Genomic DNA, 71566 nt, shown 5'->3' on the forward strand with positions numbered 1-71566 from the left:
ACATTTAAACTGGCCCTTGAGAACAGCAGAGCTGCAGACCTGCAGAGAAACACTAGGTAACCTAGGGATTTTTAGGCTTAGAGAAGACAACTCCAGCTAGGAATAATTAAGTTTCTATTGTTAGAGATGCTTTTAAGTGACACAGTCTTTCTCTGATTGAGTATATAATATTTTTGAGTCCAAGTTCCCAGTGGAGAAGATAATAAAAAGATGATAAAAAGGAACAGAAAATCAAGGATGCTACTCTCAAAGCCCTAATATTAATGTCTTGGAATTATAATCGAATCACTATGCCCTGAAATACCCAAGGAAGGGCCATGAGTCCACTTAATGTTTTGTGTTTGGTATCCTTTTAAGAAATGGAAGCAAAGAATCTGTAGCTATGAACTGTTGGTTAGTTTGTCTAGGAGCCTACCCAGGCAGGGCAAGTGGGACCAAGGACCTGCCCTGTGGTCACAGATGGGTTTCTCCCGCTATGCCAATTGCAAAGGGAGATGGGGTTCAGTTCCGGGCGGTCCTCAGGTTCCATTTGTCTCAGTCACTTTAGTCTTGAACTCACTCCAAAACTCTCATCTGTGTTTGCTAGATTTGAATTTTAAAAACTCTAAATTGCATAATCTCTTTCCAATGATCCAGTTCTGCCTCAAAGTTAACTTGGCATCAAGAGCAACACAAAAAGCCACAGTCCCTGGAGAAGGATCTATTCCTCCTTCCATTGGTACACACCCAGACAACAGGAAGGCAACAAAAGGCAAAGAAAGAAAGTTCTCAGAAGCCTGAGAACTTTTTTTTTCCTGGTACCTGACCCGAACAATGGAAATCTCAGATACTCAGGTGTGTCCCTGGAGTTCTCTGGACCCACAGGCAGAAGAGTATCAAAGCCTTCTGGTTGGGGATGGCTTGCTCAGGAATCTTTTCCCGTCCTTAGATGCAGTCTAATGGATGAAATAAAGAGCCGTGATCCTGGGGTCCCACCCCAGCTGCACAAACTGCCCCAAACGGAGGTGCTATGTTTCACTGCCTGCCTATAGAGGCTCCTCACCCATCTTCTTTGCACACTTGGCCTACTTCTTCTATTTATCCTCATTAAAAATCGATGTGTGCATTGTAGAAAATTACATTTTAAAAAACTAGACAACAAAAACTGGTAGAACACACCATATTTCTACCACCAGGATATTACCACTGTTAACACCTTAGTGTACATTCTTCCATGTTTATGTAAGTGCTTTGCCAAAATGTGACATATTATGCTGTTTTTGTTATCTGCTCATTTTACATAAGGTTCTCTAACTTTCATGTCAATATATTTTCATCTTATCTTGTACCTAGGCCATATTCAAATTTCCACAATGAGTTCTCAAAATGTCCTTTATGGTTCATTCGTTCAAACCACAACCTAGTTTCAGATCTTGCTTTGCCTCACAGACCATTTTTTTCTTTGTAATGACCTTAATTTGTTGAAAGGACCTGGCCAGCTCTCCCACTCTCTGAGTTTGTCCGTTTGGTACTTTACTATGCCATTCGATTTCCTCAACCCCTGGAATTTAAACCTGAAACTTAAGACTTCATTAATTTAAGCATTTTTTTAAATGACTAGAATGTATTATAGATGCATTTTGTATTGCATTTTTGTTATGTCAGAGAAGATTGCTAGGATTCTCACCTCAGCCAGGGTAATGAGCTCTTGGGCTTTTTTATTAAAAAATTAATTCTCCCTTTACCCCTTCACACAAGAAAGTGATCTCTGTGGTATTATTTTTGTGAATGCCTAGTTCCTATCAATCATACACCTATGTATTTTAAGAACAATTGGACATACTTGCTAAGTCAATAATTTTAATAGGGATTATAGAATACTGATTTTTCTAAATCCTGTCATGCTTTCTATATTCTTGGCTAACATTCTTCTATAAAGTAGAACTTTCCCTCATCAGTTGAGGCTATTTGGTTACTCTAAGATACAGTTCTTACAGGAAGTTTGAATAACGCTTAAATTCTTTCTCTTTAGCTACCAATTGTCAAAATAGGAAGTCAATATACAAGTCCTTTCAAATGACAACATTATTCTGTTTTGGGCTCTCTCCCTCTCTCTCTCTCTCTGTCTCTCTCTCACTTTATAGACACATGACTTTTAATCATTCAGTTCACTAAGTCATTATTCTTTTTGATATTCAGACTGTTGCCGATTTTGGCCACAGCTGGATTATTTTGACATATATTTTTAACTTAGATTTTATGGATAATATTACTTCCTCTGGGCACTATCCCTGTCCCCAATATATGCTTAGTATTTTTTGCTAGTGTTCTTCTCTGTCATTGATTTAGATAATACTCTCATACTATAAATCTCTGTACATTTTGCCTAATGTAAACAACTTTCTACTTATTAACTTTCAACTAAAGTTATGCTCATAAAAACTATCTCTGATCAGCCAAATCCATTCTGTGTAACCAATTTCCAATTTTCAAAAATGTGTTGTTGTTCTTTCTTCTCCTAAGGTCTCTGTATTCATGGGGAGGTAGGCAGGAGTCAGAGCATGAAGAGTCTTGCATGCCAAGTTGAAGAATTGAAACTTTCACTTGATGATAATCAGGAGACACAGACCAGTGAGTAGCAGGGGAGGACCATGATCAGATCTTTCCGGAAGGATTGCTTGAGCCATATGTAGAAAATTTTTCAGAAATGAGCAGGACTGAAGACTGAAAACCCATTAGCAACCTAACCTGCAGTAATTCAGGTCACCACATCTAAGAAAATGGTGGTGGGGATGAAAATAAGATATCTAAAAAGTGTTTAGAGTCATCAAGAGAATTTGGTGATTAATTGATGTGGAGGGCAAGGAGGGAAGCGTCGAAGATGAGTCCAGGTTTCAGTTCTGCGCAACTGCGTGGGCAATGATGCCACTCACTGAGGTGGAAAGCTATGGATGAGAAGTCAGCATGAGGGCAAAGTGGTATCCTGTCTTCATGAATGCCAACTTCCACCATGCCTTCTCCTAACAGTAAGATAACTGACACACTGCCCATGAATGCACTTTCTACTCTGGAAGGCAAGAACACACCTTTCTATTTAAAATCAATAACACTTCCCTTCTTTCTTCAACAACTTCCTTCTATTCTGCCAGCAGTTCTCTCACCTGCCTCCGTAACCCACGTGCACTGGTTTCCATCCAATTTCCAGGGAAGAAATGTACCTCCTCTTCATGGTATCTCTCTACTTGAGCCTTAAATTCTTCTCCTTGCAAATTCTCAGGGAGTTTGTACTGGTCATTACTGATTCTTTTTCTTTCTATATCATCTTCTTCTTTCTTTCTGTGGGCTACTTCCCTCCTATATGCTCTTACCCATCATTGGAAGCAAAATCCTCTTGACCCCATGGCCCTCCAGCAACCACTAAATTTCTCAGCACCTCTCAGCTCTTCAAAGTCATCAGTATTGTCTTTATTGGAGTCTTTACTTAGGCTACCTCCCTATTCTGTCCTCTAGCCCCTCTCTACTTGGGTTCTTGTCCTCACCACTCTACCACAAGAGCTCTTAGCAAGGTCACCAATGTAGGGACATCCTGTAAATGTAGGGACCATCTATCTACACCGTCTTAGCATATCCTCCAGCTGCAATTGTCCATAACTCCCTCCTCCCTTCAGATCACACTCCCTAGTGAGTGAGTGCTTTCCCTATGCCAGTCACAGTTTTAATCCTTGGAACACATCAAATGTATTAAAAAGACAAAGACTCCTGCCTTCTGGGAACCCAGAAGGGGATAGGGGTTAGGAGTTAACCTAGCAGGGGATGGGGGAGGGAGTTAACAAGCAAAAATCAATAAATAATTAAATTCTGTGTTAAGTTAGATGGCAGTAAGGACCATGGAGAAAAGAAAAGGTAAACTCAGTAATGGCCTTGGGGAATTCCCTTCTCAACACATAGTTATCACTATCACAAAACACCCTATCTGACAATATTGACCATAAAATCAAATTATAGAAGAGTCTATAGCTCCACATAATAAAAATCAATCATATTTTCATTTTCTGTCTTTCTTAAGTCAGTGATCTTCTTCCTCCTAAGTTTCCTGCATTTGATGTGAGCAGACTGGAGAAAATGGAAGAAAATATGAAAACTCAAGAGAAAGGATAGTGGAAATTCGATACTTCCTAGTTGTGATATTATTTGTTGGATTCTGGAAACAGGCAACAGAAAGAGGCATAACCTGACTCCTTTATCACCCCTTTGGCAACTGTGTCAAGTAATAGCTACTAAATAACTGTCAAGTGATTATTTAATAGTGAAGAGTAAGTCGGGAACTCAAAGTACAATAAATGATCCAGGAGTGGAATTTTCTATGGGTAATACTTTTTGTTTTAATCTTAAAATGAAACTATAGTGCAACTATAAGAAATATAATAAATATGGATTTATTAGTAGACAAAGAAGATCATTTGCATAAATGACTATAACAATTCCTCTGTCCCTGTGTGCACACTGCCTCCATCAAGAGCTTCAGTCTACTTCCTGGTTTCTTTTATCTGACTGGCTTTGGCACTTATTCTAATAAATAGAATGTGGTGGAAATGATGGTGTGAAACTTCCACATCTGGGCCTTACAGCTTCTAGTTTCACCCTTGGAACACCATGCCACCATAGGAGCCAACTTAGGCTAACCTGTGGGGCAATGAGACAAGCCCTGTGGGCAGGAGCCTCCTAGAAACACCGCTCCCTGTCAAGCCATCAGGTGACTACATCAGGTGACCACAGGAATGATCCCACATGGAACCAGCGCAAGGATCAGCCAAGTCTAGCCAATATTACTGACTCACTAATCATAAAAAAAGATGACTCTTTTAAACCATTATATTTCGGAGTGGTTAATTACTCAGAAATAAGCAACTGATTTAATAAATATTAACTATTCATTATAATAATTCATTGTTTTCAAATTGGCCCTTGATCCTTTAATAAGTCAGACTTTAATAAGTAAATTTAATATTTACAAAGAGAGGAAACAAGGGGAGTACATATTGGAAGCTATTTTTCAATGGAAAGTCCATTAACCATATATTGGGGTTTAAATGTTTACTTTTTCAAAAATTAAACTATATTATACATAGTGTTTCTTGACTTCCTTAATTCATTTAACATTGACATCTACCCATGTCAATAAAGACATGGAGAGCTGTATTTTTAAATAATTGCATAATATTCCATTGAACTGTTGCATGTAATAGATAACTCCCTTTTAACCAACATTTAGGCTACTTCTCAACACTAACATATTACAAACACTACTAAAGGGAACTTCTCTGTACTTACAACTTGTAGTACTTATCCTTTCAGCCTCAGTTTTCTTGTCTGTAAAATGAGAATATCTCTGACCTTCCCTATTCAATTGTCATGAAGATTATGTGTGCATGAAGCTTCTAATAGTTTCCAGGAGTAGTGACCAACTGATTATAAGCTTCCCTAGGAAAGGAATCATGTCTGCATCACTCAGAGCCTGGCATATAATACATACACAAAAACACTAACATTTGCTGAATGCTTCTTATGACCGAGGTCCCAAAGTCACCTGTAACCTGGGTAGGGACTGCTTTTATCCTACATGACAGATGAGGAAAACTGAGGCGCATGGAGGTGAGGTCACTTGCCTATGGACAGAACTAAAATTTGAATTCAAAGTGATCTGCCTGCAGGACCCATTCTCTTAAAACTATACCACACTGCCTCACTAAGTATCTGCCTTAATACACTGTTGAGTGAATAAATAAATGGAGAAGAGATTTATGGAAATGCAATTTCTGGGTCTCAGGACATGCATATGTTAGGTCTTTATTTCCTATATATAAACATAAACTATTACAATATTAAGTTTTTGAAAAAAAACTGTAAAATCTTTTATACAATGCTATCACAACCATGGAAAGAATAGCAAAACAAAGCATAGAAGAAAAAAATCAAAGGAAACACATCAAAATATTAGTGACCACTTATGAATGACATTAATGAGTGATTTCTTCCCTCCTATTTTTCTAAACACTCTATAATGAATTGTTACTTTACACAAAGAAGTGTAAAGTCTTGCTTTTGTGTTGTATTTGTTTTCCACCTGGCAGCTGTTTCTATCTTTGAAAGCAAACCTAGCCAAGAAAACAGAACATTCCTGATTACATTGTATTCTTTGTCCTCCACCCACCTTAAAAAGGAAATTAGAAGCACAGGTAGTTTGCCTTCCTACTTGAGCGGAATGATTTGTTTGATCTAACTCTTGCTGCTAATAAGCAGTGCTGTAGTTTTGCCTTGCCGATATTTCCTCTCTGAAGATGAGACTTGTCATCCATTTTAAGCACTTTTTATTGAATCAGGGTTTTGCAAAGACTTTATCAAATTGTTTCTCAAACAACCTGTGAGGTTATAAGTTCCACCAAGCCTTGAGCACACACACACACACACACACACCCCTAGATGAATACAAATGTAGCCAGATAATAATTTGACATATTAACCTATGTATTTTTTGCCCAGTACTTCCTGATATTCCAGACCTTTCCTCAGTTTTAGTAGCAGCTAGGCTGTTCTATGCTTCAGGTCTCAGAGAAAGGACAATATAACAGAACATAAAGAACACAGGCCTCAATTCTAGGTTTATGACTTTCCAGGCTTCGTAGACCCAGGTCAGAGAGGATGAGGAACAGGAGGGCATCACCATTTGTCCCCAACCACTTCCACAGGCTGTGGAGAAAGGAGGGTGGAGGTTAAGAGAACAAGAAGAGCTTAGTCTTTAACACAGGTCTTTCTTGGAAAATGTGGCTCCATAGCCCAGAATCTCAGAGAGGTTTGGGAGATCCAACATCATAGAAAACTCATGCCTTTCCTCCTGGGCAGAATCAAGTAAGTTGCAGGAAACAAGGGTTCTCCACATATTCCATGCTGTGGAAAGAGCAGCATATTTTCCAGGAGCACAGTAGTAATGAGGACATGGAAAGAAAGATGTCCAGAGGTGACTTCCTTCAAGTTTGCTCTTCTTCCAACTCCAATCTGCTGGAATTTCAATTCTAGAATTTACATTTGGTTCTTTTTTTACTGAGATTCCCCACCTGTTCACTCAAAATTTCCCCAATTCCTTTTCTTAATTTGTTCTTTTTAGATATACATGGCCATGGAGTGTATTTTGACATATTATACATGGAGTATATAACTTATTCTAATTAGGATCCCATTCTTGTAGTTGTACATGATGTGGAGTTTCGCTGGTCATAATTTCCCCAATTCTTTAAAAGTATTTATTAAATTCAAAATCAAAGCTCTATAAGTCAGTTTCTTTCTTTCCTTCCTTCCTTCCTTTCTTTCTTTCTTTCTTTCTTTCTTTCTTTCTTTCTTTCTTTCTTCCTCCCTCCTCTTGCCCCTCCCCTGCCCCTTCCTCCTCCTCCTCCTCCTCCTCTTCTTCTTCTTCTTCTGATACTTTGGCTAACTCTTTTCTTTAAACCACCTTTATGAGAAAGGGACTTCCTGACCCATGGTAGTGTTAAAATTAGGTTAAGCAGTAAACTAAGAGATGCCAAAAATCTAATGTCAAAGTAGTTGTTTGAAGAGGGCTTAACCCTTCTGAGCCTCAGTTTCATCACATGTAAATGAAGGACTTGGACTAGGTGTTCTTGAACTTTTTTCCAGCTATAAGGAGGGGACAGAGGGATGCACCATGCAGATCTGCAGTAGACACTCTTGGTTCACTAACTCACCAGTCATTCCCAGCCCCTTCTCCTTTGCCTTCCTTTACTCTAGGAGAGTCTGGAAAAGCTCAATGTCCCCTTTGCAGGCCTCCTTTGGAGGTAAGGGGTGGAAATATTACCAAATTAAGGCCATGAGACATAAGGAGAGTCTCTTGTGGTTCTTCTAGAAAACCTTTTACTTTCTTGATAAAAGAAACAGGCATAAAAGAGAGTAAGCTCACTGAAGCAGTCTCTTCTTTGCCCCTGTCCTCACTGTAGATTGATGCCTGGACCCAGGGTGTTGGGTGGTGGCTTTGTATGTGTCAACCAAGGCAAGAAGGAATTGTTGTCCAGATCCTTGCAAATTCCAGGTTAGCACTGATCACAAGGGACATGTTGCAGGAGATTGTAAAGACAGCAGGGACGTAGCATCCACGGTGGTTATGCTCTGAAGGAAAATGTAAGGCTCCAGCGACATTGGCCACTCTCACATGCTCATCTGCTGGCTCACCTTGCTGCTTGGGGCAGCACCAGGCTCACAGCTCCTTCAGCTCCCACCACATCTCCTCTTTTGGTTCCTTCAAGTCCTAAACCAAGTGTGTCTGCAGATCCATGAAGGGTGCCAGCTTCTTCTGCAGGACACTGACACTGGAGGGAATAAGACACATGCAGATCCAGTCTGTCCTCAAAGACTTCCATCGTTCATGAGTCTGGTTTATCCTTCCATTCTATTCTTGGATCTTGTCCACAACCAGTTCTATACCCTGACTGCCATTCTGGCAGGATCCACAAAAGAAACAAAGACAGCAACAGCCCCGCACAGACTCTTCCACCAGCTCCCTTATCGTGCAGGACCTAAGGCAGCATTGTCTAATGGAACTTATGTGATGAAGGGAGTGTTTTAATACAAGCCACCAAGTAGGATAGCCATATATGGCTACTGAGCACTTGAAACTTAAGTTTCTTAAACCAAGAAATTTAATTTTTCTCTAATTTAAATTTAAATAATTTAAATAGCCACATGCGGCAGGTGGCTAGCATATTGGGCAATGCTGGCTAGTGCCTAATAATAAATTCCACATTCCTTATCACTCATAGTGGACCTGTTTCTCTGATCAAATCCTGAAATGTACAGGATGCAGTTGGTAGCCTCACGGGGAAGAACACAGAGACACAAAGTCAGCACACAAGGAATGACAGGGTTGGAGGACAGAAAGAGCCTGTGTCCTGGTAGCTCCAGCAGCAAGCAATCTAGAAACTTCGTATGTGAGGGGGGAAAAAAAAGACCCACCTGTTAAGCAGTGGACATCTCTGTGTCCTTTCAACAAATCCTCTTTCTTAGGAGCTTCTGCTTGTTGCAATGAAGTGGTATAATTCTTGTCTGGGATATTACAGGACACAGATGGTGTTCTTAGAACTCAATTTAGGAAAAAAAAATGTATTTATACATGCATAAAAATCATAAGGATTTAAATTAGTCTTTTGAAACAGGCAAGTAACAGAACTACAAACAAGAATTAATATTGGTTTTTCTCTCCACTATAGTTCTCTTTTCCTTCAGGTTTATCCTTGTTTTTTTTTTTTTTTTTTTTTTAGGAATGACCTACAGTGACTTGCCTTCCAAAGTTCCAATTTGAGTTTATGAATTTCAGACTTTAAGTTGTGTGTGTTAGGGGTCTCTAGAAAAACCAAACCAACTGGATGTATGTGTGTGCATGTGTGTGTGCCACATAACAATGTTTAGGTAAACAAATGGACTCTATATGATGGTAGTCACATAATATCATATTGCCTAGTGATGTTGTGGCCATTTTCATTTGTGTAAGCACACTCTATGATGTTTGCACAACCACAAGACTGCTCAACGATGCATTTCTTAGAATGTATCCCTGTCACTGACATATGACTGTATATATATGTCCAGTGATCTAGTTGAAGGGGTCTCACAGTTGTAGTATCAACACAAAGATTTCAGTTTGGATCTGAAAATCTGAGAAGCAGGAATGCCAAGGGCAGAAGATGACCAATGTCTTAGCTCAAGCTTTTCAGATCTCTTTAGGCACCCAACAGATTGGATGAGGCACACCCACAACTGAGGAGGGCCATCTGCTTTACTCAGTCCACAGTTTGAGTTCTCACCTCTTCCAGTCATACCCTCAGACATTTCTAGACTGTTTAACCAGCTCTCTGTACATCCCATGGCCTAGTCTAGTAGACACATAAAATTAACCATCACATGGTATTCCTCTAACACAATAGCCTCAAAAATAGGAACTAAAACATTAGCAAAACTTTAAGACCCAATGCTAGAATTGAGAGCATTAATTTGTTTTCTCTCAAGAAATTTTAAGCTTTTTGTGAACCAAACATGTATTAAGATACTGACACTAAAATTAGAAACGGGAAGAAGCAGCTTTTAAACTACAAGTTAAGACAAGACTTGGACTTACAGGAACAAACCTTATGGTCCAGTTGAGGATCAAGGGATGGCAAACTAACCCTTCTAGTCAGACATCTGACTGAACACATGTGCTATGCATTCCACATTGTCAGATGTCTGACTACAAGAATAAATTTTAATGTCTGCCAGCAAGTAAAGGTGAGCAACACAGTAGTTGATAGGATACTAGCCCCCTAGATTCACAAGGCCCCACTATGGTCTTCCTCTTGTCACATATCTCTACACAAGTGAGGTACTACTCACCCAGACCCCATGCCACCTCCTCTGTAGACTACTTTCCATGTACTTAGGACCGTAGAATTCCCTACTTACTTGTTGGCCCAGAGCTAATTTCCAGGGCTTCATGTGACCACCCAAGAGTCAATGCATGCTTGGGGTACATATCCCCTGGCCTAGGATGTGGTTTTGGGGAATGAATGTGTACAAAGCTTGCTCAACAGGGACCAAATTATCCACATACCTGTGTGCAAGTCTTCTCATAATGCAGGACTAAATCAGGGGTACAGATTAAAAAAGAAGGGAGAAATAGTATAGAGTAAGGATTTCCAATTACATTCTTGTTCTCCTACCCATTACAGAATTATACCCTGCTTACCACCAGGTACCACCAGATGGAAAGTTAAAGATATATAAATAGGAAAGATTCAATAATAGGTCTTCATTATAAAGGGATTCATGAAAACAGAAAATGTCTAAAAATATTTGGAAAATAAGCACAGTGAAAATTTTGTGACTCAAAAATCTAACAGTAAACTGCAGTGAACTATGCTGTAAAACAGATTCACAGAGTTTTTTTTGTTAGGAATTAACTTTCATGCATATAAAATGTTTCCCCATGGCTTGCGGTAAGATAAGATAAGGTGATGTGCCAGAGTAGTCACCACTGGGTGGCAAAAGTTGGTAATAAGATTTTACTGAACTGCAGTCTACAGCTTCAAAGAAAATTGCAGAGGGTGAGATTCTCTCCCCAAATGAATTCATGCCCTGTAAAGTTTAGGGATTGAGGTTGTGGCGGCTGATAGGTGAAAAATGGGCCTAGAAGCTTTTCAAGGGATCCAGTAAATTATGCTTGCCTTAATTTACCTTGAAACCCTGCACTCCAGTCTCCAGGCCAGGTGAGCTAGGACATTCACGGAGAGGAAGCTCTGCAGCTGCCAGGCAATTCTTCCTACCCTGCAACACAACAACTTACAGTTTTGCTGGTTCCCGGTGAAAATCCTTCTAACTCTCAGGGCTCCTCCCTTCCCTAAGTGAATATAAACTTTCTGGTAAAATATAATTGCCCACATTGTCTACCAAACTGGATTTTATTTTAAGTAGCAGTCCATTTTCACAATTGTAATTATGACAACAGGTGTTAGGTAGTCAATTTTGTCCGCTCCATTCTGAGATGGGCCAATCACCAACACACTACCAGGAAAGCTCTTTCCAATGAACCCTGCATAGTTACTTGAATGTGAAAAGGTTAATGGCTAAACAACAATCAAGTTTCTTAAAAGACAGAGCTGGAGTAGAGAACAAAAAAGCACAGTTGTTTTCAAGCTGTGGCCACATACACAATTCTATACAAGAAACATTCTTTGTTTTTTGTTTTGTTTTTCCTTTTTCTTTTTTCTGAGGTTATTTAAACAAGGGGTTATTCCTTATGTTGTTGACATAGGAAAGGAGAAATTCTAGCAACCGAATCAAAGCGGCTGCTCAATAGGCCGCTCGGTGGTGCGCACGGTTTGGTTCCTTGGATGGACAGACTTGCTTTTCACTTCCTCCCAAATTTTGTCCCGCCCTTATGGTGTATCTTCCTGGAATGTTTAACACACACACACACACACACACACACACACACACACACACACGCAACAACAGCAACAACAAAAACAGCATACTGGTCTTACTTCAAGCTGTCTTTTGTGTCTCTCATTCCCCAGTTCACCTCACCGAACGGGGTCCTCCTAACTTCTTCATTGTTTGGTGAGTCGTTTGCTTTTCCTGTCGCCCCCGCCTTCTATGTATTTTGTTCAGACCCTGAAAGTACCCCCGCCCTCCTTCCCAGCTCTGTGCCGAGGCTAAACGCTTCCTAGCAGAGATCAGAAGGCTCAGTAGCTTTGAGTTCGGGATCCCGAGGGTGCAAGGAACGCCTCTCCAGCTGGCGGGCAGCTCCCAAACGCGGGCAGCCCGCGCGTCCCCAACCTGCGCTGTGCGGGGCTGGGGTTCTAAACCCGGTCCCTTTCCATCCGGGCGGGCGCGCCCCTGGGACCCGCAGAGTCCGAGCAAGTGTGATGCGTCTGGTCTAGCCGGCAGCCCACGGGCGCTGGCACTTGCACTGTGCAACGCCACTCCTGGATCCGCCCCGCGGACGGTATGGGGCGGAGGCGGTCGCTCCTCTTCACTTGGGCTCCCGGACCCGGTCAGAGCTGGTAAGGCGCTGGAACCTCGAGGGCGACCGGATGCAGCAGCTGAACTGCCACTGCGCGCGCGGCGAGAGCCCCGGGGCGAGACTGCCCTTGGCGCGTGCTGGGGGCCGGAAGGGGACTCTGGATTTCGGTCCCTCCCCTTTTCCCTCTGGGTCTTGCACTCGGGTTCTCGACCCTCCTCCCAGGTACAGGCCGGGAGAGGAGGGCGCATCTCTGCTTCACGCATCCCATCATGGGCAATGCCTCCAATAACTCGGGGTCCGAGGACTGCGAGACTCGACAGTGGCTCCCCGCAGGCGAAAGTCCAGCCATCAGCTCTGTGATGTTCTCCGCTGGGGTGCTGGGGAACCTCATCGCGTTGGCGCTGCTGGCGCGCCGCTGGCGAGGGGACGCGGGGCGCAGCGCCGGCGGCAGAAACTCCATCTCCTTGTTCCACGTGTTGGTGACAGAGCTGGTGTTCACTGACCTGCTCGGTACCTGCCTTATCAGCCCAGTAGTGCTGGCTTCATACGCACGGAACCAGACCCTGGTGGCCCTAGCGCCCGAAAGCCGTGCTTGCACCTACTTCGCCTTCTCTATGACCTTCTTCAGCCTGGCCACGATGCTCATGCTCTTTGCTATGGCCCTGGAGCGCTACCTATCCATCGGGCACCCCTACTTCTACCGGCGCCGCTTCTCGCGCCGCGGGGGCCTGGTGGTGCTGCCAGTCATCTACACTGTCTCCCTGCTCTTGTGCTCCCTGCCGCTGCTGGACTACGGGCAGTACGTCCAGTACTGCCCCGGGACATGGTGCTTCATCCGACACGGACGAACAGCTTACCTGCAGCTTTATGCCACCGTGCTGCTGCTGCTCATTGTGGCGGTGCTCGCCTGCAACTTCAGTGTCATCCTCAACCTGGTCCGAATGCACCGCCGAAGCAGGAGGAGCCGCTGCGGACCTTCCTCTTGCAGTGGCCGAGGTCCCGGGGCCCGCAAAAGAGGGGATAGGCTGTCCATGGCGGAGGAGGCGGACCACCTCATCCTCCTGGCTATTATGACCATCACCTTCGCCGTCTGCTCCTTACCTTTCACAGTAAGTCACTTGTTTCTACAGCCCAGCTCAGTGCCAACCTTCGCTCACTCTTCTCCTCTCACCCCAAGCTTTCCACCGCCCTACAAACATTTTGCAACTTGAAAAATTATGTCCTAATTTGAAAAGCTCTGTAGCCTTCCCCTCTCGTTTCTCACCTTTACCTCACTTCCTTCCTTCCTGTCTGGCTATGGACGTCCCTAACCTAGCGTTTCTTAAACGAGAATAACGGCACCCCGGAAAAGGAGGCTTGGTCCTCTACTAAGCCAGCCCAACCTCCACCCTAGAGATACTAGCCCCTGAACACGGTCCCTTTCCCTCTGTTGGCTAGCTTGGCTTGGTAACTGAGGTGTTACCCCTCCACGGTAGGATGGTTGTCGTTGATGTAATCTGCCTGGAGCTGCAGATCGCTGCCCTGTAACTCCCATCTGTGGGTCCTAGTTCTCCACGCTTTGTCTTTGGTTTCTCCCGGTCAAAAAGTAGTTCCCACCCCACAGTATTTCTGTTGCCACTGAAAATGAAACCAGGTCCGTGAAGTAAAAGTTCAGAGCAAGTTCATTTTTTTGTCCTTTTAAGTTCAACAAACATCTAGTTTACAGGTTTCCCAATTTATATAGTCAAGCGTAACTCTCTGTGGCCGTGAAAATTCATGACACCTTCATAATGAAGTGAGGAAAAGATAGTTGGCAGAGGAACTCCTTGCTAAACTTTTGGTTTCTACAGAGAAGGCATTTGTAAATTGTTGCAAAGTGTCGTCTTGATGCAACTCTCAGGAATATACACAGGTGCCCTTCATTTTATAGTCATGCACTTTATGAGCACAAAACTATTCACAGGGAATGACTGATCCATCACAAGGAAGGGAGAGTGGGGTTGCCTAGGGAACTGAAGGTCAAGAGCCCAGGTTCCTGCAAGAGTCCTGCGGGTTAGGTGCAATCTCAGCAGTTAACTCTAAAATGTTGTTTGAGTTGAAGCTACCCAAAGTGTAATGTGGTAAGAGAGTCTGGGATGTCAGAGCATGTTCTGACATCTGAGAGAGCTAGAAAATGGGAGTTTGGAAAAGAAAGACATGGACAGTGCCTGACTCTAACAGATCTGTCTTGTAGAAGCTGGAGAAGTTTACCCTACTTCCTGTCTCCATCATTGCTTCCAGTTATCTTCATTGGCTCATCCTCAGGAGTGGAAAAGGACACAGGGTCCTGAAAGCTCAGAAATGACCCCCATTCCCAGTGAACTCCTTTTCTCAGCTCAGTTCTCTTTGCCCTGGTCCCTGCTGTCCTCACGCTTGTACCCATCCATCCTGTGAGGGCAGAAGTTTGTCTGAATGGGTAAGTCACACTTAGGTGTGAATGAAGAGTTTACCACAGGTACCCTCTTAAATAATGTGGGGCGAGGTGACATCTCCCACCCTGAGCAGAGAGTGTGCTACAGAAGTGTTGTAATGTTGAAACCAACATGGCTTCTACACTCTCGTTCTGTTTTACTCGAAGGACTGTTCGATGATGTTAGGAGCTAATCTGCTTTTGGGGGTTAAATTCAGGATGCAGAACACTATCTATGAAAGAAAGCACTTTAAGTTCCACTAAACAACAGAATTCAATTTGGGGGACATAAACCATTCCTGAATGGGGGAGTGCCCTTCTGAAGCTGGTGGGAATTAGGATGTCAGTTCTTGGTGTTTTATTTATCATTTATGAGTGGACTTATAAAAATGTTTTCCACCTCTGGTTACTTCAGTAGCCCAGGAATGGGTTCAGGGGTGACCATGCACTTAAAAAAGGACTGTTAATTTTCCTGCCATTTAGAAGAGGCAAGCAGGAAGAAAAAGGTTTCCCTTTTACTATGACTGTCTCACTGCATAAACTGTATTTTGAAAAATAAAGAGTGATTTTCAACAGGTTCCCCTTTTTCATGTACATTTTGTCTTTCATCATGAGGACTCCAATCATTGCCATCTGTTATCGACAGATTTTATATATATATTCCACCTCCCTTATTTACTATGAGGCATGGAGCAGTTCCAGGGCTGCCAAAAGGGGCTTAAAGCTGCAAGTCTGATTAGAAAGGATAGAGAGTAGGAGGTTTGCCTGGAAGCTGTTGAGGGGTTGGGGGAGGCCAGATGAAGATTTTGAGGTGACTTTATCTCTACCAAGACACCCCTTAGAATTGATATGTATATCAATTCTATATTGTCTAAGTTTTCTTCTGCATATATTCATGGCAAAAGTTCTCAAAGAACAGAAAATCCTAGCATGAACATAATCAGAAAGCTGACCAAACTGACTTCTGGCCTTGGGACTACCACATCACAGCCAGATGAACTATAGGTAATCCAGGAGGCACAAAACAGAAAGTTGAAATCTCAAGTCATCTCTGAGTAAGGACATCTACATTGAACATTGAGCAATTTTATTTTGTCATAAAACTTTGGCCATAACTGTTAGTATCTTTGATTTACATAGCACTTCAAACTTTATGAAGTGCTGCACTGTTCTGATTTATTTCTTGAGGGTTAACCTAACAAATTAAGACTCATGACTACTATTTGGTTCATATATTTTGCCATTTTAGAATACTTGGCATGTATCCCAGAGAGTGCTTCCGGCACTCCAAGTCCTTTGGTTCTACTTGACCCACACTAAGATTTTGGTCAGAAATGGTCCATACCAATCTCCCACCCAAGGAATAAACCATTTGCACACATACTACCTGGTAGCTCTATAAAACAAGGCAAAGGGTCATGATTGCCTTCAGAAATTCTATTTCTCCAAGAGAGTGAACACGGTTCAATAGAAATACAACTTGCACCACATATGGAATTTTAGATTTTTTTTCTAGAAGCCACAGAACAAAAAGTAAAAAGAAACAGATGAAATTAATTATGATCATTTTGTTTAACCCATTATGTCAGAATATTACCACTTTAAAAAGTTATCAATGTAGAAACACTTATTGAGATATTTTAACTATTTTTCTTCCTTGTATCCCAGAAACAAAAACAACCCACTCTATCTCGTCCCATTCCTTCCCCAGGATAACAAGAACTGCTTTCTTTTTCCCTCAAAAGTGAATCAAACCACTGATCAGCAAGGGGACTTCATGATTGTGCTAGTAGGACACAAGTCCATCCCACAGCACATTAGTTGTGGAGGAAAACAGAGGAGTTGGGAAACCCGAACAACTAATATAACCATTGTCCCAGGGTATAAGAGAACTAGCTTCCTCCAAGGATGCCAATCTAGGGTCTCCAAATTTTAATAAGTAAAACTCTAAATGGAAAATAAAAATACCCAGCATCCTGAAATAACTTCAAGTTCAAACTTGTGTATTATTATTATCAACACCAAAGAGACAGGTTTTTGAGCACTGTATCAACCCATCATCTTTATAACAATCTATAAAAGAGATAGATAATATTATGATTTCTGTTGTTCAGATAAGGCCAATAGCTTCCCCTAGGTCCTACGACTAGTGCATGATTGAGGTGGGATTGAAAGCCAGGCAATTAAATCACCGAGACCATGCACTTAACTGTAATACTACCAAAGAGAAAATACTCATTCCAGGAGGAAATGAGAAGATTAATCCAAGGTTTCATAAGAGAATTGTGAAGACATTAAAGATATTTTGCCTCTTGATTCTAACTTGTTAGCTTTAAAAATAAAATGGCAAAGCTCTTTTTCTCTGTGTCAGTTCAAAGGCTAAGCTGGGTCCCAAGTATGTGGTTTCTTTTTTCTCCTCTGCAGTACTTACTAAATAAAAGGCTGAGACTGAGATTTTAGGAGATTGGCTAATGTAAATGATGGTCTAAATTAAGAAATAATCAGATTACCCCTCACATAAAATCTTCCACATAAAACATGTTTTTAGTGATTTAAAAGAAAACATGTAGTGTTTGGGAAATGACATTATTTTGGCTGTCCAATATAAAATCATGCATGAGACCAACAACATATCCCAAACTGTTTATCCACCAAAGAAGTACTGTATAAATTAATAAATTCCTCCTTATGTTAATCAGCTGTTGTCATCATTTCACAGTGATAAATAGAACTTTTTTTTCTTCCTGAAATGGAACAGAACACGGGAAACATGTGAGACCTCCATTTTTGTTTCAAATACTGTTTGTGTCTAAATTTCCTAACCATATCAAGCCACTTTCTCACCATGTTAGTGATCATGGATACCATCTGGTCATTTTAAACTGTTTTCCACATGCCATTGGGATAAAGTGCTTATATGTTTTATTCAGTTCTAAAATTTCAAGAGCAAACCATTGACTCATTCTAAAAATGTTTTTATCTTTACAAATTCTTTAGGATTATAATATCTAGGTAAATCTGATTAGTGGAAATTTGATCTTTGGAGTACAAAATTTCCAGTAAACAATACTGAAGTTTCCTGTTCATTCCTGGTATCTTTATATGCAATGTAACATGAATGGGGGTTAAAAGTTGATATAAAATTGGCAGATGACATATGTGCAAAGATAATTATTCATTTAGGGATGAAGAAGAAATCCAGAAATCTCCATACATAACCATAATGAACTTTGCCCCATGATATTTTAAGTGAACATCCATGAACAACTGGAAGACCCTTTACCATTCAGGCATCATTACAAGAAAGTACCTCTATATGAGTGCTTTCATTTGACATCTTTTCCTTTGCCATTTATGTTCTGCAATGATGATTATAAATGAAGACAGAATTATCTGGTTTTAAAAATTTAAACAGCAAGAACTGCAGTTCTTTTCCCAAAAGAGAATTTGTATCTTATGCCGACACCCTTGGTTAAGTGCATCCTCGTTGCTATTGCAGATGGTTTAGGACATGTTCTCTGCTTAAATAAAAACAACTTGTTGAGATGGTATATTTCTTGCTTGGCATGTTAAAAAATCCATCACAGTATTAAGTTTAAAGAGAAAAAAAGAGTAGAGATGGTGAGACACTCTGTTTCTTGAACACAATCAACAGATTTCCTTCCAGTTTAAGGAAATCCAGAGGCTTAAGATGCAAGTTAATCTACAACTTGAACTACTTGCTTGACTTCTCCTGTCCTGTTTTGAAGTTTCTGACCACCACTCCCCATTCTGGTCTTGAGCTCAGGTCTCAATTGTGCTTCAATTTACATCATTATGGTGTACCAAGCTACATTTTGCTGCCTAGAATTGTCCCTAATTGAAAATAAACTTAAGTACCCTGAAATTGGGACATATACTGTGATGGGAAGGACCAGGGAGGGAAAGTACATTTCAGGAAGGCTGAAACTTCCTCTACTCCAAGGTTCTTGACTTTCTGCTCCACAGATCTCTCCGAGATCTCCACATGGATCTCTCTGAGATCTTTTGCAAAATGTTGTGTTTATCCAATTCCTGGGTAGGTGGTTCCTAGTGACCATCATTTTCTCAAAGAGTTAAGAGTCACCATTCTGGAATTGTTAAGGCCAGAGCTCTAGACCTTAGCATCCACTCCCCTTCTCAGTTCTGAAAAGCACAAGACAAAGGTCTCGCTCATCCTGGAGCCAAATTCAGCCAGGTCCAACTGGGTGCAGTGGTGCACACCTGTAATCCCAGTGGCTCAGGAGGCTGAGGCAGGAGGATTGCAAGTTCAAAGCCAGCCTTAGCAACTTAGTGAGGCACTGAACAACTCAGCAAGACACTCTCTCTAGATAAAATATTAAAAAATGACTGAGGATGTGGGTCAGTGTTTAAGTGTGACAGGGTTCAATCCCCAGTACAAAAATATGTAGATTAATTAATTAATTAATTAATAATAAATCCATAGTCCAGTTTTTCTTTATGACAGGAAACAGGCTTCAGGTTTCCTCTACCACAGAGCACCTGTGATTTGATGGAAAGGGTTTCTTTAATGTATCATATACCTGAAAAATAATTCCCGCAGAAGTTTTTCAAATAATTAATTATGCAAAACCTATAGCCAGGACACCCTAATTTCTTTCAGAAGGCAGATAAACATAATAAGTGATGCCTGTAATTTAGTTGTAGATAAGTAAACCCCAGAGAAAACCAAGCAGCTACATAAAAAGAATCCGTTCTTCAGTCTACAAACAGGAGTAGTGCTATCCAGAGACTTTGCAACAGCTTTGAAGAGAGGTCTCCTACAAACCTATGATTCAGTCACTTGTGAATTTCATGTCAAAGTTTACATAAAAGTCTTTTTACATAGATGGCAGCACAGTGTGCACTGACTACAAGTGTCCCACTGCTTCTTGGAATGTGATTTTAGGCAAAGTAACTGATCTTCTAAGCCTTGATTTCCTCCTTTCTAAAATGGGAGTAAAAAAACTGGGCAAGGTGGTACACACCTATAATCTTAGTTATTCAGGAGACTAAGGCAGGAGGATCACAATTTCCAGGCCGGTCTCAGCAGCTTAGGGAGACCCTGTCTCAAAATAAGATTAAAAAGGGGGTTGAGAATGTAACTCTGTTGTAGAGTACTTGCCTAGCATGCACAAGGCCCTGGGTTCAATCCCCAGTACTTCTAAATAAATAAATAAGGAATAAAAATATTTTGTAGGTTTGTGTAAAGGTTATACAGAATAAGATTTACAAATTGCTTAGCCTTATGCCAAGCCCACAGTAGATATTTAATAAATGTTAACTCTTATCTCCAGAGAATTCAATATTCAAAGCAAAATCAGATTGTGTATTAGTGATCAGGAACTGAATTCTGGAACCTTTGTTCATTTGTTTGCTTGACCAGCCCTAAGAGAGTGTGTTGTTTTGGTTTTGGTTTTGGTTTGTTTGGTTGGTTTTGCAGTGCTGAACATTGAACCCAGAACCTTGCACAAGGTTTGTTTATAAGTGTGATCAATGAATAATTTGAAACCATTTCAAGTTTTAGGTAAGGTTCTAAATCTGTGGTTCTCAAACTTGTCTGCACATTAGAATCACCTAGTTGAGTGAGTGGGTGGGGAATGGGACTTTTAAAAACCCTTGACTGCTGTGAATGTGCCTGTAATCCCAGCAACTTGGGAGGCTGAGCCAGGAGGACTGTAAGTTCAAGACCAACCTCAGCAATTTAGTGACTCCTGTCTCTAAATAAAAAATAAAAAAGGCTGGGAGTGTAGCTCAGCGGTAAAGCACCCTGGGTTCAATCCCCAGTACCAAAAAAAACCCAAAAAAACAAAAAAACAAAAACCATGACCCATGTCTTAGTGCAGTAAAGCCAAGACTCTGAGGGAGGGAACAAGGTGTTGGAAAAGCTCCCCAGATGATTTCAGTGATAAACTAAATAAAGTCATCATTTGCTCTGAAATTCTGAAACCACTTTGTAGCTACATTAACAATAGGAAGATAATTTAAACAACCCCTGGTTAGTGCCAAGCTGAAGTTTTCCATGGGAAGCTGCTTCAAGACAACACTAAAATAGAACTAATTCTCATCTGTGCCACTTAATAAGTGTCACAAGCTCTATATTCTTTGCAAAGCCTGCCCCAAGGAATTAAAACTCATTTGACTCATTGAGATTAGCACATGGTTTTCGTTTTTGTTTATTTTCTCACTGCAAATATGTTGGCAATATATGCAAAAAAAAAAAAAAATTTCTCCCACCTCTGCATCTGAATTCCAGAATATCACTGACATATTATTAATTGCCTTATGTCTCGTGAGTCGGCCTTTTGTTGAAAACCCAGGGTCAGCTAGCAGGAGAAGGAGATGTGCAGCTATTATTTAATAGGCTCAGAGTTTCCGTTTGAGACAGATGGTGGCCATGGTTGCTGTTCAATGTTCTTTTAGGTTAGGGTCAGTCAAGTGTGTTTAATAGAGAGACACAGAGCTGGTTGTGGTAGCACATGCCTCTAATCCTAGCAACTCAGTAGGTGAGACAGAAGGATCACAAGTGAGGCCAGCTTCAGCAACTTATCAATACTCTCATTAACTTAGTGAGAACCTGTCTAGAAATAAAAAATAAAAAGGGCTAGGGATGTAACTCTGGTTAAGTGTCCCTGGGTTAGCTCCCCAATATGGAAGGAATGATGGAAGGAAGGAAGGAAGGAAGGGAGGAAGGAAGGGAGGGAGGGAGGGAGGGAGGAAGGAAGGAAGGGAAGGAAGGAAGGAAGGAAGGAAGGAAGGAAGGAAGGAAGGAAGGAAGGGAGGGAGGAAGGGAGGAAGGAAGGGAGGGAGGGAGGGAGGAAGGAAGGAAGGGAGGGAGGAAGGGAGGGAGGGAGGGAGGGAGGGAGGAAGGAAGGAAGGAAGGAAGGAAGGAAGGAGGGAGGGAGGGAGGGAGGGAGGGAGGGAGGGAGGAAGGAAGGAAGGAAGGAAGGAAGGGAAGGAAGGAAACATGAGAGACACAGGAGAGGCTCAGGAAATAAGCCATGGGACACCATGCAGGGCCACATAGAAAAGCACCAGCATCTGTCAAGAGGCAGAAGGCAGGAGGGAGGGGAGAGTCACAGCCTTTATTGGAGTTTCCACAGGAAGGGTGTGGTAAGGTGGACAGTTTAAGAACTGCTAGCTGAAATAATTTCAGCAGGCTGTAAGTTGTAGGGGAAGTCCCTGGCTGCAGGTCACCTGACCCTCAGATGATTAATGTGGAGGAATATTGCCTTTTGGGCTTAAGGGGCTGATGGAAGAGGTGTGTTTCTGGATTGGTTAGTACTGTCAGTACTAACTTTCAGCTGAGCCTTTTGCTGTCTCTAAGAAATAGCAAGCCCAAGGAGGGACAGCCTTTCCCCGCCAGAGAGACTTTTCAGGTATCAAAATACAACATACAGAAAATTAAAAATATAATTGATAACAGTTGCACAACAATATGAATGTAATGCCACTGAATTGTACACTTGAAAATAGTTAAAGTGGCACATTTTGTGTTGTGTATGTTTAACCCAAAATTTTACAAAAAAAGAAAAGACCCAAGATGCACAAGAGCAGTGTGGTCAACCCTAGGCAAAAGATAAGAACCAACATGGGGGAAGTGGGCAGGTTACATCAAGAACTTCAAGGATCCCTGAAGTGTGGTTTTTTTTCAAGTGTAAAAGAGGAATTATCTTCTACCAAATATCAGCCCCCTCCTGAAGTGCATATTTTAAGCAATTTTAAAAATTACCAGGCAGAGAGGATGAAAAGGAAACAGTTCAGAATTGCTTCATCCCCTAAAGCCCTTTTTCACTTCTCATTACTCTCTCATGCTGTAAAGGGATCAGGAACTATGGTGTAGGTTACTCTCCACTGAAAACCTGACTCATCTTCATGGGCAAAGCTGAGACACCAGAATGCTCAGCCTTGTCTACACTGCTTGTCGTGGTTAGCCAACCCAGTGTTATCATGTTCTTTAGATAAACTAGATCACAAACTCAGCTACAGATTTTTCCTATCATTATTCTGAATTCCTAACCTCCAAAATCACCTCTTTAATACACCATGCTGTTTATTTTGCATCCAAAGTAGTTTCACCGACAAGAAAACTTTTGCTCCATTGCATATTCCTACCTAACTTTCTTCTTTTTTCTCTGTAATCTGGGAAACCCACCATCAATTCTTCTTTTTCCTTACTCATCTGCCAACTCTTTTCTCCATTTCCCATGCCAAGATTCTCTGGCATAAACACCTCTGGCTGCCAAACCTTCCTGCTATTGTCCTTACGTAAGCAACCCGAAGATGACTACTCTTTCTGCCTGCAATTTGCTTTGTACATCCAGTTCCAGTTCCCAGAGTCCTGCAGAGTAAGTTCCAGGGAAAGGAAATTAACTATCCCTTCTTTTGGAGGAGTGTTGGGGGGAGAAGGGCATGTCTCCCTATGTCATGGATTAGCATTGGTCAGAATCCCTGATGCGTTATTAAGAACTGATGTGAAGTGACTAGGTACAAGTCACCTTTTTTCCTTCTTTCTGTCGGCTAGGTGGAGGTGCTTGGTCCGTACCAAGCACATACAGTTCTGTTCCTTTCAATCTGACCAAAAAATGGTGTTGCTCCCTAAGTATAGAAGAAATCAGATGACAGCAGGGGTACCGGTTTGAAAACACCGGTCTATGTGACGTCTCCCTCCCAGTGTTTGGAACATAGTTCTGAAGGCATTTGCTCTAATACAGACCTGGCTGTAGCACAGCAAGTACTGCACTAGCAGCAAGAGAGCTGGAATTGTGCCCAGATTAGGCCACTAAGCAACCTTGGGTACTTGGGCAAGTCACCCAACTTTTCTGACCTCAATGTCCTTGTTGGTAAAATGGACAGCGTAGATCATTACTATGTGGACACTGCCAAAGTAGCTAACACATACTGCAAACCCTGCAAATTCGGTATTATTAACATCATCGTGCATTTTAGAAATGTACAAACTGAGGTACAAAGGTGAGTTTTCCTGCCTGTGGTGCCAGAGCTATGTAGGAGCTGTGATACTAACAGCTCAGTGGCCAGAACCCAGACTCATGCTGATGGTGCTCTGCTGCTTGCTCTCCCCTGAACTGTGATCATTAAATCAGACCAAGTATTTGAAATTAAGTATAATGTGATACTATTAGCATTCCTGAAGTTCATTTCCTCGTCTGTTAAGAGGAGACAATATTTAAGCTTCAGAGTTTTTGTAAGAACAGGAATAAAGCAAGTTTAGTACTCAGTACAACTCATGATGCATATATTTAATTGGTAACTAATATTATCATTATTACTATTGATATTAAAAGATTCTGTTCTAAGTGCCCAGAAACGTTTATTCATTTCCCTCCATTTCCAGTAGCAAGAACAGAAGGTCATCCCTGATCTCAGTGTTAAGTATAATCTGCAGAAAATGTGCTTTCATTGAGTCCCAGAGGGGGAAAAATACATTCTCTATGTTACAATGTATATATGGAGGAAGGATGAGATTTTTGCCACCTGTGCCCTCCACCAATACTACCACACACAAGACACAGTTACATATTAAGGAATAGCAGACTCAGCCTTTCCCTGCTACAGTGTAAAACTAACATCACTTCCCTGCTTTGCTTCTTACAGATTTTTGCATATATGAATGAAAGTTCTTCCAGAAAGAAAAAGTGGGACCTGCAAGCTCTCAGATTTTTATCAATTAATTCAATAATTGACCCTTGGGTCTTCGCCATCCTTAGGCCTCCTGTTCTAAGACTAATGCGTTCAGTCCTCTGTTGTCGGATTTCATTAAGAACACAAGATGCAACACAAACTTCCTGTTCTACACAGTCAAATGCCAGTAAACAGGCTGAACTTTGTGGACAGTAGTGAAGATGTGCTTCATTATTTAGCATCTGGAAGATCCTTTGAAATGGTTCCTTGGGGAAATGTAAAAAGTCATTGTATAAACAAAATGAAACTACCCTAATAACAGAGTAAACAAACATTTAAGCAGCCGTTTGAGCTACAGAGTGCTGACAAGGCACTTCATGGAAGGTGTCAGAAGGTTCCATAAAACCTACCCTCCATGAGCATGTTGCATGGCCTTTGAAGGGACAACCAGCTGCACTTAAGATCCAGTTGACTTTTGATTTAAGCTTTCCTGTCGAATGACAAAGCATGTGGTTTTGTAATTTGTTTAAAACCCTACACAGTCACAGTCTATTTCAATCTCCTATGCGACGACTGTTATAAACACATAGCATACAGTCAGACCAAATGAAACTTCACATGTATTCTCCAGGAAGTCAATATGTGGAAGCAACCAAAACAGACAAGCTGCTGGCAGGTGATTGCTTAACAAACTTTGTATTTGAACAATGAAGTTGAAAGCCATTGGTACTTTTGCCATACTGTGCTTGTGGGTGAGGGAGTATTCTCTGGTCACTACAATATTACTCTTACAGGGGTGGACTTGGTTAATGTCTGTTTGATTCACCTGAGCTTTAGGAGCTATGTGTTCAATTGTCAGGGTATTTATTTCACAATATTGATTGTGCTAATGTTAATTAAAAATGACTTTTAAGAATTTTCTTCTCAACAAGAAAGAATAAAAACGTTAAGACAGTTAATTCTGATTAACGCTCTTCATTCTGTTTCCAGGGGAGAACGTGTGTGGCTATAGTTGAAGCCAAATGTTAGGATTAAAAATTGAAAAATCTAGTACGTTTTTCAGATATACTGGAATTCTTTTGATGTTGAGATTAAGGCCATGACTAACATACTTTATAATATGTCTGTTTTAGCAAAATTCATCTGTCTGCATTTTTATTTAGGGAACATAGTTTGACTCACACTACATAAGAAATCATGAAACAGTGAGTCACATCTTAATATATTTCTAAATGTTTGGCCTGGTGTAAACTCGACATCAAAATAGTTCAGTGAATTTACATGGTTTAATCATAGTTACTGTGTAAACTCATCTGAAATGTTACCAAAATAAACTATAAAACAAAAATTTGAAAATGAAATAGTATCTGATGAACTTCCCCAACTAACATTTTATAATTAATGTACATACAGTATCTTAAGTGAGATAAAAGTGGGGAAAAATTTAATTTAGCACATTTTGAAAGTGTGATTCATTGTAAATTGGAGTTCAAGATATGTGGTAGAATACTTGGTATTCAAAGATAGTTTCTCCTCTAGTTTTCAGTCTCCCAGCATGATCTTCAAAATAGCAGAAGCACCTTATTTTTTGCAGTATGTTATTATAGGATGACTATAATAATGAAAAAAAAATGGAGGATGTTAGTTTTTTCCAAAATCTCTTGAGTTGTTTACCCAAAACTATTTCCTGTAAGTAGGTAGCTATCAACCTAGACGATAACTTAGAGTAACTCCAAACCAACCTAAGCATCAGTGTATTTTGACACAATCTAGGTCCAATCAATTCTTATTTTTAAAAAACAAATAAATGATTTTCATAAATTAAGCAAACTAGGCAAAAATTAACTAAAATCTAGATAGGTAAATAAATCTCCTTGTCCACAGTACATTCTAACATTAAGAAATTGTTCTAAATGGGACAAATTAGGCCCATGGGTAATTTCTCAACATAAAATTCAGAAGTCACTTTGAATCTGGAGGATTAATTCCTTTTGTCAGATGACATTTTTAAATTTCAGAATGAAAATGTTAACTACATTCCTTCACCTCCCCTCAACGTCCCCCAATGTTCCAAAATAATGAATGAGAAATTTTCTTTTTTAATTATGCATACTATTACTGGTAGGAACAAAATGATTCACTCTGGGAGCCCAAAATATAAACATTTAAACCATTTATTTAAGAACTAGTAGATTTCTAGAACTTAGTTTCTTCATGTACTTTTTGCACTGCAATGAATCACTAGACTGTTATTTCATTTGCACATACATATACAAAGAAGAAACTGAAAGTAAAAATCCTATGTAATAATCAATTGCCTAGTATTAATGGCACTTTAAAGGTAACTTAGAAAAAAATTATGAGAAGTGTAAAATTTTCCTTTCTAGAAATTCTATCACATCAGACATACCTGTTGAAGTTATTGGTGCATTTCAAGTTAAATCAGAGAATATTTACCCTGATATATTAGAGAATTGAATTGTGATTTTAAAAAGGCCTATATTTTATTCTTTGCCTCCAATCGTCAATGGAATGAAAAAGGAAAGAAAAAACTGTAGTGAATATTTACCTGAGAATGAATGCCAGGTTTTAGAATGGGATGAACCCAAGTTCTCTCTTCTGAGCTGAGTTATTCCTAGTTGGTTCAGTATGACCCTGATAATCTTTTCCAGGAAAGAATTTGGAAATTCTGATGCTAAGTTGTGATCTTGTATCTCCAAAGATCTTAGAGGGAACCAAGTTTGCTCAGAAGTTGTAGAAAGCTTCCAGAATTGAATGTCACGGTGTTTTGGACCCATGACAAACTAGAGCCACAAGAAAGTTCCAGAAACAATGCTATCCCTAAACCATGATGCTGGCAGAGGCTACAAGCCCTGAGTAGGGAGGGCAAATCCCACCCACATCACTGCATTCTCGCATAACACATTTAAACTTTTGGCAATCCTATCTCCAGTGTCCTAATACTAATGTCAAGTTAGCTGTGATTTAAACTAAGAAAAACAACACATTCCAGCTTAGAATTTGATGGCTTTGAAAGGCAGAGGAAGACAATTAGGCAAAGATTTGTTTATTTCACTTAGCTTGAGCCCAATCTAATGGTTTTCTGAACTTGGGAAGGGCCCCACTTGAGCCATTCACAGAGAGAGAAGCATTCCTCTCTCAAATGAGCATTTCCAGTCTGTAAGTTTTCATTCAAGGCCTGTTCTCTCAGGCAGGGGTGCAATGAGGTATGTGATAACTACCTCTGCCTTCATCTCCCTCTGCTATTTCCTCTCTGAGTTCACTTGCAACATACCTCCAATCACCTCACATACTGGGCATTACTGTTTTCATAAAGTTGCTTTTTTTGGGGGGGTGTAGCTTTTGTGATTTCTAAATTGTAAATAAATTTTCTTGACTTATGTATTTTTATTTCCTATAAAACCTATGTACTAGTAAAGGTTAATTTTAGTGGTTTAATTCTGTAATTCATGCATTTCATTTTTAGAAATCTACAAAAGATCAGATATATCTGAGGATTCTATTAGAAAGGGATGACACACTCAAGGTAACTGAGAAATGTTCAATGAAAGAAATATTTACAAAGGTGGGCAGGGCTAAGGGAATCAACAAAGGATGGTGGAGGATCCTTTAGAAGCTGTTATCATTCTAAGACTTGGAGGGACAGGGAGGGACTGGCACTGGAAGCCAGTGAGGGCTTAAGGAAATGCCACCCAACAGGAGCTGGAAAGCACAGTCACTGCCAAACCACAGGAGGTAACTGGAATTCCTGGAGGTTCTCTCCTCATTCCAGACTCTCCTGCCCCTTTCTCCCTTTAGCCAAACCTAACTCTAATCCAGAGCCTAAGGGGGCCCCTGGTGATGTAATCCAGAAGCACAGGGTGCAGGTGGAGAGTAGATCTTACAAAGGAAACAAAGAACATCCAGCAGTGGATTAAAAATGCATGTTTTATTTCCTTTTTAATACAAAATATTTTGCCAATACAAAAAATTGAGACAGCAAATTAGGTAGCCTCTTGGTCATCTACTCCAAATAGATATCTCCTAGCAAGTATAGGAGATAGGAATCTGCCCCATATATATGGAAAGAGATTAAATACTGTAGATCCCTTTACCAAAATACTTGTCCTAGACCCTGCTCCCATGAGACTCAATGTTGACTCTGGAGACAGATTTAATGATAGGGAAATTTCTGTTTTTCCTGTCTACAGCAATACAGCATAATAGCCATTCTTAAAGCAGAAAAAGAGAGATGGCCAGGACTGGGGGCGTAGGTCAGTGGTACAGCACTTTCTTAGCATGCACAAGACCTCAGTTCAATCTGCAGCACCAGGAGGGAGAGTGGGGGCGGGGCGGGGGAGTCACTCCTGTGTGGGTTTAGAAATGAACTGAAGGCTTATTTTTAAGAAGGACCAATATGTAGAGAAAAACTTCACTGTGCTAGAAAGCAGGTCACATCCTCATACTTCTCATAAGTTGGGCTAGTTCTACATAGCTATCATAAAGAAAGAGAATGTGAAGTAATTCAGCACCTCTTCATAGTCTAACATGCCAATACATATATCAAGGAAAAGCTTGGAAATGGAAAAAGACTAGACAAAGTGCACTGCTTATGCGATGACCCTTTCTGCTACCAGAGGTTTCATCTTTACACCTTTACTCACCTCCCTTTATCCCCTTTTTGAGCTCACTTTTCCTAGCACGGACTGTTTCCACTCCACCCCCAACATGGCCTCCTGTCTCTGATGCACACACAAGCAAACTCTGGATTTATCCAGGGAATATTACAGATTTGTCAGACTGCTGAGGTTTTTTCAAACAAGTGATTTCACCTTCTGGAGTCTCAGTTTGCTTGCCTCTAAAATGAAGAGAATAACACTATCCACCTCCTCAATTATTTCAAGTATTCAGGACATTTAGTACAGTGCCTGGACATAGTAAGTGCTAACAGGGTCACCCCACTGACCTCTCCACCTGGTTCAGGTTTCTGATCCTCAGTGGTGGTGGTAGTAGTATTAAGGGCGATGCCATCTCTCTGTCAACTTGGTACTGTCAAGAATGATAATGATAATATGCCTAATGGGACAAGTTTGTTATTTCAGAAATGCAGTGTACATTGGGACACTGGTGGAATATACAGGACTGTGTAAGAATAAAAGAGAGAGGGCCAAGAGATACAGAAAGACAACAGGACACATGACTTCAGATCCTATCCAAATTATCAGTGCCCATCTGATATTGGGCCAGACCAAACACCAAGAATTCTGAAACCTTCTTACCCATACTGAGTTCTGATATGTCGGTTCCTGTCTTGATCTGGACATTTAATTTATTACTACAATCTAAGGTTACAAAGTTTTTTTAAGGAATGAGGTCATACTTTTATAACCTCAACAAATGAAGGAAGCAACAGCATTCCTCCTCATAGGGAGGAAAGCAGTGTGCAGGGGTGAAGTGAGTTGGTCACTAGGGACATCCTCAAAGACACCGTTTTGATTTTGATGCATATGCAAATACTTATGTATTTGGTTTCTCTCAGGCCTATGAGTTCTTGGATTGGTTCCGTACACTAGGAAAGGGGAATTTGGGGACCAGCTATATCTGGACTTTTGCATAAATATCTTGTTGGCTTTTAGGTGATGTGGAACTAAATGCCAGTGTCATAACCCAGTAAATGGGAGTTTCTGTGAAAATGGAAGTCACCTCTCTTAGTTATCAAAGAGCATTTTTACTGGAGTTAACTGGCCAATACTCATCTCAATCTAAGGGTGTGCTTGATAAATTAAACATTTACAGACTGCAACAGCTGCACAATGAAAGCTTCAAAGACATAGTTGAGACTATCTTTCAGCTCTTAAAGAGCTTCTCAGTATGTCCACATTATGAACAGTTCAGAGGAGCAAGCCAAACATCTCTAGACCTTTGAATCCCCAATGTTAACATTTTATGTTTTTAAAAATAAATGTCCTCCTGTTATTTGAGAATGAAAGACAAAATAACCAAAAGCCTGTGGGCTGCATACTGTGGCAAACTACTCTCTGACCTGTAAAAATAAATCTCCCTGTGTAAGCAGGCATTCCGATTAAAGAAGAGCAAGTCTAAGTATAAATTAGAGACCTTCTTTCTCTTTACTACCTATTATGGTGATGGAAGAGTCGGATGCCCACTGTGAGAGGAAATGCTGACGAGCTCCAATGTTCACATCTTTCCACGACATGCCAGTTTGGAAGGTGGAGTGGCAGATTCCTATCTTCCTGTTACAAATTTCTTCTACATTCTCCATGAAGTTGTAGTGAATCACAGTTGTTGCAAAGAAATACTAAGTGGGGAAACACAATTATCCTGCATTATCAGTATTAAAGACTTTTTCAAGTAATAAGGTCTTGCGTTTAGCTTATCTGTTTGAGCACATTAAAATACTACTCATTGTAATCATTTGTAAGAGAAATTTTGGATTAAGAGACAAATCATCTAAGGAAGGAAAGCCATTTTCAACTACGACACTGAAAGTTTAAGTTAGAAGGCCAAAGTGAGACTGGAATGCAAAAGTCCATTCCTGCCACCTTCCCTCCACCTGACCGCTCTCCCACACCTGGGCTTCTGATCTCACCGCACCACAGGCTCTATCTGGAGTGTGCCAGCAATAAATGTTCTGTCTCCAGAGGCCATGGCTCACTTCCTTATTTCCTCACCTGCCTCAGCAGTTTGCTCCAGTGAAGCCTCCTCAGTGAGGCCTTAGCTGACCACCCCTCCAAAACTGTACCCTCCACTTCCCACTCCTTTAATCCTACTCTGTCCATTTACCAATGTGGATCACTTCAAGCAGACCTCAGAAGTGACTTATCCATCATCTTTGTGGTCTGTCCTTCCCCTCAGAATGTGAGTTTAGGAAGTCAGAGGTTGTTGTCTGCTGGGTTTTGATATCTGTGATGGTATCCTTATACTAAGAATTATATCTTATACATTTCAGAGCCTTTTTTTGTTTTATTTACTCAATATATTCTTATAAGAATATTTTTTAAGTGATTCCATATCTTATCTTGAGTGTTGTATAAATTTCATTTAATCCTCAAACACCACCATAAGGTAATTATCGTCCCTGTTTTACAAATTAAAAAACAGATATTAAAAATTAAGAACTAGGGGACCAAGACGGCGGACTAGAGGGTGACTGCATCTCATGTCACTCCAGAACTCAGGATTCAAGAAGAGGAGATACTGAGAGACTCGGGGACCAACTCAGAGCTGCCGGGTGATTCTCTCACATGGGGCGAGGCTACCCCGGACCAGGTGGCAGGCCCAGACCACAGGCAGCTTCTCGGAGCAGGGCCACCCAGCAAGAGACTTCTGCGCAGAGTGAGGCCAAACCAGTCTAGTCCCCTTTGGCTGACCATTGGTCAACAAGTGGAGTCACCTTTGCCCACTGACAGGGAATATACCCCACCTGAAGGCCACCCCCTCTAGAGGGGCAGCTTACTTGTGGATCACTGCATTATCAAGTTCCTCCAAGACTTTAGGCTACTGAAGACTAGGCAGTGAATTACTGGAAATTTACAGGGACACTACAAGTCAATAGGGGAAATCTGCAATATCCCAGAGTTTCACTACTAGAGGGGTAGATACCTGAACAATATGAGAAAACAAGGGAAGAAAATGTGGCAAACAAACCTAGATGCTACATCAATAAAATCCAATGACAGCATGGCAGAAGAAAGGTCAGAAAGGGAGTTCAGAATGAACATAATTAAAATGATCAGAGAAGCAAATGATGAGATGAAAGAGCAAATGCAGGTTTGAATGATCATACCAACCAACAGTTAAAAGAGCAAATGCAGGAAGCAAAAGATCATTTCAATAAAGAGTCAGAGATACTGAAAAAAAAACCAAACAAACAGAAATCCTTGAAATGAAGGAAACAATAAACCAAATTAAAAACTCCATAGAAAGCATAACCAAAGGATAGAACACCTGGAAGACAGAACCTCAGACATTGAAGGAAAAATATTTAATCTTGAAAATAAAGTTGACCAAGCAGAGAAGATGGTAAGAAATCATGAACAGAATACAAGAATTATGGGATATCAAGAAAAGGTCAAATTTAAGATTTATTGGGATTGAGGAAAGCACAGAGAAACAAACCAAAGGAATGAACAATCTATTCAATGAAATAATATCAGAAAATTTCCCAAATCTGAAGAATGAAATGGAAAATCAAGTACAAGAGGCTTATACGACTCCAAATATACAAAATTACAACAGATCCACACCAAGGCACATTATAATGAAAATACCTAACATACAAAATAAAGACAGAATTTTAAAGTCTGCAAGAGAAAAAAATCAAATTACATTCAGGGGGAAACCAATATGGATAACAGCAAATTTTTTAACCCAGACCCTAAAAGTTAGAAGGGACTGGAACAACATATACCAAGCCCTGAAAGAAAATGGATGCCAACCAAGAATCTTATACCCAGCAAAACTTACCTTCAGATTTGACAAAGAAATAAAATCCTTCCTTGATAAACAAAAGCTAAAAGAATTTACAAAAAGAAAGTTGGAATTACAGAATATTCTCAGCAAAATATTCCACGAGGAAGAGATGAAAAACAACGATGTAAATCAGCAACAGGAGAACTAGCCTAAAGGAATAGCCAAATAAAGGAGAAATCAAGTTGTGTCAAAAAAAAAAAAAATGAGCCAAATGACCAGGAATACAAATCATATCTCAATAATAACCCTGAATGTTAATGGGCCTGAACTCATCAATCAAAAGACACAGACTGGCAGATTGGATTAAAAAGAATGATCCAACAATATGCTGCCTGCAAGAGAGTCATCGCATAGAAAGAGATACCCACAGACTAAAGGTGAAAGAATGAGAAAAAACATACCATGCACATGGACTCAGCAAAAAAGCTGGAGTATCCATCCTCATATCAGATAATGTGGACTTCAAGCCAAAGTTAGTCAGAAGGGATAAAGAAGGACATTTCATACTGCTTAAGGGAAGCACAAATCAGCAAGACATAACAATCATAAATATCTATGCCCCAAACAGTGGCTCATCCTTGTACATCAAACAAATCCTTCTCAATTCCAGGAACCAAATAGACCACAACACAATAATACTAGACTAAATAAAGAGGTGACTTTAACACACCTCTCTCACCACTGGACAGATCTTCCAAACAAAAATTGAATAAAGAAACCATAGATATCAATAAACAGTCAATAATTTAGACTTAACGAACATACATAGAATACACCATCCAACAAAGAAGGAATACACTTTCTTCTCAGCAGTGCATGGATTCTTCTCTAAAATAGACCATGTATTATGCCACAAAGGTACTGTTAACAAATACAAGAAGATAGAGATACTACCTTGTATTCTATCAGATCATAATGAATTGAAAATAGAAATAAATGACAGAGTAAAAAAGAGAAATTACTCCAACACCTGGAGATTAAAAAATACGCTATTGAATGATGAATGGATCACAGAAGACAAGGGGGGAAATAAAAAAATTCTTAGAGGTAAATGAGAACAAAGATACATCATATCAAAATCTCTGGGACACTATGAAAGCAGTACTTAGAGGAAAATTTATCTCATGGAGCGCTTTCAATAAAAGAAGAAAAAATCAACAAATAAACGACCTAACACTACAGCTCAAAGCCCTAAAAAAGGAAGAAGTCAACACCAAAAGTAGTAGAAGACAGGAAGTAGTTAAAATCAGAACTGAAATAAATGAAAGTGAAACAAAAGTAACAATTGAAAAAATTGACAAAATGAAAAGTTGGTTCTTTGAAAAAAATAAACAAAATTGATAAACCCTTAGCCACATAACAAAGAGAAGGAGAGAGAAAACTCAAATTACTAACATTCGGAATGAACAAGGAAATATCACAACAAACAAAAATAAAATATAAAACATAATTAGAAGCTATTTTGAAAATCTATACTCCAACAAAATAGAAAATCTCAAAGTCATCAACAGGTTTCTAGAGACATGAATTACCTAAACTGAACCAGGAGGACATACACAAGTTAAATAGATCAATTTCAAGTAATGATATAGAAGAAGTCATCAAAAGCCTACCAACAAAGAAAAGTCCCAGATCAGATGGGTTCTCAGCCGAGTTCTACAAAACCTTTAAAGAAAAGCTCATTCCAATACTTCTCAAAGAATTCCAAGAAATAGAAGAGGAGGGAACCCTTCCAAACCCATTCTATGAAGCCAATATCAACCTGATACCTAAACCAGACAGAGACACATCAAGGAAAGAAAATTTCAGACCAATATCCTTAATGAACATTGATGCAAAAATTCTCAACAAAATCTTAACAAATCACATACAAAAATATATTAAAAAGTGCACCACGATCAAATGGGTTTATCCCAGGGATGCAAGGTTGGTTCAACATTCGGAAATCAATAAATGTAATTCACCACATCAACAGACTTAAAGTCAAGAATCACATGATTATGTTGATAGATGCAGAAAAAGCATTTGATAAAATACAGCACCCCTTCATGCTCAAAACACTAGGAAAAATAGGGATAGTGGGAACATTCCTTAACATTGTAAAGGCTATCTATGCTAAGCCCATGGCCAATATCATTCTAAATGGTGAAAAACTGAAAGCATTCCCCCTAAAAACAAGAACAAGGAAGGGATGCCCTCCTTCACCACTTCTATTCAACATTGTCCTCGAAACTCTAGCCAGAGCAATTAGACAGACCAAGGAAATTAAAGGGATATGAATAGGAAAAGAAGAACTCAAACTATCCCTCTTTGCTGATGACATGATTCTATATTCAGAGGAACCCAGAAATTTCACCAGAAAACTTTTAGATCTCATAAGTGAATTCAGTAAAGTAGCAGGATATAAGTTCAATGCTCATAAATATAATGATTTTTTATACATAAGAGATGAATCCTCAGAAAGAGAAGTTAGGAAAAATACCCCATTCACAATAGCCTCGAAAAAAATAAAATACTTGGGCATCAAATTAACAAAAGAGGTGAAAGACCTCTACAATAAGAACTACAGAACACTAAAGAAAGAAATTAAAGAAAACCTTAGAAGATGGAAAGATCTCCCATGTTCTTGGATAGGCAGAATTAATATTGTCAAAATGGCCATACTACCAAAGTGCTATACAGATTCAATGCAATTCCAGTTAAAATCCCAATGACATACCTCACGGAAATAGAGCAAGCAACCATGAAATTCATCTGGAAGAATAAGAAACCCAGAATAGCTAAAGCAATCCTTACCAGGAAGAGTGAAGCAAGGGGTATCAACTATTACAAAACAATAGTAACAAAACGGCATGGTATTGGTACCAAAATAGACAGGTAGATCAATGGTACAGAATAGAGGACATGGACACAAACCCAAATAAATACAGTTTTCTCATACTAGACAAAGGTGCCAAAAACATGCAATGGAGAAAAGATAGCCTGTTCAACAAATGGTGCTGGGAAAACTGGAAAACTCTATGCAACAGAATGAAACTAAACCCCTCTCTCTCATCCTGCACAAAACTCAACTCAAAATGGATCATGACCAACGACCCTGCATCTTATAGAAGAAAAAGTAGGTCCAAATCTTCAACATGTCGGCTTAGGATCAGACTTCCTTAACAGGACTCTCATAGCACAAGAAATAAAAGCAAGAATCAATAACTGGGATAGATTCAAACTAAAAAGCTTTCTCTCAGCAAAGGAAACTAACAGCAATGCGAAGAGAGAGCCTACAGAGTGGGAGAAAATCTTTGCCGATCATACTTCAGATAGAGCACTAGTTTCCAGAATATATAAAGAACTCAAAAAACTTTACACCAAGAATACAAGTAACCCAGTCAACAAATGGGCTAAGGAAATGAACAGTCACTTCACAGAAGATGTACAAGCAATCAACAGATATATGAAAAAATGTTCAACATCTCTAGTAATAAGAGAAATGCAAATCAAAACTACACTAAGATTCCATCTCACCCTAAATAGAATGGCAATTATCAAGAATACAAGCAACAATAAGTGTTGGCGAGGATGTGCGGGAAAAGGTTCACTCATACATTGCTGGTGTGCTAGGAAATTAGTGCAGCCACTCTGGAAAGCTGTGTGGAGATTCCTTAGAAAAGTTGGAATAGAACCACCCTATGACCCAGCTATTCTACTCCTAGGAGTATACCCAAAGGACTTAAAATCAGCATACTACAGAGATACAGCCACATCAATGTTCACAGCTGCTCAGTTCACAATAGCCAGATTGTGGAACCAACCTAGATGTCCCTCAATTGATGAATGGATAAAGAAACTGTGGGATATAATACAATGGAATATTACTCAGCCATAAAGAAGAATAAAATTATGGCATTTGCAGGCAAATGAATGAAATTGGAGAATATCAAGTTATTAAGATAAGCCATTCTCAAAAAACCAAAAGATAAATGATCTCTCTGATAAACAGATGATGATACATAATATGGGGTGGGAGGGAGGCAAGAATGGAGGAAGGAGGAACTGTATAGAGGGAAAAGAGGGGTGGGAGGGGTTGGAGGGGTGGGGGGATAGGAAAAAATAATAGAATAAATCAAACAGCATTGCCCTACGTAAATGTATGATTACACAAATTGCACGCCTCTACTTCATGTACGACCAGAGAAACAAGTTGTACCCCACTTGTTTACAATAATAATTTAAAAAGTTAAGAACTAGCTCAAGATCACAATTTTTAAGGTAAAGTAAAGAAATTGAAACCATTTTATGATTTTAAGCCCTGGGATTTATTCTACGGACCTCAGACAATAGAGATCTATGATTGTCCTCTATTTCTGACTCTCTTCTTGAAAAGAAACTTACTGAACATAGCCCTTGCCTATTTTTAATCACTGCTATATTTGTACCTAGGATAGGGTCTGGTGTACAGTAAGTACACGTAAAGAATTACTAAATGAATGAGTGTCAAGACTATAATCTCTATTCATCTCTGAAACACTTCAAGTAGCTCATTTTCCTCCTTCTCTCTTTCTTCCTCTCCTCCCTGAACAACTCAATCCAGAGCCCTTTGAGTGGGACAGAGTAAAGCAGCCTTCCATCCTTGGGGGATGTGGGAGACCAAGGGAGTAGGGAGCCCATGCAGGGAGCCTGGCATGGTGTAGGGAACCTACAATGGTAAGGTTGCATCCAGACATGGGGGTGGAGCCATGTGAAATATAGAGCCTTAATGGATTGAGGATGAGGTCCACAGAGACAGGGAGCCTGGAGTAGAGCAGCAGAGCCCAAAGCAGGTGAGGAGGTTATCCACACGGGAGAGTCACCGAGTGTGCAGAGTCAGAACCCAGATGGGACAATGTGCTCTGACATCAGAATGTAGAAGTCTAACAGAAACAGGTGAAAGGAAGGTGTCTAGAGGGGAGAGCCTTGCATGGGTTAACAGAGTTCAAGAGGGATGTAATCTGTAGGGATTCAGAATCAGAGTGAAAAGGTAGGGCATTCTTGTAAAGGGAAGGTCTGGCCACAGTGTTTAGGAACCTGAACAGGGTGGAGGACATGCACTTGCGGGATGACCTGGCATAACTATCAGGACCTAAGTAGCATGAGCCCCTGTCATGTGAAGCAATCAGGGGATCAGATTGGGGACTGAGAGCTTGAATAGGAAGAGGGAGGTGTGGGGAGGGGGCAATGGATGGCAAGGTTGAGAGATTGGTTACCTACTGAGATTTATCAAACAAGAAAACACATCAAGGATCAGGCAAACCAAATTCGTCACTGTTTCAGAAAAATGAAAAGAGAAATCTAGAATGAATACTGTGGTGTTGGATTGAAATCAGGGGTATTGGTGTTAGCTCATATTTTTCAATATGACAGGTAAATATAGAAATAAAAGTAGGCATGCATGCGTGTGTGTGTGTGTGTGTGTGTGTGTGTGTGTGTGCACATTTCTAGCTCTAGTCCACTGAGAGCAACTGAGATTAGCAAAGTCCTTCCCTGTCCAATGGCAATGAACACACCTTAGCACACACATCTTGGTTTCTACATACCCTCTTCCTCTAAGAGCAACCAGGAATCCTTGGACAAATAGCTGATTCCAGGTCTAGGTCAGGGGAGAATAAAAAGGGCCTGGAATATCTTAACTGTATAAGAAAATAAGAAAGAGCTCAAGGAATGAAGGGACCATGCCTCAAGAATGAAGAAACCAGTTTGAAACGGGAATCCCACTAACCAAACCGGGGATTGACTTAATGATAATTGTAGGTATCACATGACAAAATCATTCTGCTTAAAAGAAAACTGTATGCTATCCAGCAGAAGTCCAGCCCCTTAGTATGATTATTTGAGTTTGTGGGTTTCTGCAGCTTCTGCAGAACCATGAGTTTATTCTAACTATAAAATAGCTATACTTGAACATTCTTACTGTTCAGTTCAACCTCCACAGATGCAACAACAAGGCTTTGAACCTCAGCAATAGAGATTTATTATTCTTAAAGATTCATTTCCATTAGACTTTTTCCATAATGAAATTTCCATTGAGCTTTCCATAAATTTCCATATGGCCAGGAAGGACCTCTGTGCTCACTTCCCTTATCAATTATAAATCTATGCTTGAAAGCATAGGAGGGTTGTTTATCCTGGAGATTTCAGACCAGCAGACCCAGGGGAAGGACCAGGTTGTCAGGAAATCAGTCAGAAGCACTGCTTCATTCTGTTCAGTTCTAACATCCTCCCAGTTCATTCTCCCAGGGCTGGCTCTTGCAGGCAGGATAGCACAGAGGGTTATGCAGAGGTTGGTATAAACTTAGGCTTGAACAGACTCCATTACAAACTGTGCCTTGCCACTTACTTGAGCAGGTTACTTAGACTCTCAAAGTCTCTTTTTTCACCTGTTCATGAGGATAGTGGTTTCTTGCATTATGGAATTTCTGAAAGAATCAAATGATATGTCACGTAAAATACTTAAAAGAATGTCTGGGACTGGGGTTGTGGCTCAGTAGTAGAGCAGTTGCCTCGCATGCATGGGCCACTGGGTTCAATCCTTACCACCATATAAATAAATAAAATAAAGATATTGTGTCCATCTACAACTACAATTCAAAAAAATATCTGGCACATAATAAGTGCTTTTAAATGCCAGTTATTATTATCATTACTGGTATTTTAAAATGAAAATTTGTTTATATTTTGGGATCCCATACTGACAGTACATTGACTTTCAATCTTCTGTTTAAATATTTCTTATCACAAGAGCCATGTGGATGCGTGTGCGCATACACACACACACACACACATCACCACCAACAACAACACCAATAGCACCATCACAAAACACATTGGCACCAATGCCCTCACCACCAACATAACACCACCACCACCATTGCAATATTTGTATCTACCTAAGGACTTCGACAGGTGTTACAAGTCTGAAGTCCATTGGACACCCAAGGCCCACAGAGGTGATGCAGCTGATTGAACCTATACTTGTGTCCACAGCAAGAAATTCCCAAAGAAGTAGTGACTGGAGCAACTTCCCCATCTATCTCCACACACCATCCAAAAACATTAGAGACATCCACACACCTTCCCCTGGTAGACTTACTACCCACTCATTTCACTCAGGTCTCTGCCCAATGTCACCTCCAGAGTCAAGTCTTCCCTGACCTATATAAAAACTCTATAAAACATTTCCATTACTTTCCTTCTCTTTCCTCTCAGTCTGTTTACTTTTCTTTGTAGTATTTATCACCCTTCCCACTATTTGGCTTCACAGTGAGTGTCTGCTTGTGTGTCTGGCATGTTGTGTTCATTGTCTTTCTAAGTAGATAGAATCTCCATGATGGCAGGGTCTTTGTCTTTTTTGTTTACCTTTAGAACAATATCTCAAGTAATAGGTATCAAAAGCAAGTGAGAAATAAATGGATCTAATTATCAACCTGCAATTTAGAGACAAATGACCCTATTTTAATTTTTTTGTTGGTTCATTACAATTATACACAAGGGGGGGTTGATTGGAATATTTTCATAGATGCACATAACATCATTTAGTCAATTTCAATCCCCAGCAGCTCCCCGTTCCCTCCCCTCCTCCCTTTCCCTGATCCCCTTCCTCTACTCTACCAGTCTTCCTTCTGTTTTCAGGAGACCCTTTTTTGTTCTTTTTTTTCTCACTAGTTTCCACATATGAGAGAAAACATATGATCTTTGACTTTCTGGATCTGTCTTATTTCATTTATCATTATTGTTCTCTGGTTCCATTCATTTTCCTGCAAATGACACAATTTTATTCTTCTTTATGACTGAGTAAAACTCCATTTTGTGTGTGTGTGTGTGTGTGTGTGTGTGTGTGAGAGAGAGAGAGAGAGAGAGAGAGATTGCCTTTATCCATTTATCCGCTGATGGACACCTAGGCTGGTTTCATAACTTGGCTATTGTAAATTGTGCTACTATAAACATGGGTATGCATATATCACTACAGTTATGCTGAATTTAGTTCTTTTGGATAAATACCAAGAAGTGGTATAGCTGTGACCCTAATTTTTACAGAAGCCAAAGGTTCTTGGGAAAATGAAATGTTCCCACATTAGCTACAGGGAAATTTATAAGGAAAAGAGAACCTCAGTATGTGTGTGTGTGTCTCAAAGTAGCCTTCATTGCAAAGCTCCTGATACCCATTAGTAAAAGTTCATATTGTGTTACTTCTTTTCTGTTTATTTTCATGTTTGGGTTTTTTCCCTTGTGAAATACATTTTCAGGAACAGAGTCCTACACTACAACATTGCAGAACCCAGGAGTCTAACCTGAGCTTGCTGCCCAGAAACTGATTCATTCTTAAACCATCAATTTCCTCACATTTTTGTCTCCCATCATCCCAGGGTAAGACCCCCATTCTTTGGTGGACAAGTTAGGTGGGCTGGTTCTGCTCACTCCCTCATGCCACACAACCCCTGCCATTTCATCTCAGTGCTGAGATACTCCCGGTTTCATCTAACCATTCCTTGGCTTCTGCTGCCCCGTCAGCAGTACCTATTTCCCAGTTCTAACATGCATTTATGCTTGCTTGCTTCCTTCCTTCCTTCCTTCATTCCTTCCTTCCTTCCTTCCTTCCTTCCTTCCACAGTACTGGGGATTGAACCCAGGGCCTTGTGCATACTTGGCAACTATTCTACCACTGAACTACAGACCAGCACTCTTTATTTTATTTTGAGACAGGTTTTCACTAAGTTTGTTCTGGTTGACCTTAAACTTGTGATTCTCCTCAGCCTTCAGAGTAGCTGGGATTTCAGGCATGTGCCACCAGGTAACTGGTGCAATTATCCATTTTTAGTTTCTGAGGGAGTTATTTCTCACTTCCCTTCCCTACCTTTACCATGATAGAAATAAACTGATTAAACTTATGATCTATATTTGTAACCCTTTGCTAAAGCTGTTTGGAGCAACTAAAACTAATCCGGCCCTTGCATATTCCTCTACATTATCTTTAAAAGGTTTTCTTTTAATTTTCTGAAAATAATTCACCTCATTCCATATCAACTCTAGATTTGGCAATCCTAATTATGATAATATTTTATATATGTATATATATATATATACACACATATATATATATCATCAATACCTGTGCAATTGTACTGTGACCCAAATCTATAAAAGAAATTAAATATAAATAGAAAAATAAACCTCAAACTAGTTGTTTTTCCCTACAGATAATCTCACAGATAACACTCAACTTTTAAGAAAAAGCAAAAAACAGAATAAAACAAAACACTGATTCATCTAGATGTATCTCTGTGAATTCATTCTATCATCTTAACTCGGCTAGAACTTTAAATAAGAAAGCTTAGTCAGTCACAAAATTATATACTCCAGGAAGATTTTCAGAGTATAAATTATATCTTAGAAATAATGGTTCTGTACTTAAATCCATCATTTTATATGAACTTTTCTCCAGGCAAAATAAAACTGACATCTGATAAGCATTTCATTTCTTACGCCAAAGAACAATACCCAAGGGGCTTAGAACTAGAAGCAACAGTTTGAGTTTCCAAAGAATTCAAGATAAGGTCTCAAAATAGTGGCATAAATTTAAAAAAAAAAAAAAAACAGGCCAAATACTATACATAAAAAGCTTTTTTAGTAGGGTTGCAATTTAATTCCAAAACCTTACTTCATATTCAGACAATTTTAAGTAAAAACTTCTTGTTTTTTTGTTGGTTTTTGGCAGTGCTAGGGATTGAACTCAGGGCCTCACATACGCTCTGCAAGAGCTCTACCACTGAGGTAACCACCCAGCTCTCATATAAGTAATTCTTAACCAAGAATCAACACCAACATGGACATCTAACTTTGGCTTAAAAATACATACAAAAGAAAAACAGCAAATGCACACATTAGAGAACTTGTACTTTATGAAGTGACCCTTGTGACTGTATATTATATTTCCAAACATCAGTAAATAAAAGTGTCCTTTAAGAGACTTCTCTGGAAATGCAGGGGCCAATTAAAAGAATTCTTCAGACAATTCTTCGCAAAATCCTGTGAAAATCAATTATACTTGTGGAAATCTCTTGCTTTTATTTTGTAAACCTTGTGTACCTCCAAAAAGCATCTGAGGAAAATTGCAACTGTAGATCACATATGCAAATGCAATAATCGTGTATATAGATATGGACGAAACCGAAAAGAAACTCCTTTTTCTTTATTACTACATGGCATGTCTTTTGTGTTGATGATATGGTAGATATTTATTATCTAATACTAGTAAGAAAAGGAAAAAACAGCTCAACTTCCAGTTAAGAAAATACAATGGACAATGTCCAATGTTGGTTCAAAAATTCTTAAAATGAAATATTAATAGACTTTTATCAAATTTTAAATTAGACCAGTGAAGCTCTTCTGTATACCATCAAGATGATAATGACATATGTTCTGACCATCTCACAAGACAACAATTGTGATAACTTTTTATCGTGTCAGTGTAGTTGAGCTCCAACTGTGTTTCCCAGTACTCTCTCCTCTGCGTGGTTCTGAGTTCACACACAGAGAAACACTGAGTTTCCACAGAGAAAGTGTGGCCAGATTCGGAAAGCAGCGATAAAGAAGCAGCCACAGGCGATAGGTCAGGTGTCACTGTGACTCATGCACGTTGTTGCATCTGCTGGCTCTCCTGGTTGACTTGGAAAGGCAGTGGCTGAGTCCCCACTGCCCAGTTCCTCCCAGATTTCCTTGGAACAGCACCTTGGTCTCCCTGCCTCCAACAGGAGCTACATTTCCTCCTTTGGTTTGTTTGAATCTTGTGCCAGGTCTTCGACAGGTCCTTAGTATCACTGAGAAGTTGAAGGGAGCTGGATAAAAAGGTACCCTAGACACCTGGCCTAGACACTCTAGAATGATGAAAATGATCCCAGAAAATTACTTTGAGATTCATCTGGCTTATTGATCCCATCGGGGATATTTTTAACTTCAGATAATAATAAACAGGTTTATAAGGGTGAGACTACCAACTTTCCCAGGAAGATTGTTTTTTAGGTCAAGGTAGACTAATCATATAAAGATGGGATTCCTTCTAGAAAGATCCTGATAGAACTGACAGAATAAGAAGTAGCTCATTTCCATGGTTTAGATGAGTTGAACTATTTTTTGAAAATAGGGGGAAATAAATAAATAAAGATAGCCAGTTGACTAAGACAAGAAATACTATCCTCTGCTATTGACCTGGAAGCTTCACCAATGCAATTAGACAAGAAACAGAATCAAGTATGAGGATTAGAAAGGAAGACACACTGTTTGTAAGTAGTGATTGTCTACATGGAAAATCCAACAGCACTTGAGGTGAATGATTCAAATATTTCTATTAAAGTTCAGCTAGTTTGCTGGAAAAGAAGATAAACCTTAGAAAAAAACCATAGTGTTCCTACACACAATGGCAGGTGGGAAAATATAATTTTTAATAATTTTGTTCCATGAACAAGAAAAACTATAAAGTACCTCACAATAAATCTATCAAAACATGTGCAAGACCCTTATGGAGAAAATGATATTTGTTGAAAGATATAAAAGACTCACTAAATGTCCAGATATGCTATATTCATGAAAATATGGTCTCAATAAAGTACAGATAGTAATTCCTACAAATTTATCTATAAATTCTAATCAAGATTGTGTGTGTGTGTGTAAAACTTAACAAACGTCCTAAATTTGTCACAGCAGTAATAAATTACTACAAAGTTAGTGACTTGACACTGATTTATAATCTTACTGTTTCAGAGGTCAGAAATTTAGGATGAACATTACAGGGCTAACATGGAGTCTGCATGCCTTCTGGAATCTTGAGGGGAGAATCTGTGCCAGCCTCATACAATTTCTTGAAGCCACCATTCTTCCTGGGATCATGGCTCTATCACTCTGACCTCTGCTTCTATCGTCCCATCTCCTCCTCTGACTCTGACCCTCCTGCTTCCCTCTTTTTTTTTGGAGCGGGGAGGTACCGGAGATTGAACTCAGGGGCACTCAACCACCAAGCCACATCCCGAGCCCTATTTTGTATTTTTTTTAGAGACAGAGTCTTGCTGAGTTGCTTAGTGCCTCGCTGTTGCTGAGACTGGCTTTGAACTTGCAATCCTCCTGTCTCAGCCCTGCTTCCTTCTTAAAAGGACCCTTCTAATTACAGTGAATTTTCCTGGATAATCCAGAATTTTCTCTCCATCACAAGAGCCTCGACTTAATCACATCTGCAATCTCTTTTACCGTGTAGAATAAAAGTTTTAGGAACTAGGAAATGGACCTCTATGGGGAGAGATATTATTCCATCTATACACCAAGGCAACTTAGAAGAACTAAGAGAGAGATCTTGCCATACTAGATACTAAAATGTATAATAAATATATAATAATTAAAATTAGATGGCACTGGAATAACCTGAGACAGGGCTGGCATATCTGGAATTTGGTGTATGACAGGGGCAGTTTTGTGAATTAGGAGGAAGAAGACACTAAACATTGTTCAAATAAGTAGTTGTCTATGTAGGAAAAAAATGGTTAGATCTCTACTTCTCCTTATATATAAAAATAAATTCCAGATAAGTCATGTTGACCGAAAGGTGAGGAAAATATTTAAAATATAGACAGATAAACTTAAGACCTTTAATAAGAAAGATTTCTTAAACAGATCCAAAAAAAGCACAATTAATAAACTGTATAAAAATGTAATCCTCCTTCACAATAAAAGACACTGTGCATAAAGTAAAAAGATAAACCACAAATTGTGAAGTCTTTGCCATCCACTTAATGAAAAAAATTAGTATTGAAAATATGGAAAGAACTTTAATTTTATAAGAAGAATAATTATATAAATTAACCAAAATGAATCAAAGACCTAAATATGAGCTAAAGTCATTCTTGGGAATAAAATAGGGTTAAATCTTCATGACTGTGGATTTGGCAATGGTTTCTTAGAAATAATATCAAAAGCAGAAGTAACAAAAAGTTATCAAGTGGACTTAATCAAAATTTTAAATTCTTGTATCAATACTATCAAAAGTGTGAAAAAACAACTTATAAAATGGGAAAATTATTTGCAAATGATAAATATATGATAAAGGTCTAGCATCAAGAATATATAAAGAGCACTTACAATTCAACAACAGAAAGACAACCCATTTTTTAAATGGTGAAGGATTTGAACAGAAATTTTTCTAAAGAAGACACAAGTGGCCAAGTACATGAAAAGATCTCAACATCATTAGGGAAATGCAAATAAAAACCACCTGAGCCCGTGTGGTGGCACACACCTGTAATCCCAGGAGCACAGGAGGCTGAGGCAGGATGATCATGAGTTCAAAGTTAACCTCAGCAACTTAGCAAGACCCTAAGCAACTTAGTGAGATCTTTTCTCTAAATAAAATATAAGAAAGGACTGCAGATGTGGCTCAATGGTTAAGCACCCCTGGGCTCAATTTCTAGTCCCCCCAAAAAAGACACAAAACCCAGATACCACTCTACACCCACTGGAACAACCATATTGTTTTTAATGGAAAACAAATGTTAATGAGGTTGTGGAAAAATTAGAACCTTGCTTATAGGAAAGCAAAATGGTATAGCTGCTGTGGAATACATTTTGAGTGTTCTTTTAAAAAGTAAACATAAAATTAACATTTAACCCAGCAATTCCACCAGGTATATACCCTAAAAATTGAAAACATGGGCTTAAACAGGTGCTTGGATGTCAATGTTCCTAGCAACACTATTCACAATAGCCAAAAGATTGAATGAAACAACCCAAATGTCTGTTAACAGATGAATGAATACACAAAATGTGTTATATGAATATAAATCCAATATTATTTAGCCATAAAAATGAATGTATTACTAATAGATGTTACAATATAAATGAACCTTGAAGACACAAACGAACAAATATTGTTATGGTTCCATTTATATGAAATACCAGGATCTGCAAATTCATAGAGACAGCAGATTAGTGGTTTTCAGGGCCTGGAGGGAAAATAGGGAGTAATTGCTTAATGTGTATGGGTTCCCTTTTTGAGTGATGAAAATTTTCTGTAACTAAACAGACGTAATGGTTGCACAACAACGTGAATAACAAAATGTTGCTAATGGTAGAGTTTATGCTACGTGTATCTTAGCACAATAAAAAAGCATGAATAATAAACTGCATACATCAAAATGTAATACTCCTGCACAATGAAGATACCATGAATAGCTGGGCATGGTGGCACATGCCTGTAATCCCAGTGACTCAGGAGTCTGAGGCAGGAGGATGGAGAGTTCAAGACCAGTCTCAGCAATTTAGCAAGGCGTTAAGCCACTCAGTGAGAGACCCTGTCTCTAAATAAGATACAACAAAGGGCTGGGGATATGGCTCAGTGGTTGAATACCCCTGAGTTCAATCCCTGGTACCGAAAAAAAGAAAGGTAAAAAAAGATACCATGAATAATGTAAACAGATAAACCACTAACTGCAAAAGGAAAAAGACCTTTGTCATCCATGTAGCCAAAGAAAGTATAGTATCAAAATTCTAAAACAACTTCTATATATCTTTAAGAAAATATAAAAAACACAAAGGAATAATGGACTGAGAACCAATCAGATAACTTATAGGAGAGCGGGCCTAATATATGTGCAACTTCATCTGTAGTCAGGACAGTACAAATTAAAGCACACACTGCACCCTGTCAGACAAGTGGTCACACCTCAGTGAAACGAATGGATGAACTAGATCTAAAGGACTTGCTAGGGATACATTTCTAAAAGAATGCTGAGTGAAAAAAGACACATTTCAAACTGATTTGTAGAATAAACTGACATTTGGGTAAAATTTAAAAACCCATCATCTCTGAGTGCAGACCTCTATGGGAAAGGTATAAACACACAGAAGGGATGCCTGGCAACTCCCAGGCGGAGCTTGTCTCTAGGGATAGGAGGAGGGGAACAGGATGAAGTTGCACCAAAAGGATGTTGCTTATAATTTTCACTTCTTAAAAAAGCTGAAGCAAATAAAATACATTGTTGATATTTGTTGATTTTGAACAGTTGGCATTTACATCTTTGTCATGTATTTTCCATGCTGTTTTGTGAGATTCTCCACAATTAAGGAAGCAATAGTCTATTAACATGGAGACAAAAAACAAGATTCAACTCGGTAGAGACTACAAATATAAAGGTGTACATTTTGCAATGGTGAGAAAACGTGACTAAACATGTTGTGTCGGGGGGTGGTGTGAGAGAGAGAGATGTTCCATGCAATGGAAACTGCCAAGTTGCATTTCTGTGAAGGAGAGACCCTCATAATGACAACTTTGGCGACACTCCCTAATCAGAGATCCCTGGACAATGCAGTGCCAGAGACTTGTATGTTTGCCCAGGACAGTGTGTACTGCAATTTACTAAAGGGTACTTCCTGTTCTACAGAGGCCAGCCAAGCAACAAAATCCAGAACAAAAATTGTTACCCCCTCCTGACTCACCCAATATTTTTTTCTAGATCCTGTGTTCGTTTATTTGCCTATTGACTGAAACCTGATAAAAAGCCATACTATTACAGACTGTATCAAACATAGTTTTTAAGATTACCTTTACTATTCTGATCATAACTGGAAAAAAAAGTGATCTCCAACCCATTCGTTTTTCTTTAAACATTTTTTTAGTTGTAGATGGACACAATACCTTGATTTTATTCATTTATTTTTATGTGGTGCTAAGGATCAAACCCAGTGCATCAACATGCTAGGTGAGTGCCCTACCAGTGAGCCACAACCCCAGCCCCCAACCCATTTGTTTCTGAGGCTTTTGCCTGATACCAGCTCATGTTTTCTGAGGAACAACAGGAAAATGTTTCCACTAGCTCATTTAGTAAATGATGTGCTATTGATTTTCTGGACTGCATATTCCAAGTTGACTTTCAGTCTTACAGAAATGACAACTTAACAGCAAAGCTGGCTAAGAGTTTCAGCAGCCCCACAGTTCAGATCTCTTTCTAAGTACGATGTGTCCAGATTGCCTGCCCGCTCAGCGCACAGGAATGCTTCATTTACACGCTACTTTTTTTAACATATAAACACTCCTTCCTAATGCAGGGCTAACTGGAAGAATCCCTGCCTTAGTATTCTTAGGTTTCTTGAAACATGCCCCAAGAGATAAAGCATGGAATTTTGTTTCTAAGAATCGTGGCAATTTATAAATACTGAATGACAGTAAATATGGCATTAAGATGGGTTTCCGGTGGGATTGTGGACATATTTTCATAGCGCTTTTCTCAAATAAAGAGAATAATTGCTCCTCATGCAGAAAACATAATAAAGTTTTTATCTTTTCCCAGATCTATTATTTGGAATTTCCTAAAATACAGCTTCCCTTGTAGAAATATAAACTTCTTGTGGGTGGGGATTTTTTCCTACTTATTTAGCATAGGACCTGGTACCTAGTTGTACCTGTTGTGAAGATAAAATACCAAATAACCACATAGATCATGGATTGCATTATTTAACCAACAAACAAGATGCATGCCTATCTTCTGGTCTTAGAAGATTTAAGAAAAAAAATAAGTAAAAATATTAAAGTTCTAGTCATTCTCAAGCAATAAAACTCCTTTTTCCATATGAACAAATCACAAGTACAGTGACAGTGATTCTGGAAAAGACAAAATTTCATCTAAAATCTGTAATGATAAATAACAGGTTTTTATTGAAGGACAAGGACCAACCAAGATAGTATATATATGTGTTCACATATATACAAAAGAGGAAGCATAAGGTTGTATGACCCAAAATCCTGATTTTGTCTAGCCAGTCATGGGGGAAATCCCTGAACCAAGTTGGTCAGGTCTTATTCTCTTTCTGGCATTTGAAAATGGAACCAAGAAAGTAGAATCAGAATCTGTGGGACCTCACCTACCACATGTCACCTTGGTCGTTCTAGGGAGGCATGTTTTGCCATGAGAACTGAGAGTACAAAAAGTCAGTCATTAGGGAGATATAAATGAGGTGAATGCCATATTAATTTCCTGTTGCTGCTATAGCAAATTACCACAAACTTAGTAGCTTAAATCATGCAAATTTATTATTGTATAATGCAGAAGATCATAAACCTAAAATGGATTGGCAAGCTTGCATTCCTTCTGGAGGCTGTAAGAGAAATTCCATTTCCTTACTTCCCATACCTTCTGGAGGCTGCCAGAATTCCTGGGCATTTGATCACATCACTTCAGCCTCTGCTTACTGTGTCACAACTCCTCTGACTCTGACTCTCTTACCTCCCTTTTATAAAGACTTTGTAATTTATGTTAGGCTCACCTGGATAATTCATGATCATTTTAAGATCTGAAATTCAATCACATCTACAAAGCCTATTTTGCCCTGTTAAATAGCATTTCACAGGTTCCAGGGATTAGGACACATTGCAGGAGTGGAGGGCATTATTCTGCCTCACAGAAATACTGAAAGAGGAACAGAGGCGATGAGTGAAGAAAAGGTCCCACCAGCACTTTGCGTCTTGAAGTGTCAGGGTGTCCTGCATTCCTACCCTTGGGGGCCATGACACACTCTGTCTCTGAGAGAAGTCTCCTGGTTCAGAGCTGCCTGGAGTGCTCTGTGGGGAAGAATTCTGTAAGTTTATTGGATTGAAAGATCAATTTGCAATATCTGCCACGGTGCTAAACAGGAAAGCTGTATGTATGTGTCGCAAAGTTACCGTCTTCGTTCTAAACTAGAAGTGGTAGAATTAACTTGGCTGACTGAAAAGAATAATTTTTTTCCTTATGAAAGTGGAACTTAAACTATCAAAAATTAAATCCTTGTTAATAGTAGAACTTTAACTAAGGAATAGCTGTGTCCCTTAGGAGATTGCCTGTCATATGTAATCACAGGGGGCTGTAAATGGGTTACATTTTATCATGTGCCAGATACCTAGCACTTCGAAGACCAAAAAAAAAAAAAAATCAACTTGACGTTTTACTGTGAACAAAATATGTGTGTTCAGGGTCTTTGAGCACAAACCCAAATGGACTAGAAATCACAGAAGACGCCTCCTCCTTTGCAGGGAGGTCACACCAGGAGGCAATCTGTTCCACTATGCAACACATTTCTCCATGACAGAGCACTTTCTCACAAGAGAAGGGTAATGGTTTCAGGAACTTGAAGCTTTATTATTATTATTATTTTTAGTTGTAGATGGACACAATACCTTGATTTTATTTATTTATTTTTATTGGTTCTGAGGATCGAACCCAGTGCCTCACAGATGCTAGGTGAGTGCTCTACCACTGAGCCACAACCCCAACCCCTTGAAGTTTTATTTCCTGTCACTTCTGTTTAGTACAGTGAGCCAGGAGCTCACTAGTGCTGGATCCTTGGCTTTGCTTTAATAGGGAATTCTGTCCTGAGTGACATTTAACAACTTCACTAGTCACTCACCCCAAAGTTCTCAGTGACTTCATGGTGCTGAAATTATACCCTCATATTCACCCCAGACAGAAACAAAGATAAGAGGACCCGGTCATGGCCCAGAATTTATTAGCAATCAAAGGGAGAGGAGAGGGTAGTGCTACTTTTTTTTTTTTTTTTTTTTTTTAAAGCAGTATCAGGAATTCAGTTTATCTCAGTGCGAACACTAGGAGAGAGCCAAACTAAATACCTTTACAAAAGAGACCTTTTCCTGTGAGGTCCCTTGATGTTCTTTTTGGGAAAAATTCTTTCCTCTTAAGACTTGAGGAAGCATATGCAACGTAATCCCCCACTGTAGTTTTTAAACCTTGTAGAATGAGTGTTTACAAAATAGGATCTTTTACTAGATATTGTAAAAGGGATGTCTGTGAGCATGTTTTGCCAAGAAATTAAAATCTAGCCTTTGCCAAGGAGCATAAATATCCTTGGCAGAATCCAGAGGCTCAGTAGCAAAGATAAAAGGAATCATTCCATTCAACCAATTCCTCACACTTGTTATAAAACATTTGTCTTCCCCTGGGGTGAATTTTCTATCCTAATGCAGTCTGACTCTGACGGGCCTGTGAGATGCTTAGAACCTTCTCTCCACAACTTCAGATATGTACAACCTACGTAGCCTCAATTATTGACCTGAAACATGTTGTCTCTCAGCAAATTGATGTTTCCCTCTAGTTGTGACCAACTTTTAGGAAAGACATTTATATTTTAAGTATGTCATTCTTTTCACTGCTTTGAAATCTGATTTGATTTTCCACAGCTCTCTGGGCTTTAGAGAATTGTCAGTAAGCTGAACAGGATGTCAACGTTTAGATTGATGATTGGTTAACAAATTTCTTAGTTTTACTTTCAGTGAAGCAATTCAGGAACTGCTCATGTGAGTCCTATGGAGTTTTTACAGCTGTCCCCTTAACCCTGCTATTTGCTGCCAAAGACACATCACCCCAGGAGAAAACGGTCACAAGTGGCCTGATTCTCAGCAAAACCTCTCCATTCTTTCTTTTTCCTGTGACACACACCCCAAACCAACTAATCATCAGAAAACTAAAATTTTATACACACTGCAATTTAAGATCTTTTCTTTTTTAAAACTGGTTAAAAAATTAGCATGATTTAAAGGTCATAAAAGTCTAACATTTCAGCAGAGACTTGCGTCAATAGCAGCTACAATTTGATAATGCTTCATGGTAGCTAATTCAATTTACTCTATGTACTTGACAATATCACAGCTGAATTTCTTTTAAAAATAGCCTGTCAAATTTTTAAAATTACTCAACTACCCATTTGTTTAAAACTGTGGTTGTTTGTGTACTTATCACACTTTTCTTTTAAATTATCTTTTCCTAGAGGAGAAGCAGATCAAAGCATTGCTGAAGGAAAACAAATGAGTGAGACATGATCCCTTGTCCTTCAGGAGCTTGGTAAAATTCAAGAGCTGGAAATCCCTACATCAAGAGCTATCCTCATCTTCAAGCGGCCCTCTTTTCCTTCTCTTCTGTTTCTCAGCTACACTTACAAAAACAAAAACAAAACAAACCCCATAAACATTTCTCATGATTTATTCTTTGGCTCTTGTCAAAAGCTTCTATCAAAAAAAAAATTGCTCCAGACCCTTTTTGGAAAAGCATAATCTACATTAAAATCATTCCTATAAATCATAACAATATACAAAAAAAGGCTAATACTTGGAATTTGGGGACCTAGCAGGTGAAGTAGGAAGAAAAGGAGGTCTCTCTTAAGAGAAAGACTGAAGTAGACAATTTGGCAATATTGTAAGACTGTAGCTCACATTTTCAATGAAAGTTGCACACTGCAGATTTCATTTAGATTATAAATTATTTTTAAAAACCAAACATTCTAGTGAAATGTTTTAGTATGTGAATATTATCAAGATCTTTTCCCACATAGCCACAAATGAAAGGGCATGAGCTATCATGGTTCTGCCCATTTCATTACCTGACAAATAATTACACAAACCAGGATTTCTTTTATAAACCAAACAAGTCAATTTTATTCCAGGAAAAAGAAAGTAAAATGGAAACAAGTTGAAGTCTACCATTAAGATTCACAGATGGGCTGGGATTGTAGCTCAGTGGTAGAGCACTTCCTAGCATGTGCAAGGCAATGGGTTCAATTCTCAGCACTGCATACGAATAAATAAATAAAGGTTTATCAACAATCATTGAAAAAATTTTGAAAAAAAAAAAAGATTCTCAGATGAGAAACCACATAAGAGTGACTTCCACTGTTAATAAACTTAATAAACCAAAACTCGGATTTATACAAACAGTAACTTAGGAAACTTCTTTGATAGAATGAAGTAAAATTTCTCTTAAGTGTCCCAACTTTTCTATTCTACCAAGCAGTTTATAAACACAACTTTAGAATTATATATGTTAAGCAAAAACAAAGTAAAATGTAACAGGAAACAGCCTCTCTTATAAGGAAAACACAAATCTTCCAAGATTTTATCAAAAAACTCCCCAGTAAGTCACTCCAGAATGGGAGTTCCTTAGGTCTCCCTCATGTTGATTCCCACTGAAGCTCTGACTCAAGAGTGGATGCACCTCCTCCCCACCCATTCCCTGTTCCCCTTGACCCAGTTGAACTTGATTTAATATTTTCTTTTACACTTGCTTTTTATTTTTTATTGTGGTTTGTATTGGCTTAAAAAAAAAACAAGTGAAGGAGAACATTAAAAAAATTATGGAAAATTCAAATTCTAAAAATAGACACATTTCCAAAGTACGTATTTCTGATTCTAAAATAGCTCCTTCTAACCCTAAAGAACCCATAGAACTTTGTAAGTGCCTTGCCCAGCTTCCATCTCCTCCTTTCCCTGCATTTTTTTCAAGATGGCCAAGAAGTCTTAGAACCTATGTCCATAAAAACCAACCTTACACACCAAGTGGTTTGTAGACAACAAATTTGACCTTTTCCTTAATTTCCTTTCTTTAACTTTCCCTCACCCCTATCCCCTAAATTCTCTACTTAAGCCTTGTTTCCATTTGACAAACACAGATGATTTATAGACATGGTAATTAGAATGAATTATCTACCTCTTTGTAGTTCAAGTTACAGGTTCAATCCCTCTTTGAAGGAAGCTGTGATTCAGTGACAGTTCGCTAAGAATAGACCCAGCTGTGTAATATCTTTGAACTGGACAATGGCCATTGTGTACACACACGATATTATGTCTTGCTTCACACTGCTGCCTTGGAAAGCATAGCTTTCAGGGGGATGCAGTTTTCTCGGGTCATATCCATTCAACCATTCACAACAGTTGAGTAGGTTGAGGACAAAGTGCTTCAAGAATGCAAAGACAACCTAACCACTTGAAAAGCAGAGAGTCATAGGACTGACCATTTGGCTAGCAAAGTGATAAGTGAAAGGAGACACTGGGAAATGAAACCTTGAATTAAACAACCCAGGGCAAACTGGGATTTAACTTCATGCCGTCAATGACTCAATGTGGAATGTTTTCAAATTCCAATCATGGACTTTTATTCATATCTGAAACATAAATTAGTGAAAATAATCCAACGAGAATTAGAAACAAACCCTCAGTAATTAGATCAGGGTTTATATTTTGACTTTTGTAGAAAAACTAGTTTGAGAGTGGAAGTTTCTTATAAGCTAACTCTTAACATATTAACTCAATATCTAGGAGTAGATAGCAGAAACCAAAATTAATGAGAATCCACTTCTTCAGAGGATTTCTTTTTTCCCTTTACCTGTTGACGTCCCATCCACATGGCTCTGAACCCTTGTGACTCTCAGCCTTGGTACTTTCTTATTGACCAAGCCAGAGGTATCAGAGTTAATGACCCTGAGTACCCCTTGATTCATTCCTGGAGTGAAATAGAGATATGTGGGGTTAATAGAAAAGTATCCTAAGTTCTTCTTTCTTCCATTGGTATGACTCTGAGGCAGTTTGTCATCTCTCAAGCTTCCCAGGAGACTTGAGCACTGGTTTCCCACAGTGGTGACTGGACAATATGTCCTCTATAGGTTTTGTTTCCCGGGTCTCACTTGGCCAGTTCCCACTTGGTATTTTTTGGATCATTTCTTCCCAAAGTTATTTACACCCAAATCTTCAGAATCTGTTTCTGGAAGAAATCAAATCAAGACAGGACCTTGACTGAAGACAAAGTTCCCTGTTCTGATGAACCAAAACATGATGTTCATGACAAATTCAGGTAATAAAGTGGCAAAGTGGTACAGATGTACTTTATTCAATCATCTCATACCCAGCATCATGAAGACTTAGTCAGGACTAGAAGTTAGACCAAGGTGGTCAGGTACCAATGTAACTAAGTATTGGATTATAAACATTGATTTTATGCAGTACTGGAGAGCTTGTGAAAAAACATGCACTCTCACTCAACTTTTGTTGAAATTCTTTGAAGGCATTCTTGGGTAACTTGCCAATATATAGCAAAACTCTGAATGTGTGTACAGTAGTCCCTTGGTTTGCATTGTTGTAGTTATCTATGGTCAACATTGACTTGAAACTATTAAACAGAAAATTCCAGAAATAAACAACTCATAAGTTTTAAACTGCATGTCTTTCTGAGTAACATGTTGAAATCTTGCAGTCTTATCTGGGTTATGAATCCTCCTTTTGTTCAGGGTATCTGCACCATATGCACTACCTGCCTGTTAACCAATCAGGTTTCATCTTGGTTACTGAATAGGTAAGGTTCGGTAGATATCCACTGGGAATCTCAGAACATATCCCCTTGTAGATAAAAGGAGACTACTAATCATACCTTTCCTCCAAAATTCCTCTTTTAAGAAATTACTCTGCAGAAATACTTACATATGTATGTCTAAGAATTTTCATCAAAGTATATTAAAAATAACAAAAATAGTGTCCATCAAAAAGAGATAACAAATTTTGGTGCAGTCATGTAACAGAATACTTCATGATCTTTTAAAAATGAGATGAATTTATATATATTGAGGTATAAAATCTCCAACATAAAGAATGAAAAGGTAAATTATGATAGATGGTCTATTTTTTGTTTAAAAAATCATATACAAAGTGAACCAGAACATATGTAAAAATACATTGTATACTAAGGAAGTCTCAATATGATGGAGATGTTAGTTTTAAGTGAATTCACAAATGTAATGCAATCCTGGTTTTAAAAAAATAACATTATTATTTCTTTTCTGGAGCTAGGCAAATTCATTCTAAACTTCTTGCTAAAATTAAATAAATAAACAAGTAAGAATAGTCAAGAGAGCCCTGGAAAAAATGAGCAACTGTTGCGGGTGGAAGATGGGGATGAGATGGAAATGCATTGTGAAATTTGGCTGTGTGGTACTAGTTCAATAGACAGAAGGCATGAGAGAGAGAGAGAGAGAGAGAGAGACAGAGAGAGACAGAGAGAGAGAGAGAGAGAGAGAGAGAGAGAGAGAGAAGACCCCAATAGAACAATAGAATGTACAAAAATAGAGACAAATTGACATGAAAATGTAATAAGTGATATATGTTAGCATTTCAATAAGTGGGGGGAAAGATGGATTTTAACACATTCTTTTTAAGTAACAGAATTTCTAATTTGGAAATTTAAACATGAATAGTCCATTCTTTCTTTCTTTCTTTCTTTTTGCACTGGAGATTGACCCCAGGGGGGCTTTACCAGGGGTGCTACATCCCCAGCCCTTTTTATTTTTATTTTGAGACAGTTCCTCACTAAGTTCCTGAGGCTGACCTAGAATTCGCCATCCTCCAGCCTCAGTCTGAGATTACAAATCCCTGAGTTTACAGGCATGTGCACCATTCCTGGCTCCTATTCTTTTTAATTCACAAATATATTAATGTAGAAATTTTTTAATGAATAAACAAAAATAAAATTGGATTCATATTTCATACCATATACTAGGCTACATTCCAAAAGAATCAAGATTCTAAATGTACAAAATAAACCTACATCAATTTTAAAAGAAAACACCTCAACCAATCATCCCACATGTAGAAATCTATCCCAAAAGGAAAAAAAAAAAAAAAAACTACACACACACACACACATACACACATACACACAGAGTTATTTATGGCTACATTATGAACACTTGGAACAGGCATAGTTTGGTCTCTAAATACCATCCTCACACACCCCCTACTCCCAACCAGGAGGAAAAAAACAGTAAAGGAGGATTCCTTGGAAAATAATTAATTCCATGTTTTCAGAGAAGAAAAAAAGGAAGAGAGAGGGAGGGAAGGAAGGAGGAAAACATATAATATTATTCTGAAATACTTCTTTTATGTCAGAATGTAGTGAAATATTTTAAAGATTAATAGACTCATCTATAAAGGACAAGGAAGCAGGCTTAAATGAGCCTTCCACAGTCTGAGAATCAGAAAGAATTGAGACTGTAATTGATTGAAATCATATTAAACCTAGAAAAACCCAAGAGATTATGATGATACTTTTTTAAAAAGTCCTGTATCCAAACAGAGAAACAACATGTATCCCATTTGTTTACAATAAAAAAAAAAGAAAAGAAAAGAGATCAGGAAAAAAAAAAAAAGTCCTGTATCCATTGGAAATAGCTTGTGCATAACCTCTCTATTTCTATGATGGTAATTAAAGGGGGAAGAATTAGGCATTTATTGTGCCTTTCCTATATAAATTATATTACAAAGTATCCAGATAGCTCTAATTGATGTTGGAAAGTGCTTCATTAAGGGATGCTTTCAGCTAAGTATAAGGAAGGATGATAAAATTCAAAACATCTCTTTTACAATCCCTAATGAAATAATGAAATAATTGATTCAGGCTATGATCATCACCCTCAAAAAAAGGTCATTACAATCAAGAAATTCTCTGTGTGCCAACCACTGGTTACTTGTAAGGGGGCAAGAAAGACTATGTTGGAGACAACAGTCTATCACCTCTAAACACACTGATAAATCATTCTACTAGTAGTAGAACTAGACATTATGTGTCCGTGATACAATCCCAAAGACATGGGACACCTGTGCAGTATTCTTGTCAAAAGGTGATCCCAGATCAAATCAACTGTAAAAAACTATTTCTTAAAGTTGTAAAAACGCAATCAAGAAAAGAACAAATAGGTTGGATATTAAATGGAGACACTATAGTCAACATTTTTAGATACAGTTAGGAAAATGAATGCTTTTTTTTTTTTTTTTGAGCTGTATACTGAAGTATTGCCATGATGTCTAGATTTGCTTTAAATGCTTCAGTTTAAAAAAAGATGAAATTTGGCAAAATGTTAATTACTATTAAATTCAGATGGTAGGTGCTCTCAGTAAGTTCGTTACTATGGTCTATCTTCTGACTGTGCTTGAAATTTTTCAAAAGGAATAAAGAGGGAAATTTTTATTTATTTATTTATTTTAGCTTGTGAGTAAGAAAGAAAAGTTTTCTGTGTGTGGACAGTCTTGCTTTTATTCACTCATTCATTAATCAATCACTGTGACTTGCTGTTTCAGGCTCTCATGGATCCTACATTAGAGCAAAGAAAAAAAGCTTAAACTAGATATGAAATGAATTGTTTAATTGTAGCCATGATGAGATGTCAAAGAAATTCAGCTTGTGGAGGGAGCATCTAATAGCAGGAAATGTGGCGTGGCCTGGTGATGTGATGGTTAAGCCCAATGCAAGACAAATATATTGTTCCCCAAAAGCAAGAGAATCTTAGGATCTCATAAAGAGATGTTGTCACTAAATTATGGGCAAAGGACTTCAAAGTTAGGCACTGGGGACAGCTTCCAGATGGGCCCAGGGGACAATCAGGTAAGGACAGAGTGAGTCTAAAGACACATAATCCCAAGGACCCACAGAGAGGTCTTGTCCTGTGTTCATCTAGCAGGAAGACTGGCTGCTTACCAAGCTGGACCAGACAGAGGAGGCAGGCAGGGAGGGAAGCCAGTTAGGGATTTTCTTCCTGGAATCAGCTGCACTCCATTTTCAGACGAAGAGAACTGACGGACCAGCTGGGAAAAGCTGGGGAGGAGGAGGCTGGGGAAATTAGGCAGTGCTCACCAGAGCACACATAAACTTGGATGAAAGGTCACACTCGAGTTTATTTACAAACAACAGTGCATTACTTGAATTCCCCAAAGCAATACTGTGGAGGAGTAACTCTTAACTAGAAGTCTCTCCATCCTGGAAACTTCAGAGTAATAACAAGGCATCTTGTCTCTTCTGTCCAAAGGAAATATTGGATTGTCTCTTGACTTGGACTAGGTATCCTTGGAATAGCCAAGGTGCAATATGTCTATTTCTTTTCCATTTACAGACACAACAAATGTGGTGAGTCTAAAAGAGACTGTACCAGCTACTTAGCCTTTTTTATTTTTATTTTTTCAAGGAGAAACAAGAATGATACAATTTTCTGAGTGTTAAAGATGAGCTTATTAATAATACATCTTTTCAGTGAGTAATATGGGGTATTACAGCTTTGATATTTAGATATTCCTTGGTTACATAGTTTCATACTTCTAAAATGTCAATTTTGATAATATACCAGAAATCAAATATTTTGCAACAATTTAGATTTAAAATCTAAATTTAGATGTGAATTGACAATGTGTGAGTGGATACATGATTTTTCATAGTTATTTTAAAGCAAAATCTTGGGAGCTCCTCCAAGAAGTTCTGAGTGACAACTTTTTCCCCTCCAGCCTTGCCAGGTGCTTCCCTCCCATTTGCTCTCTACCGTTGAGATACACTGGTCCTTTCCAGCTCTTTGAATGCTTCCAGTTGCTTCCTACTCAAGGGTTCTGCCCTTTCCCATCTACTCAGCAACACCACTTTGCCCCAACATTTGGTTAACCACTCCTAACCAGATAATGTCCATTCAGTCTTTTTATTTTTTACAGACTGCATTTTGATTCATTGTACACAAATGGGGTACATCGTTTTGTTTCTGTGGTTGTACATGATGTAGATTAATACCATTCATGTAATCATACATGTACACAGGGTAATGATGTCTGTCTCAGTTCACCATTTTTCATAACCCCTCCCTCTCATTTCCTTCTGCCTAATCCAAAGTTCCTTCATTCTTCTCTCACTCCCCACCCCTCCCCACACCCCACTATATATCATCATTCACTGATCAGGGAAAATATTTGGCCTTTGGTTTTTTGGGATTGGATTATTTCACTTAGCATGATATTCTCCAATTCCATCCATTTATTTGCAAATGCCATAATATTATTCTTCTTTGGAAAGCAGAGTGGAGAATTCTTAGAAAACTTGGAATGGATCCACCTTTTGACCCAGTTATTCTACTCCTGGGTTTATACCCAAAGGACTTAAAATTAGTATACTACTGTAATGCAGTCACATCAATGTTTATAGCAGCTCAATTCACAATAGGTAAATTGTGAAACCAACCTAGATGCCCTCCAACAGATGAATAGATTAAAAAAAACTGTGGTATATACATACAATGGAATATTATTCAACCTTTTTAAAAAAGGAAATGTTTTAAGGACATTGAGAACTCCAGAAAGTTATATACATATATATATCTTACTACCACCCAAAATTAAGAAGTTTAACATGTAATTAACCTATTTGTTATTTAAGAATAAACATTGCACATGCACTTTAAGTTCCTGTACACCCTTCCCCAAACCTATTCACCTTCCCCAGAGGTACAGAGGCAACTACTTTTCTGAATTGATATTCTTACCTTTACATTGATGTTCTTATATTTTTCATATATATAGATCTAAATTGAGACACAGTGTATGGGTGGATTTGTGCATTTTTAAACAATTTCCACAATAAACTACCCAAATCTTACTACCCTATAAAGTATCAATTTACAAATCGGTTTTTGTCACTTAATGTTTTTTAAAATTCATAAATACAGATCTAATTTATTCACTGTAATTATTGGCTCCATTCCATTATGAGAATACATTACAATATATTTATCTATGTCTCCTACTGGTGGGAATCTTAAAATTGTAAACTTTTAAATATAAACCACTCTGCTGCAGTGAATGTTTTGTACAATGCTTTAGGTGAGCAGGTACAAGGGTTTCTTCAAGATTTATGCTAATAAGTACAATTTCTGTGGTTTTACTTTTTCATCTAGATGTGACTCTGCACAGAATCTATTTTTAAACTGTCTTGATCCTGGAGGTGACAGAGAGATTCAGTACAATTGTTAATGGAAAATAGTATCTTATAGAAAAAATAATACATATTTATTTGTGGGGCATTTTTACATTTCTTTTTTATTTTATTTATTATAATTTTGTGAGTTAATACTTTATGTAGGTTTTTGTATCATAATTTATATGTCATAAATGACTTTGATTATAAGTTTTTATTTTGTTGGTATATCTTCCTTCTTCCTAGGGTACCTATTAAAATAAATCTCCAATCATGTGGAGAAATCCCAGAATCATACCTTCCTCCTATCTTTCATAACTGAAGGACTATTTTCCTATCAAACTGGTTTTCTCATTTTGTAGTAAGAAGTACTCGATTCAAGTTTTGGATCTTTAGAAGATAACCAGTGTTACAACACTGTTACCTAATTTCAGCTGTAAACCAAAATCTTAGTATTTTAGCTATCCTACTATTTCTTTGGTGAAAACTATTTAACTAGTATTACTGGTCTAGAACTCAGCTGAGCTCACCTGTAAAATCTAAACTTTGAATTAATAATAATTATCTATTAATATACTCAAATATTTCATTTCAACTACATATATGTGCAGATTACACATTACCTAGAAAGACATGATAGAAAAGAAAATAATCAAGTGTTAGGAGCCAAGCAAATCAAAGACTAGTGCTAATTATGAATTAATGAAGTTGTCTAATGACTGTTCATGACTCCATTTTTTTTCCTTTTTGTCATTGTCTTATTTTCCATCCATGAAGGAGATAATGCAATAACTCTTTTGTTCACATTTTCTTGGGGGAGATAGGAAAGCTGGTATGCTACTTTAATCAACTCATTAAAATGTCAGTTTTATTGAATTGTTTTAATTCAATTAGTTAAAACAAATCAGGTTATCTTGACTGAGGCCACCATTAGACTGTATTATCTGGCAAAAATATGATCTAAATTTCAGTCAAACACTCCAGGAATAAGAAGAGTCTGTTTTCCATCCCTGATCTCCTAGGTATCCTCTAAATGACCCAGAGGCATTTCAGAATTGGCCAGAAACCCTGGGTTCTTCCCCATTCTGCGTTGTACTGCTTAAGCTGGATCAGAGCAAAGCAACCCACAATTTGGGGACCACTACCAAGTTCAATAAGCAAGTTAGAAGGACTGTACTGGGCTGAGATAAAGGGCACTTGTTCAGCTATATAGATACCTTCAGTTCTTGCACAGATATGTTTATCTTGAACATTTCAAAGACACCAAGTCTTTCAAAGACGTCATATAAACCAGGTGTTTATGCTGTTAGTCTCAACAAATGAAAAAATAAGTTTATTTTCTTCTGAGAAAATTGTATAGTATATCTTTTCAGAGATTCTCTAAAGATGATACTTACCTGGTAGGTTTGAGGGACAAAATTATAGGTGGAAGAAATTATTATTGCTAATTCAAGCAAATCCTGCCAGTTGAGAGACATTGGCCTGAGCAAATGCTGAAGCACCTACGCACCACCTCCCTGTATAGGGAGTCTCAGTGAGATAGCCCAGACTCAATCATAGTTAATGGTTTTAGCACTTACTGGTGGTAGGCACTGTTCCATGTGCTTTCACTTATATTAGTCCATCTCATCCTCCAAAACCACATGCAGTAGATGCTATTTTTATCCTCATTTAACAGATAAGGAAATTGAGACATAGATTAAGTAACTGGTCCACATTGCACAGCTCCAGAGTTTGTGCTCTCAAGGGCTAGACTATAATGCAGATTTTATATATATCTAGTTGGGTCAGTCAGCTACATGCAATTTGTGGTCTTCAGCCCTCAGAAAAACTAGATCTCTCTTCTGGAGCTATTCCAGGATTTGGACCCCACTGGCAGACTCAAAATTCAGAGGAAAATATAAAGAAAACTAGGAATGATCTTGGTATTTATCCAAAAGAAGTAAAATCATCATACTAAAGTGATACACACATCCCAATGTTTATAGCACTTCAATTCACAGTAGCCAAGTTATGAAACCAAACTAGATGTCTGACAACAGATGAATGGATAAAGAAAATGTGGTATATATACACAATGGAATTCTACTCAGCCATAAAGAAAAATGAAATTATGTCATTTGTTGGTAAATGATTAGAACTAGAGAATTTCATATTAAATGAAATAAGATAGATTCAGAAAATTAAGGGTCAATTTTTTTTCTGTGTGGAAACTAGAGAGAAAAAAGAAACAACAACAAAAATGGATCTCCTGAAAATCAAAGGGAGAATAGTAAAGTAGAGGGAGATCAAGAGAAGAGGGAGAAGGAGAAGGAGACGGAGAAGGAAAGGGGAGAGAATGGAGAATGAAGTTGACCAAATTTATGTGTATGAATGTGCAATAATGAAGGCCAGCATTATGTATAATTATAGTGCATCAATTAAAAAAAGAATGGAGGGATACTGGTGGAACAGAGGAAGGGGTCAGGAAAGTGCGAAGTGGAGGGCAAGGGGAAGTACTGAGGAATGAAATGGAGCAATGTGTTATATGCATGTATGAATGTCACAATGAATGTATAATTATAATACACCAATAAAAATTATTTAAAAATAACAATTCAAAAACCAAAACCCTATGAGTGGGACCTGCATTCACTAAGTCCTGGCCTGTAGAAACTCTTCAATCAAAGCCAGTTTGCTCTGACTTCCTGATTTTTTTTCCAGAATATAATTTCATAAATCCCATTAATAATTCCTCAAATGTTAATGGTTGAACTATATTTTAATAGTGGGGGTGGATTTCCTGGCCAAATGAATTTGAAAAATTCCACTGAAGATTCAATAAATCACAAAGAATCTGAATATATTAATATTCACAGAAAGGCTGAGAAAGAGGTTTAAATTTATTTAGGCTAGCATTTCCCAAACTTGTACTTCTTAACATTTCCATGGATACCAGGTGGGACCAGTGTTCCAGGAGGAAGCTGACCAGTAGTGCCTTAGAACAAATGTGGACCGTCCGGAAGCTCTCTGTTTTGCTGTATCTTGAAGATGTTCCACAAAGACTGTTAGAGACCCTACATTACTGCTTCACCAGCCTGATCGCAGGAACACCTCTGAAAATTTCATCAGGGCCAGCATTCTGAGGTTGGTGTCCACACTCCTGGGCCTTGACTTAGCTTCCTAAGTCTCTTTGGACTTTTCTATCCACTGGCTTGGTGTGTGGCCCTGTGCAACTTGAAAACAAGTCATTCCGTTTTGATCCCAAAACCAGGGAGCAAGACATTTTGTTTGGAGATTCAGATGATCTTTGGCAACTTTCCATGTAAGTGTTCCTCAATAAGCAATGAATCACAAACATCCATTATGGACAGGAGCAACTGTGTAATAATAGAACAGACACAGCTGTCCTTATGACTTTTTCTCCAAAGAAGAAGCTAGATTGAATTAAGTTTGTTCCCACAGTATGCTACTTAGTGTTTCTAAGGGTATGAGAAACCTGGAAATTACAAGACAAGCCACAGATGAATTGTCGTTCAGCCCAGTCACACCACTAATAGAAACTTAAATTCCTCTGTGACCAAACACAATATCTAGTTCCCAGTCTATCAAAGAACACCAAGTCAGGCAGTGACCAGATTACAGTGATCTACTTCATGTAAGTCATCTATCCAACTAAGGATCTCCAAACTTTTTTAAGAGTGCAAATTGATTAGGATATTCATGTTACTAGAGCAGAGCTGTTCAAAGGCTATTGTGGTTATCCATGACACCATCTTTAACATCCATCAGCAAGTTGATGACATCATCTGCTCCTTTTGCAATCTCAAGGGAAGGTGGGAATTGGGACTATTTTAAGGTTATGGTACTTGTGGAGATAGTTAATGATTTTTGTGTGTAATTCTCAAAATAAATACAGTGAAAACTTCTCATTGAATTCTGACAATAATGATCTAAAGTTGTTATTATAATAAGTGAAATTTGTACAACGAAAGAGGGCTAACTAGGCAAACTTGCCCATGTTTCCTTTTTCTGTGGTTTTGTTTCCATGTATAAAAAGAGAAGATTGAAGTAGAAAATCATTAAACTTCTTGTGATCTCTGAAATTCTGTGAAAAATACCATAGCCTATTATCAAATTAGAAATAAACCATCATGTAGAGTTACACAATTTGTATTAAACTTCTAATGTGAGTTTGGTCAGATTCCTCAAAGAAATTGTGGGCTCCACATGAGCTATACCTGCCATTTCCCATACCTCTTTGTTGAGTGCCTAGTACTAATTCTGTTTTATCTCTACTATTCCTCCAGGTTTGGCATGTATATGGCCCATTGCTGGTGTTCAATAAATATTTGTTGGCCAGATGACATAGGAAGAGATACATTCATGCCTTCACAAACTTCTTATCTAGAATCCACTAAATCCATTAGATTTTGTGTCTAAATCAAATGGCCTCTTCTTGCTCCTCATTCTTCTTGATCTCACTTATAATTTGGGACACTATGGAATTTGATCATGAGCATTTTGTCTTATCCTTCAATACATAGCTAAAGAGTCTTGACCATCAATTGCTCCTTTAAAGGCATCAGCCCCTTCTGAAAGAGTAGACTTATAGTCACATTACAGTCTCTGGGCCCCCAGCCACAGCATCGACCCTTAGGTAGTTTCCTAATCCTGTGAGCCTGCCCTGGAGTTCAATCTCCTGAATTCCTTGGGCCAGAGTGACCTGCACTACGTGGCATGGAAAAGTCTAAGTTATTGGCTAGAAAATAGAAAGGAACTGACTCAGGGATTCACATCAATAACAACTAACCAAACACAGTAGCAGAATCAGCAGAGGTACCACAACTGGAGCACAGTATGGAAATATGGAACTCTTAATGGCACCAGATGATTAGTCCTGCAACTCAGAAATCCAAGGATGCCAAGAGCAGTGACAACACCGCAGCCTCCAAGTCCTGCCTTGTTGGGCTTGTCCAGCTGCTCCAAGTACTCCACAAATTCAAGGCATTGAATAAGGACACACACAGTATTATCAGAGTATTTCCTACTTCCACATACATTCTGTAATTTGAAGATGAAATAGAAACTGAGTGTATTAAAGAGAGCATCTGTAATTCTTCCTTGCCTCATGAGTAAGGTGGGATGTAGGGGAGAGGGAGGCAGCTTCCCATGCTTAGTAGATAATTTAAATTTTACACTTCCATGTGATCAAGGAAAAGGACAAAGTGGTCTGATGATTGATTTGACAATAATACTTAACTAGGAATTGTTAGGCAACAGGTACTCTACGGCACTATCATATTTAATTCCTACAGTCATTATGTGAGATAATCATCATTCTTCCAAGTTTATAGGAAACCAAGGCTTAGAGAAGTTTGTTATTTGCTCAAGCTAGCTGGAATTTGGACCCAAGTCCCTCACCCCCTAAATACTCTCTTACAATGTATTTTGACATTCTATCAGTAAGTGCTGAGGACCTATTCTAGAAAAGCATCATTTTGGAGAAATGTATGTGTATATACACCCAACATGAATTGGACATAGCTCCTTGAGCTCCTATGCTTAAGGAATTTATGACTTAACAAGATAAATTGGATCCAGTCAAATAGATATAATACGAAGCAAAATTAAGTGCCATAATAAATTATAACCTCTGTACCAACTGGTGATAGATAGGTGCCAGAGAAGAAAAGCAAAGATGGGCAAAAGAAATACCAATTGTATCCAAACTGATAGAGAGGGTGAGGCTTGAAAGGTGGTAGTGGGAGTGGCAGTAGGAATTATAGTTTGGGGCAGGAAATGAAGGATTCTGAATGTCCAGCCTAGACTTAATTACGTTCATCCTGGAGAACAGCTGATATGTTCAAGTGGAAGGGAGGTGTAGGGGAAGAAGTCTGGAAGTGGTCTGCAGGGAGGCTTAGATGTGGGTCAGCAAGAGTGAAGAAGGACAATGAGGCTGAAAACTCAGGAAGCTGAGAACTCCTTCAAGGAGAGAACTGGTTAGGCAGGAGCAACAGGAAAAGAGAGAGGGGATGAACAGGAAGGCAAGGTACCTGGGGTGGTAAACAAATAAATGAGGGGAGAGTAAGTGGGAAAGGACATAAAAAGCACTCCAAAAATTCAAGATTGGGTGATTAGAAAGAATGATGGCATCATTATCAGAAATGATATTGGAACTCACAAAAGAACTGAGAGAAAGAAAGTTTAAAGGGATAGTGATGAGTTCAACTTTGAACATGTCAACTTGGAAGTGTCCGCAAAAGGTCTAGCAGCAAGTATTTGGCAGGAGTTGGAGGTGTAGGAAAGATGAACTGAAGATCCATCATAGCTGAATGAAGAATGGGTGTATCACATGTGGGGAAGAACTGAAGCCAGGAGAGCACCTAGGGAAAGGAATCATTCATTCACCATTTAATTGTTGGTGAGCCCTTACTATGTAGGTGCTAGGGATATAATAGTGATACAGGTGTTGCTTTCATGGAATTTACCTTTTGGAATGCAGACCACAGAGAAGAAGACTGAAGGTGGAATTTTAGGGAACATTGACTCTTAGAAAACAAAAAAGGAGGAAGAATGATACAGGTAGCTGGCAGGATACTATGTCTCAGGTGCTGAAAAGGAGAAGTTTCAATAAAGAAAGAGTGAAAATCCTGCAGAGAGAATTGGTTTATTGTAATTATTCTAAAAACATGTATGCTTTGAATCTGCTCAACACCAAGATGCAGCAAAGGACAAGAAAAGGAGTCTGCTCTGGGAAGACTTTCATGCCAGTAAAAGGAAGTAAAGGTCAAAAAAATAATAAACAAGATAATTATCCATTGTCGCGAGTACCATAGGTAAATAAACAGGATGAAGCAATGAAGAGAAGCTGGGGAGAGCGGGAAAGTTTATTCAAGGCTGCCAGGTGAGACTTCTAAAGGAAGTGACATTGAACCGTGACATGAAGATGGTGAACTATTCCCAGTATTTCCAGGGGAAAGTGTTCCTGGCAGAAAGAACAAGTGTAACTGCAGAAATCAGAAGGATACTATGATTTGAATATGATTTTTCCCCACAAAAACTCATGTTGTGGTTTACTTCTGCAATGTGGCAGGTGGGAAGTTTTGGGTCATGGGGCAGAGCATTTGTGACTAGGTTAATCCCATCTCTGGGAGTGAGTTCCTGCCTTCATGGACTGGATTAGATAGGATGAGAGCATGTTGTTATAAAGCAAGTTTAACCCTTGAGTGTTGTCTCTTTGCAAGTGCCTACTTGCCCTTCTGCTCTTCTGCGTTGCATAAAGCAGCATATGGTCCTCACCATATGTAGCCACTTGATCCTTTATAACTCTAGAATTATGAGCTCAATAAACCTCTCTTCTAACTACAGAATACTAAAGAAATAAATTAAAGAAAACCTTAGAAGATGGAAAGATCTCCCATGTTCTTGGATAGGCAGAATTAATATTGTCAAAATGGCCATACTACCAAAAGTGCTATACAGATTCAATGCAATTCCAATTAAAATCCCAATGATGTACCCTATAGAAATAGAGCAAGCAATTATAAAATTCATCTGAAAGAATAAAAACCCAGAATAGGTAAAGCAATCCTCAGCAGAAAGAGCGAAGCAGGGGGTATCGCAATACCAGATCTTCAACTCTATTACAAAGCAATAGTAACAAAAACGGCATGGTATTGGTACCAAAATAGACAGGTAGATCAGTGGTACAGAATAGAGGACACGGACACAAACCCAAATAAATACAATTTTCTCATACTAGACAAAGGGGCCAAAAACATGCAATGGAGAAAAGATAGCCTCTTCAACAAATGGTGCTGGGAAAACTGGAAAACTATATGCAACAGAATGAAATTAAACCCCTATCTATCTCTCACCCTGCACAAAACTCAACTCAAAATGGATCAAAGACCTCGGAATCAGACCAAAGACCCTGCATCTTATAGAAGAAAAAGTAGGTCAAATCATCAACTTGTTGGTTTAGGATCAGACTTCCTTAACAGGACTCCCATAGCACAAGAAATAAAAGCAAGAATCAACAACTGGGATAGAGTCAAACTAAAAAGCTTTCTCTCAGCAAAGGAAACTATCAGTAATGTAAAGAGAGAGCCTACAGAGTGGGAGAATATCTTTGCCACTCATACTTCAGATAGAGTAGTAATTTCCAGAATATATAAAGAACTCAAAAAACTCTACACCAAGAATACAAATAATTCAATCAACAAATAGGCTAAGGAAATGAACAGACACTTCACAGAAGAAGATCTACAAGCAATCAACAGATATATGAAAAAATGTTCAACATCTCTAGTAATAAGAGAAATGCAAATCAAAACTACCCTAAGATTCCATCTCACCTCAATTAGAATGGCAATTATCAAGAACACAAGCAACAATAGGTGTTGGCGAGGATGTGGGGAAAAAGGTGCACTCATATATTGCTGGTGGGGTTACAAATTAGTGCAGCCACTCTGGAAAGCAGTATGGAGATTCCTCAGAAAGCTTGGAATGGAACCACCATTTGACCCAGCTATCCCACCCCTTGGCCTATACCCAAAGGACTTAAAATCAGCATACTACAGAGATACAGCCACATCAATGTTCATAGCTGCTCAATTCACCATAGCCAGATTGTGGAACCAACCTAGATGCCCTTCAGTTGATGAATGGATAAAGAAACGGTGGCATATATATACAATGGAATATTACTCCGCAATGAAGAATGATAAAATTATGGCATTTACAGGCAAATGGATGAAATTGGAGAATATCATGCTAAGTGAGATAAGCCAATCTCAAAAAACTAAAGGACGAATGATCTCGCTGATAAGCGGATGAGGACATATAATGGGGGGTGGGAGGGGTTAGCGTTAGGGTTAGGGTTAGGGATAAGGAGGGTGGTAAGAATGGAGGAAGGAAGGACTGTATAGAGGGAAAAGAGGGGTGGGAGGGATGGGGGGGGGAATAAACCTCTGTTCTTGATCAATTAACCAGTCTCAGGTGTTCTGTTATAGCAACATAAAGTGGACTAAGACAAAGGGCATTGGAGAAAGAGAAAAGAGGCCAGTGTGGCCAGAAGCAGAGAGACCAACGTGAGATGAGGCCGCAAAAGCAAATTTTCCAGTGATTTAGCAGAGAGGCCTATGTCTTAGCCTTAGTGACAGAGAAGATCAGAAAAGGGCATCTGAATTAGAATCAGAACTTGTTGATAGATTAGCTACTAAAAAAAAAAAAAAAGAGAGAATGAGGTTCTCTGCTTCTTTAGTAATCAGGTGTTGCCATTTATTTTGTTATGAAAGACAAGGTGAGAAATAGATTGAAGGAATAAGGAGCTGCATTTTGGACATACAAAGTTTAAGATGGTAGGTGAATACTATTTGGGTCACTAAAAAATGTAGTTTTGGCAATAAGGAAGTCACTCATTTCCAGGCAGAGATTGTTCCATGGTAGTTCTGGGGTCAGATTCTTACAGCCATTTCCCTACCAGACCCAACGGAACATTTCAGTGAAGGATCTAATTATTTTCTCTTGGGTCCAATGCCCAACTGTGGACATAGACTCTGACTGGATCTTAGGTGTCAAATTCCCATTCTAGTGACTGGTTGCAGGGGGCAGTTTGCAAGGTCCATGACCAGAAAGAAGGTGAGAGGTATGCTGCATAGACAATGAAAATAACCAACAAAAATAGGAAATCTGATTCTGTTTCTGACCCATAGTAATTTTCTTTCTAGTGTTCTGCTAAAACTTTAGAACAATCTGTATTTTATTTTATCAGGAACAAATGTTACATAAAAAATGTTAACAGTATGTGGGCATATTTTTGCCAAAACAATATTACTAAGATGATACAGCCAGTTGGCCACCCCTAAGAGATTCCTG

General features: G+C 38.8%; 2 protein-coding genes across 4 annotated transcripts; one reads left to right on the forward strand and one right to left on the reverse strand.

Annotated features, from left to right (window-relative positions):
* Positions 1 to 7504: 7504 nt before the first annotated feature.
* LOC124978010 (homeobox protein ARX-like) lies at positions 7505 to 13816 on the reverse strand. 2 transcript variants are annotated; one of them, XM_047542000.1, is made up of 2 exons: positions 12057 to 13816; positions 7505 to 9120 (listed from the first exon to the last, which is right to left on the reverse strand). In XM_047542000.1, exon 1 carries the CDS (start codon positions 12799 to 12801, stop codon positions 12091 to 12093), a length of 711 nt encoding a protein of 236 aa, XP_047397956.1. In that variant the 5' UTR covers positions 12802 to 13816; the 3' UTR covers positions 7505 to 9120; positions 12057 to 12090. The 2 variants fall into 2 exon arrangements, with proteins under 2 accessions (XP_047397956.1, XP_047397957.1); XM_047542001.1 differs by lacking the exon at positions 7505 to 9120 and adding an exon at positions 9855 to 11337.
* Ptger2 (prostaglandin E receptor 2) lies at positions 12056 to 53246 on the forward strand. 2 transcript variants are annotated; one of them, XM_047541999.1, is made up of 2 exons: positions 12056 to 13647; positions 52938 to 53246. In XM_047541999.1, the coding sequence occupies exons 1-2, from the start codon at positions 12808 to 12810 to the stop codon at positions 52962 to 52964; spliced, it is 867 nt and encodes a 288-aa protein (XP_047397955.1). In that variant the 5' UTR covers positions 12056 to 12807; the 3' UTR covers positions 52965 to 53246. The 2 variants fall into 2 exon arrangements, with proteins under 2 accessions (XP_047397955.1, XP_047397954.1); XM_047541998.1 differs by lacking the exon at positions 52938 to 53246 and adding an exon at positions 24600 to 27974 and having other exon boundaries at positions 12061 to 13647.
* The last annotated feature ends 18320 nt before the right edge of the window (positions 53247 to 71566 follow it).

Source organism: Sciurus carolinensis, chromosome 2, assembly GCF_902686445.1.
Source record: "Sciurus carolinensis chromosome 2, mSciCar1.2, whole genome shotgun sequence".
Taxonomy (NCBI): Eukaryota; Metazoa; Chordata; class Mammalia; order Rodentia; family Sciuridae; genus Sciurus; species Sciurus carolinensis.

Coding starts and splice junctions, on each gene's coding strand:
- LOC124978010 (XM_047542000.1), bottom strand. CDS start 12,801: ATGCGTGAAGCAGAGATGCGCCCTCCTCTCCCGGCCTGTACCTGGGAG.
- Ptger2 (XM_047541998.1), top strand. CDS start 12,808: ATGGGCAATGCCTCCAATAACTCGGGGTCCGAGGACTGCGAGACTCGA. Junction 13,648..24,599: donor TCTGCTCCTTACCTTTCACA/GTAAGTCACTTG, acceptor TGCTTCTTACAG/ATTTTTGCATATATGAATGA.